Genomic DNA, 72089 nt, shown 5'->3' with positions numbered 1-72089 from the left:
TGTGTAAATCTAGTAATGCTAATTCTCTGCTCATGCAGAGCCTATTGTAATGTTGTTTGGAAATAATAAAATTTATTTAAAAAAAAAAAAAAAGTATCTGTTCTTATCAGCTTGATATCTGATAGGGCCCCCATCGGGAGCCTTCCAAATATCATCTGATTTTTGAAAACAGGCGGGGAACGGGGGCTTGCTCCCTCCCGGCCACGGGTTGCCCGAGTATTGCACTACATCTCGGGATAGCCCACCCCTTTGGGGGAAATAAATAACCAAAATTAGAAACAGACACAAATTAAGAAGAGAAAGAATTATTTCTCAACGTAATGTTTCTCAAGCTGATAAGAACAGAGTTGAAAAATAATTTTATTACAAATATTTTTACACTCCCTGTATTTTATTTGATGTGGCAGAATCGAACAATTAATACTACATGGCGGCAAGTAGTCACTGTGCAGCGATTAACAAAATTTCCCAAAAAATTCGAAAAAACCAATTTTTTCGAAATTTTCCATATGCAAAAAATCGAAAACGGAATCGGCTGTTTTCGTACAATAGATACACACGCTTGGAACTTTTTCGGAAGGGGGAAACAATTATATACTCGGACTTGCATCAGTACCACGATTACGCACCGGGACGAATGCCGGGGGCGTTTTCCTCCCTCTGGCTACTGATGGTCGAAAGGATTATTTGGCACCTATCTACACTTTTAAATGCGCTATCCAGTTACTTCCTGAAGCTTTTATCATCTCACCATTCTCCTCCTTGCCTGATTTTCTGCGCAAAAACTGCTCCGTACGAAATGACGTCACCGAGGAGGACATAGGAAATGAAAAAGACGTCTCCACACTTGGCGCGTCGGCACTTTTGATCTGTTTTTTATCGCTTCTTGGCCTCATGGCCAAGACCAAGACTTTATAAGTCGGTTCAGGTATAGGTCTTATAAGCCCATAAGGTCGAGTTGGAAGGTGTTTTGTCGTCGCAGTTGTTCCTGCCGTGACTGTGCTTGTGCTGTTCCTGTGTTGGAGTACTTACCTGAAGATCCTGGACTAAGGCTCGTTGGCTCGTGGTGACCAGTTGTTCCTGTCTCTCCTTGGTGTTCCGGCTATCCTGGGTGCTGCCTTTGGTGCTCCTTGCAGGTGTTGGTGTCATCTCCGAACATCAGGTTGGACTTGGATTTTCTGACTGCTCTGGAGTTTTGGACTTGGTTTTTGGTGATCGTCAGATTTGGTTCCAGTTTGGACTTTGTTTCCTGAAAGAAAAACGGTAAAAATGACAGACTTAGAAATTGGTGAGTTATCTTTGAAATTCTACTGTAAAGTAACAATGTCTTGGAAAATAGTCGTAAAAAGAATATTAGAAGAATTGGGTAACTCAGACGCAACAGTGCAAGTAGAAGAATTATCAGTCAATGACTGTATTATAACTTTTGCTAATGAGGAAATTAAATGGAAGGTTTTTGATATTGAATGGGAAGTGGATAATGAAAGGTTAGAAGTTAGTTGTGTGAGAGGAAATGTTAAAAGGATTATGTTAAGAAGAGTACCATATGAGATTAAAAATAAAGAAATAGAAGATAAATTAGTAGAATATGGGAAAGTAAGATCAATAGCAAAAAAATATTATTTGCCAAATTTAAAGATAGTAACTGGGACAAGGATAGTAAGTCTTGTTATGAAGAAGGAAGTTCCTAACTTCCTAGTGATAAGAGGGCGTAAAATAAGAGCCGATTATAGAGGTGTCAGATGGTTATGTGGAAATTGCCTAGATAAAGATCATAGAATGAAAGATTGCCCTAAAATAAAGTGTTTTTTGTGTAATGAAATAGGACATAAGAAAAGAGATTGTACTAGTGAAAAAGGATTAGAGAAGAGTAATGATAGGAATGAAGGAAGTAAGTTAGTGCAAGAAAATCAAGAGAGAGGATTAGATGACAGTATGACAAAATTAAAAGAGGCATTAGTGAATGTGTATGATATCTGTGAGAAAAGTATAGAAGAAAAAAAAGGGATAGAAAAAGATAATAATAAAAAGAGAGCGAGGGATAGCTCTGATGGTAGTACACAGAAAGTTAAGAAAGGGAATATAAAGAAAGAAAAAGAAGTTTAAAAAGTAATCAAAAAGAAAGAAAAATTTAAAGTAACAGAGTAAATGAGAGATGCTTGGGGAGAATCCTCGACAGATCGATGGCCTAGAGTGTATATTGTAAAACTAGGGAATAAAACATATAAAAAGTCAATAGTAGATTTACAAGAGGAAGGATGGTGTAGTGCTCAATTTGCATTATGGCTAGACATAGTTAAAGAAAAAGATGAAGAAAAAAGACAAGTACTTAAAGAGGAACTATTAGAAGATTTAAAAATGTTTAAAAAGTCACAGTTTGCATTGAAAGTGATGAAAGGAACAATAGTTTGTAGTGATGAAAGTTTAGTGTGTGTTACATAATTGTTTGTTTGATTTTTTGTTTTATAAGTTTAAAAGTTTTTGATGTTTTGATTGTTGTTTTTTTGTTTTAAAACTTTTTTGAAGTTGTAGTATACGCGGGATCTTAATTTGTTGTTTAATGATTGATGTTTACTTTTGGATTAAGTGTAGTTTAGTGGTGTATTAACAGTTGTGTTGATACTTACCAGATGTTTGTTGTTTAGATGTCTTTGTGGTTTAACAGTCATGTTGTGAGTTGTATCTAACATGCTGTGTTTGAAGGCCTTGGAAACCTGAAAAAGAAATGTCGGGTTAACTTTTGTTATGTTTATTGTACGATGATCCTCTTCCTTATGCTATCCTCTGTGGTTCGGGGGTTTCGGTACTAGTTTCCCCCATCCGGGCGGTGAGAATGGTATCGGATAATGGCCTATGGTACAGCAGTTCAGTTTTGTTGGCTGCTGCACTGCTCAAAACTTTAAAAACACAAAACACAGTATCTGTCCGCTATTTGGCAGTTTTTGGTCTTGCCGTGGGGTTGGGGGGTGATCACTGGTGGAACTACACCTTTTGTCCTGGCTGGTTGAGAACCCTCTCAGTCTTGACTTTCTGTCCTACTATGGTCAGTCTGAGCCCTGCTCCTGGCCATAGTAGCGTTTTTGGTGTCTGGGGTAACTCCCACACACCATCCTTATTGCCAATCCAGCAAGTGCTGGAGGCTTTCTGTCCCCGGCTCGAACCGGGAGTTTTCGTTTGGCTTCGGCCATTCCCTTCCTACAGGTATGTTATGCCTGTTGGTGCAGTGGCGCTGCATTAGACGCTGAGTCCTAATGTAGCGTCAGGGGGTAGGATGTCCCTTTTTCCGATCGGAACTGGGCTCCTAATCTTTCGCACCCCCCTAAAATTCATGAGACTCAGTATCTGTTCTTATCAGCTTGATATCTGATAGGGCCCCCATCGGGGCCTTCCAAATATCATCTGATTTTTGGAAACAGGCGGGGAACGGGGGCTTGCTCCCTCCCGGCCACAGGTTGCCCGAGTATTGCACTACATCTCGGGATAGCCCACCCCTTTGGGGGAAATAAATAAGAAAAATTAGAAACAGACACGAATTAAGAAGAAAAAAAATTATTTCTCAAGCTGATAAGAACAAAGTTGAAAAATAATTTTATTACAAATATTTTTACACCCCTTGTATTTTATTTAATGTGGCAGAATTGAACAATTAATACTACATGGCAGCAAGTAGTCACTGTGCAGTCGATTAACAATAAACATTAAACAACGAGGAAGCGAAAAAATTATTTTACAAAAAAATCGAAAAAACCAATTTTTTCCGAAATGTTCGCTATGCAAAAAATCGAAAATGGAATCAGCTGTTTTCGTACAATAGATACACACGCTTGGAACTTTTTCGGAAGGGGGAAACAATTATATACTTGGACTTGCATCAGTACCACGATTACGCACCAGGACGAATGCCGGGGGCGTTTTCCTCCCTCTGGCTACTGATGGTCGAAAGGATTATTTGGCACCTATCTACACTTTTAAATGCGCTATCCAGTTACTTCCAGAAGCTTTTTTCATCTCACCATTCTCCTCCTTGCCTGATTTTCTGCGCAAAAACTGCTCCGTACGAAATGACGTCACCGAGGAGGACATAGGAAATGAAAAAGACGTCTCCACACTTGGTGCGTCGGCACTTTTGATCTGTTTTTTATTGCTTCTCGGCCTTATTGGCCAAGATCAAGACTTGACCAGTCAGTCGAGTTTTGGATGTACGGACAGTACAAGCTTATAAGCCCAATGCCGAGAAGAGAAGTTCCAGCCGATCCTGGAGTCGTGGATGGATGGTGATTGTTCCAGTGGACCAGCCTTGGATAGTGCCTGATTGGAGTGTGGAGCCTGCCTGGATCGCCTTTGGTGCCTGCCTGGAGCCTTGGAGTCGTCCTGCCTGTCGGATGCTGTTCTGTCTGCTGCTGTTGTTGGAGTGAACGCTCGTTGGCGATTGGACTTTGCTGTTTTTGGATTTCCTGGAGCCTTTGGACTTGGAGTTTTTGCCAGGACAGCCTTTTTGGACTTTGTGGTTTTCTGGACTTAAACTTCTGAAAATAGAAAATAATAAGATATCGTTTTTGTGAGTATTGAACTTTGTTATTTTGCTAGTATGGCAGAAAGTGAGGAATATAGTGCAGATTGGGAAGCAGAATTAAATTATACTATAAGATTGAAGGCAATAATTGATGTAGAATGGGATGTATTTCTTCAAGATATGATAAGTCAATATGAAGATAAGGAGGGACCATTTATATTCATAGATGTAATTAATAAAAGAAACTGTTTGGTGACAGCTTTTGATGGTAATGTATTTTGGAAAACTATTGAGTCTAGATGGGTATGGAAAGATACAGAGATTGAGACAATTCCTGTGGGAAATAATTATAGAAAGCTGATATTGTATCATGTACCCTTTAAAGCTGAACCATGTATAAAGGAAGTCTTAAGTGAATATGGTGTTGTACGTAAAATGGATAGAATGAATTTTTCAGAAAAGTTAGTAATACCCACGGGAACGTTAGTAGTTATGTTTAAAATGAATAAAGAAGTCTCTAATTATATAATGTTAGCGGATAGAAAAATTAGAGTAGACTATCCTGGTGTGAAATGGCAATGTGCGGGTTGTTTTGCGAATGATCATGGGGTTAGGAACTGCCCTAATGTTACTTGCCACAAATGTGGAGATAAAGGACATAGGAAAAGAGAATGTGTAAGAGATAACGAAGAACAATTAGAGGATAGTCTAGACAAAGGAAACTCAGTAAATATTAGAGATGAGGTTATGGAAGAAGGGACTAGTAGAGTAGAAAGTCCAGAAGCTAAGGTAGAAGGAGCAAAGAAAGATTTGGAAAATGTTTATAAATTAGTAGAACTTAGTTTTGAGGAAGCAAAGAATAGTGAGAAAAAACGGGGAAGAGAAAGTCCAAATAGTGAAGGAGTAATTAGAAAATCAAAGAGAGTAGCAGAGAAAGATAAGAGGTTCCAGGGTAGAGAAAAAATTAGTGATCAGTTATGGAAGCAATGGAGAGAATCAGGGCCAGATCAATGGCCAAAGACATTTTATTTAAGAAGTGCAGGATTAATACACAGAAAATCATTGGAAGAGTTAAAAGCAGAGGGCTGGCGCCCAGAAGAATTCTGTATGTGGAAAGAGTATATTAATGAAACAGATAAAGAACGTAAGAAAACTATAAGGCAACAATTAGAGAAAGGTCTATGTAGATTTAAAAAAGGAACATTCGGATTTTTAGTGTTTGCTGGAACAATGATTAAGATGGGAGAAAAAGATAAATAATTTTGAAGAATTGAGGAGCGATTATGTTATGTTTTATGGTTTGTTTAGGTTATATGTTATTTTGAATGGTTCTTAGTTGATCTTTTGATCGATTTTTCGCGTTTTTGAGTATTGTCATTTATGTAATTGAGTGTATGGTTTACTTACCTGATAACTTTTTGTAGTGCTATGTTATTACTAATAGTACTTACCTGTCGTATTTTAGAAGTTCTATAGATGATGCTTGATGAATGGAAGGTATTAGGTCACAGTTGTAGATCTGAAAGAAAAATTTAATTATTAGATTGATGATTTAAATGAATTATAGTTAGTAACAGTTAGTATTTTGATTAGTTTGAATGTTATGTTAATGATAGTTAGTTTGATTTTATTTTTATTTTTGTTATGTACCTGACTTGAAGTTAGGTCATTAGAGTAATTTTTGTTTTGTTATTTTATTTTATTTTATTTTATTTTTGGGGTTAGTATATTAATATTACGTATATTGTATATTATGGATAATGTGCAATTGGATACCGGCCTCCTAAGTCTGTTAATTGTGTAATGATAAACGAGTTTCTATGTTAAAAGCATCCTACGTGTATTTTTCTCCAATTTTAATTTTTGTGATATAACTTTGTCGGGTTTGTATTTATTTTGTAATTAATACTGTGTATACTGGTGGTTGTCTGAAAACATGATGTAAACGGCATGAGGGGTACGCCGTATACAGATTTGAGAATAGTAATCGCTGCTGTAGGCAGCCTCTCTTCAAACTTTAACACCACCTAGTATCTGTTCTGTTTCCTTCGCTGGGGCTTTTGCCGGCAGCATTTAGGAACACAGAACTGCCATTTGGTTGAAGCCATTAAGGTTGCGATCAAGTCCGTGCTGGGGCCTTTGCCGGCAGCAATGTTTTTGGAACTGCGGCCATCGGGGGTCACTCCTCCCTCTTGTAGGGAGGCTTTGCCCCCGGTGGATGGCGGGGACCTCGGTCCCCACTAAACTTTAAAGGATTGCAGTATCTGTTCGCCATCTTGTCATCTCTGGTAAGTATTTTTCGCTATTCTAGCCTTTTCTAACACCTTCTCTCTTCGTCGTATTTCCGGCCTGCACAGTTGAAATACATTGTGTATTCGCTGGTTATACGACTTCTTTTCTGTCCCCCTTCTCCCCCTTTTGGGGTGGTTGACCTTTGGTCTCCCCCCCACTTCTTGTTTTCCCCCACCTTTGGGCCACTTCTTCTCCTCTCCCTCTTACTGCACATCTGGTCTTAGCCCGGTGCGGGTTCCCGACGCTTTTTATTTGATTTGTGCTGTGCCTTTTTTGGATACGTGTTGTGGAGTTCTGTGCCAAAAGTGGATATAGTGCCCGTGGATATACACAATTGTGATGGCATCACCACAGGACAACCTCCCCCTGGACCAAATGATCAGCGAGCTGATGGATATTCCTCCGTCAATGTCATCTGCGCTTCCGTTCCTGCCATTTCTGGACCCCAAAGATGGCTCTGGAGCCATGAACATGTCAGAAGACATCTGTCAAGAGGAGGACGGTGAATCACACCATCAAAAGACTCAGGATCAACCTCCCGCTGGTGGAGACTCCAACGAACTAATTATAAGCGAAGAGGATCGCAGAAAAAGATTTACCAGATCGAGATCAATCCGCTTCTTCGCAAGTGAAAGGATGTCTATTCCCGATATCATTGATGCATGTGAGAAAATCATTGGACGACAAGGAATGGTTTCACAGGTTTGTTTTAAACCTAAAAATGTCGTCGAAGTCGGTTTCCACAACATAGAAGACAAGGAGAAAATAATAGGACACACGATCCAGGTAGGAGAATTTCAATACCTCTGTGAAAGTTTAGAAGAGGACATTATTTACGTGACAATCAAATATGTCCCCCCAGAAACTGATAAGTCGATGGTAGAAAAAATGTTATCCCCCTATGGTAAAGTTGTAAAGGTTTTGGTTAATACTATTACCCATAATAATGTTAAAGTCCAAACTGGAACTTATCGTGTTATAATTAAGACTAGGAAATTATTACCTAACTCACTAGAACTCATAGGAAGTAGAGTAGAATTAGTCTACATGGGGATGAAGCGGCAATGTCGTAGATGCGGGAGTCTCACCCATCTAATCAAGGACTGCGTAATTAAACTTTGTCACAGGTGCAAAAGTCCCCACCACCTTGTCAAAGATTGCCCACAATGTTATAATTGTATGCAAATCCATAATAGAAATGACAAGTGCCCGGAACCGACCTTTTCAGAAATGCTAAAGAGGGGGGTAAGAAACAAATACAAAGAAAAAAGAAGGGAAAGAAGTTTAGAAAGGGCGAATAGGCAAATAATGGACAAGGAAATAGAGCAGGTAGACCAGACTAGATATAATGAGGAAAAAGAGTCAGAAAATACATCAAAACAGGGAGAAAAAGAAAAAGATTTAAGTAAAGATAGCGAAAATAACAAAACATTAGAGCCAGAAGAAAAAAGAAACACACTAACACAGGAAAAAAGACAGACTCCTATAGTAAGATTAAAAAAAGACCTTCTAGAAATAGAGAAGAGAAAAGAAAGGGATGAAATTTATAAAAATGAAATCGAGGAAAGAGAAGAAGAAAATAAAGAAATAGTTAATTTTGGAGACAAAATTTTATCAATCAGCATAGACGCTAGCTTATCACAAAATGAAATCATAGAGGAGGTAGGAAAAGCTATGGAAAAAGTAGAAAAGAAAAAACAAAGAAAGAGTAAAAGGGTTATGTCACAATCTAAGCAGTAACATTCAATAAATTTACATTAAATATTAAAAGCATAAATATTTCTGGTTTTCGTAGTGAGTGTAAGCAAATATACATACTAAATTTGCTCATCAATGACAATACTGATGTTATTATGCTACAGGATACTAACCTAATAGACTTCCATGATCTCAGGAAACTGAGGAAATTATACCCCAACTATAATATATATCTTTCATTTGCCACTAGAAGAAGCACCGGCACCATGACAATGATACGTAAGAATTTGAAAGTAAATGACTTTAGAACAGACTCTAAGGGTAGGTTAATAGCTCTTGACATAAAGGTGAAAAATAAAATGATCAGGATAGTGAACATATATGCACCTCCCCAACTATCTCAAAGAAAGGAAATGTTTGAAGACCTAGCCCAATATCTAGCGGGAAAAAGAGAGATAATTCTGGCTGGTGACTTTAACTGCATCCTTAAGCCATTAAACAAAAATGGCCCGCTTACGCCAGACGGGTCCCGCAAAATTCTTAGCAAGCTCCTAGATAACTTTAATTTGAGTGATACCTATAGGCTTACTTACCCTCATCACCATGGCTACACATGGGAAGGACGTGAGGTCAAAGAAAATTTGGACAGAATTTATTACAACAAATCAATAGGCAAAATCAACAATATCTCCATAAATAACCTTACCAATAATGGGAAGAATCTCTCAGATCATAAAATTATTAATTTAAGCATATCTATAGAAAACAGTATTATAAGAAAAAATAAGCTCAAATTTACCAAAGAAATTCTCAATGATCCAATGTTCAAAAAAAGCGTCAAAAATTTATTAGACAGCTGTAAGAATAATATCACATGGGAAACCTAAAGTGAAATAAAGAAAGAAATAATTCAAATCAGAAAAACAACCTGGAAAAAAATCAAAAATAATAACTTTAATAGACTAAAACAGCTACAAAGGGAACTAAGCAACAAAATAATACAAAGGAAAACAGATGAAATAAAAGCAATTGAGAAAGAAATCAGCCAAGAAATAGAGAACAAGATAAAGAATAGTTATAATAGTTACAAAATGAACAAATTGGGGATAGATAGTAGAGCAGAAAAAATCATTTTTAAGAAGAATAAAAAAGATGGGAACAAGCCTGATATTGATAGCATCACCGTAAACAATGTCACCATCACTAATGATAAAGAAATCATAAAAGAATTTAGTAACTTTTACATCAATCTATATAGTAAGCCCAACACTGTCCTCTACTACTGGAACCAAATTTCCGAAGCAATCAAGCCGATAAAAGATAAAAACATAGGTATCATTGATAAGATTATAACAAAAGAAGAAATCAAAGCTGCAATTAATGCCCTACATATTAGAAAAGCAGCAGGTACTGATAGCATTCCAGCAGAACTGTATCTGTTCTACCGTGACGACTTTACTGACATTTTCCATACTCTGTACAACAAACCCACCTTTTCGAAGGACTTCAATGTCGGAAAGATGATCTTGATCAATAAAAAAGGAAAAATGAATGGAAACGTTAGCGACTACAGACCTATCACCCTGCTAAATCTTGACTACAAGATTTATAGCATTGTTATAGCCAACAGGCTAAATGAACTCTTCTGTAAGCACATAGGTATCACTCAGAGTGCCGGAGTTAAAGACCGCTCTATTCAAAACAACACAATGTTTCTACATCTCCTTCATGATTTTTATAATAAAAGAAAATCCCCTCTTTCCATCCTTTCGGTAGACGTTGAGAAGGCATTTGACACGGTGAACAGAACGATCCTTTGGAAAATATTAAAGCTATTCGGCCTGAACAAAAATAAAATAAATGTAATAAAAAACCTATATCAGATGCCTAAAACTACCATTTGCATCAACAACAGTGACTCAGACTACATTGAATGCAAAGCTGGAGTAAGGCAAGGCTGCCCCTCCTCTATGATCCTTTTTACCATCTATATCGAAGCACTTCTAAAACTAATAATGAACGACAGCCTTATAACAGAAGTATATATACCAGGCATGAAAAAAAAAAATAAAATACGTAGTCCACGCTGACGACATCAATTTCTTAATTATGGATAAAGTAGCACTAAATAGAACCATCCTAAATATAAATACTTTTAGTAAAATCACAGGTATGAAAATAAATGAAAAGAAAAGTAAACTTTTCAATATATATGGTAACATGACCCATGATAATCCAAATATAGAAACCACGAATACAATCAAAATTTTTGGTGTATGGTTTGGGCAACACAGTAATAAATTCAATCTTAACAATATGAAAAATAAAATCAAGACAGCCATCCGAAACTGGAGATCAACTTGGTTATACCTGCCTGAAAGAGTCACTGTTGCCAATAAGTGTATTACCACCAAAATTATGTACAGCCTATATGTCACAAACATAACAAAAAAAGATATAAAAACTCTCGACAAATTAATTTTCAATTATATATGGAACAACAACTTCGAGCCTCTGAACAGAAGGCTGATGAAAAACAATATCAGGAATGGTGGATGGAAGGTGTGGGATTTGAAGGACCTGGAGCAATCATTGCAACTTGCTATCCTGATCAATTCTTTGAGAAAAGATGTACACCCAATTTCAGACATCGCCCACTTCCTGCTGGGCCCAGTAGCCAAACGCTTATCTAACTACAATGGGAGCAGACCTTTCACTTTTGATGTTAGTAAGAATCATAAACAATGGAAAAACACTGTTACATACTTAATGGACAATGATTTAATCAATAATAACAAAGTAAGACCATCTCTTATATATAACATTATTCACAAGCAAGTCCCTAATGGTAACCTGTCTGACAATACAATAGACTGGACTGAAGTATGGAACAATGTAAATCTTATTCCTGCCGAGTGGAGAGAAACGACTTGGAGGATATTAAACAACATCATGATATCCAAAGTTTTCCTCCACACTCACCACAACCAGAACAATAAATTGTGCTCTCAATGTGGTCAAGAAGAAGACACCTACCATATCTTCTATGGTTGTGTTACAGCTAAACACACTTGGTACTGGGTTTATAAGATATTTAAAACAACCATTGATTGGCTGTCCATAATGTATCACATCAACTTCCCCATAAAACAACAAAATAAGTATATGCTAAATTGGGTCATCGCACTCACCAAGAGAGTACTTTGGAAGGCCAGGTGCATCTTCCTTTTTGATAACAAAAAATGGAATATTAACCTAATAGTTGACAAAATTAGAGAGGAAGCGAGTCGCAAAATAATGCTCGACTATAACAATCTCCCAAAAAATGAAACCGACAAGTTATACGCTGGCACCGAAAATGTGATTTGGAAAAACATAAACAACTCAATTGTATTTAACGACCACTGGTAAACACTATCTCCTATGTACACTCGTGTTTGTTTGCTGCTTGGATTAATCGTCTCCTTAACGTCTGTTATTATCATTTATCGTAAACCTCTTGTCGTCTTAACCTATTATCATGTAAGCTATGATTATAGTATGTCTTATGTATTTCATTTGTATCTCTTACTGTAAACTCCTAGGATTAAGTATTTCTTTGTAACCATAATACCCATCCTGTAAATATTGTACATTTCACTACCCTACTAGGTATTATGGACACATACAAATGTTTTTTATCATTTATGTGTAGACATTATAGATTTTGTTACCTACAAATGTATTGCCATTAACTGTTTTACAATCCTGCATGTGCAGCATGTAATATATTATGTTTACTTAAATAAACTTTAATTAAAATTAAAATTAAATCCTTGGTATATTAGGAGGTCTTGTAAGCCCATAGGCGAGAAGAAGGTTCCAGCTTGGTGAAGTGCTGTTCCTGGATGTTGGCTGTGTTGTAGATGCTGTTGACCTGGATGACGACCTCCTGGGGTGACCTGTTTGTTCCAGTATTGGTCCTGTTTTGGTTCCTGTTTCTGCTCATCTTGGTTCCTGCTCCTGGCTGTGGTTTTTGCTGCTTTACCTGTGGATTTTTGCCGACCTTGCCGCTTTTCGTCGATTCTACGATTCCAGTTTAGATTTAAAAATTCTTGGACCTTGGTGATGAACTTGTCTTCATTTGCTCCTGTGGATTACTGAGAAAGAACTTTGCCAAAATTTTGTGACTAAAGTTACAGCCTGTTTTTTGGACTTTGCTGATTTTTGTCGCTTTTCACGAATTGTAAGTTTTGTTTTTGACTTTTGATGTTTTTCTCAGTATTTTTGGATTTGTCCTCATTTGCTCCAGTGGATTCCTGGAAAAAAGAATTGTTTCTTTGAGAGAATTGAAGATATTTTGGAAAATTAATAATTTTGTTATTTTGTGTTATCATCAAAGTTTGGTGAGTGTTTATTTGTATTTTTGAAATTGATAAAAGACAGTTTTGTTCTGAAATGGCTGAAGCAATACCTGGAGTTCGTTCAGTGAGGATCCAGACAAGGGGTGAAAGCCCACAAGAGGTTGTAAAGGCAATATGGGAATGTCTAGATAAAAATGTAGTACAGCAGGTAAATAATTCTAGACAAGACTATTTAATTGTAACTTTAAGTTCACAGGAAGATAAGTGGAAATTAATAGAAAAAGGATTAAGAATAAACGGAAAAGATTTACCTGTGAAAATGATGCGTGGAAATTTAAGACGAATTGAGTTAAGAGATGTACCTGGAGAATTGGATGATGACCTTATTGTGAAAGAATTAGAGAAATTTGGTAAAGTAAGAAAATTTACTCCTGAATTGTTTTCTGATGATCCTATGATTGTTACAGGAAAAAGAATTGTTTTGATGCAGATGGAACAGAATGTTCCGAATTTTTTGGAAGTTTCTGGTTGGCACATTCATGTCGAGTATCCGGGTGTAAAGTGGCAATGCTCAAGATGTTATAGTTCAAATCATTTGATTAAGCAGTGCCCGAAGATGGCATGTTTTATCTGTGGGGAGCATGGTCATCAGAGAAAATCCTGTCCAAATAAAGATAGGATGACGCACTTGAGTGAAGTAATGACATTGGAGGAAGAGGATTACAGTAAAAGTGTGCCGGAAAAAGAAAGGGAGAGCGACACAAGTATTACAGATTTGGAGGCAAGTATTAAGCTAGATAGTATCCGTGAAAAATTGACAGAAGTTTATGATTCGTTAGAAAAAAGTATACATGAAGAAGTAAATCAAGAAGATTGTCAAGAAGAAAAGAAAAAGAAAAAGATACAGTAGGATAAGAAGAAAGAAAAGGAATGTGTGGCTTATGAAGTAGATGAAAGTGATCTACCGCCTTCATACAGTATAGAATATGCTGGAAAAAAGAAGTTTGTTCTCGTGAAGCTTTGGAAAAAGAGGGTTGGACTGGTGAAGATTTTGCAGCGTACTATCGAGTTTTGTGCCAGTATAACTTAGTGAGTAGAAGAGGATATAAAAAAGATTTGAACAAACTATTGAGACGTTTTCCAAAAAAAACGTTTGCAGCCAAAGTGATATCTGGTAAAATATGATTGAGAAGTGATTAAAATTTAGATTGTGTTAATGATTAACAATGTGTTTTGGTAGATTAGTGTTTTGTTTATACTTACATATGGATGTTTTACAAAGTTTTAACTTGTTATTATCGCGATTGTTATTTTGTTTTTAACCACGTTTGGAGTTTGTTCTTGATGTTTACGTATTGGTTGATTGATAGTTTGGTTTACTGTTAAAATAATCAGTTTGTTAGATATTTATTATGTAGTTTTGATGTTGTGAAGATGCTGTGGTAATATTGTAATGTGCACTGACGTAGGTGAAGTATTGTAAGCGAGGTTCTTTCCGCGGCTCATTCTGAAAGCTCCCTGCTTTGACCCATCTCATCCTGCTGTGTGGTGTTGTTTGGTAGGGGGGTTGTCTGGATGAGCGGTTCCTTTTGCTTTCACAACCTCGTTAAATTGGGGCATCGAAAGTAAAGATGCAAACTTTAAAATCACAGATAAGTCAGTCTAGTTCTGAGGTGAATAGTCATATAGTCTTATAAGCCCATGGCCGAGAAGTCGACGAGATCCGCAGACTGGATGTTCCTATGCTGTGTCTTGGTGACCATAAACGTCCTGTAGCAATTTGAAGTATACTTAAGGAGGTATACTTACCTGTGTCGGCTGATCCAGTTTGTTCCTGGTCGTCTCCGAGGTCTTCACCTGTCGTTCCTGTTGTCCTGGGAGTGTCTCTGGAGGTTCCTGGTCTGCTTAAATGCTTCACCGGGTGCTCTGTTGGGTGCTGACTCCTTTTGGTGGTTCCTGAGTGCTGGTGTTCCTGTTTCTGCCTTGCCTAATGTTCCTGCTCTGTCTGGACTTAGTTTCGGCTGACATCATTGGAATTGATTTTGGTGTTCAGGATACTTGACTGTTGGTGAATCTGTAAGAGTATTTTGATTTATTATTTTAGTGATTAAGTTTTGTGTTTCAAGTTAAAATTAAGTGATGGCTAAAGAAGGAGAAAAGGAGATAGGGGGCGTTGTCGATTCATTTGAGTGCCCAAGATGATGTAGACTGGAAAGAGTTGGTGTCATATATGTTGACTATTTTGGAGAACTCTGATGCAATTGTTCAGGTAGGAAGAATAACAAAGAGAACTTGTGTAGTTACAGCCTGTGACGAGAAAACAAAATGGAAGATTTTGGAGACAAGTTGGGTGTGGAAGGAGAAGTTGGTGAATGTTCGGTCTGTTAGGGGTGATGTGAAAAGGATGCATCTGCTAAATGTTCCATATAAGATTACTAGAAAAGAGATAGAAGAGAGATTTAAAGAATATGGTCGAGTGGTACGAATTGAACAGGAGTATTTTATGCCAAATAGCAAAATATTGATAGACAAACGATTATTGACAATCCAGACGACTGAACAAATTCCAAACTTTGTGGAAATAAGAGGCTGTAAGATTAGAGTGAAGTATCCCGGGGTAAAGTGGCTATGTGCCATCTGTTTGTCAGCAGAGCATAGAGCAAGTGGATGTCCAAATGTGAAATGTTATACATGTCAGGAGATTGGACACAGAAGATATGAGTGTAGTAAAAAAAATAAGAGAGAGAGAGAAAAAGATAAAGAGAAAGAGAAAATCCAGGAAGAACGAAACGGGAAAGAAATAAGTGAAAGTGTAGTTAAGAAATTGAGTAAAAGTGTTGTTGAAGAGGTAGAGAGAAGTGCAGTTAAAAGGATAAGTGATACGGTTGAAGGGTTTGAAAAAGAAAAAAGTATTGATGGTGAGAGAAGTGTTAATGTGGTGAGAAAGGAATTGATGGAGGTGATGGAGGATTTAGAATCAAGTATAGAGGAAGCTAAGAAAATTGAGAAAGAAGAGGAAAAACAGAAGAAAACAGAAAAGGAGAAAAAAGTAAGAGAAGGAGTTATTACTAGACAATATGGGAAGTATCGAAATAAATTGACGACGGAAAAGGATTATGGAGATGCGTTGACAAAAACGCCAAAAGTGTTTGATATAAGTTATAGGGGACAGATGTATAGATATTCAAGGATGCAGTTGATAAATGAGGGATGGCTGGATAGAGACCTCAAGTTGTGGGGTGCATATTTAGAGGAAACCCATCAAAGTGGAAAAAGAGACATTAAAAAAAAGTTAAATCGACGTTTTGGAGGATGTGGAGTTTACCTTATTGCATTTAAAATGCTTAATGGAGAGATAGTAGAAAAAGATTAAGTTTTGGTGGATTTGTTTTAATGTGTTTTTTGGATGTTTGTATTTCCTGAGTTTAATTTTGATTGTTGGGTTAATTAGTTTTAACTTTGGATGTACATACAAATTTTTAGTTGGTTGTTAACTGCCCGTGTCCCGACCCCGGCCCGCCTGTGTGTTTTTTGTTGAACAGCAGGGCGGGGGGGAGGGAAACTGACAGTAGTTTCAGTTGATGTAAAGGGTTTAAGAGGTTTCTTTTTTGGTATGAATTGTAGTTTACTTACCTTGATGTCGGTGTTTATGATGTGATTAACTTGTTATTTATTTGTGTTTCACAGTTTAAGAAATGTGTTTTTGATGTTTGTTATTTAACCTGATATCAGTTTGTTGGTGTTTTAACTAACCTGCTGTGATTTGGGTTTTGGGTGAATTTGTTAAGTTTAAGACGCTTGAGCTTTTACATTGATTCCACCTTTATGGTATCGACCCAGTAGAGGTAGCTGTGGCTTCTCCGTGGTCAGTATGTCGGGTGGTCAGGTGTTTATGGCTTTGTGGTGTGATTTCCTTTTTAGGGGTTACACTGCTCAAAACTTTAAAATCACACAGTATCTGTTCTTATCAGCTTGATATCTGATAGGGCCCCCATCGGGGGCCTTGCTTATATCATCTGATTTTTGGAAACAGGCGGGGAACGGGGGCTTGCTCCCTCCCGGCCACGGGTTGCCCGAGTATTGCACTACATCTCGGGATAGCCCACCCCTTTGGGGGAAATAAATCAGAAAAATTAGAAACAGACACAAATTAAGAAGAGAAAGAATTATTTCTCAACTTAATTTTTCTCAAGCTGATAAGAACAGAGTTGAAATATTTTTATGAAAAATATTTTTACACTCCCTGTATTTTATTTGATGTGGCAGAATCGAACAAATAATACTACATGGCGGCAAGTAGTCACTGTGCAGCGAATAAGAAGTAAACATTAAACAACGAGGAAGCAGAAAAATTATTTCCCAAAAAATTCGAAAAAACCAATTTTTTCGAAATTTTCCATATGCAAAAAATCGAAAACGGAATCGGCTGTTTTCGTACAATAGATACACACGCTTGGAACTTATTCGGAAGGGGGAAACAATTATATACTCGAACTTGCATCAGTACCACGATTACGCACCGGGACGAATGCCGGGGGCGTTTTCCTCCCTCTGGCTACTGATGGTCGAAAGGATTATTTGGCACCTATCTACACTTTTAAATGCGCTATCCAGTTACTTCCTGAAGCTTTTATCATCTCACCATTCTCCTCCTGGCCTGATTTTCTGCGCAAAAACTGCTCCGTACGAAATGACGTCACAATTGAGGACATAGGAAATGAAAAAGACGTCTCCACACTTGGCGCGTCGGCACTTTTGATCTGTTTTTTATCGCTTCTCGGCCTTATGGCCAGATCAAGACTTGTCAAGTCGGATAAGTTCTTGAGGTAGCAAGTAGGCTATTATTCTATAAGCCCATACCGAGAAGGCGACGAGTTCCGAGGATTCGTATGCTGTTGTGACCAGTGCGTGTTCCAGTGTTCCTGCCTTGGTGATTGTTCCTGTCCGGTTGGCGTTTTTGGCTGTGGTTCCTTGCCTTCGGTTGGATTTCGTCTTCGGCGGCCGTTCCTGCCTGGATGTCCTGCCTTGGATGTTCCTGGACTCTGACTGCTTCTGGACTTTGGTGTTCCTGCCTTGGTTGTTCCTGCCTTGGATGTTCCTGCCTTGGACGTTTTTGGACTTTGGTTGTTCCTGCCTTGGATAGTTTTTGGATTAACTACGTTTTTGGACTTTGTTATTTTGACAGCGTTGGACTCTAAAAACTGTAAGATAAATTTTTTGTGATTTTTTGGAAGTTATCCTAAGTTTAAAATGGAAAAGGAGAAGTAAGAATTATGAGGAATTAGAGTTAAAAGTTATGGCCCAAGATAAAGTAGTGTGGAAAGAATGGGTGGAATATTTAATGTCTATTTTGGATGATACAGACGCACTAGTTCAGGTCGATGAAATATCGGATAAGGTGTGCCTGATAACAGCTAAGGATGAAGAGACTAAGATAAAAATATTAGAATTAAAATGGGTTTGGAAAGAACAATTTTTGGAAATTAGAGCTGTAAAGGGTGACATAAAAAAAGTACAGATGTTACATGTTCCTTATATGATAGACAGGAAAGATATAGAACAGACTCTAAGTGAATATGGGAAGATAATTAGGATAGAAAAAGAGTATTACTTACCAAATAAGAAGATCTTGACAGGAAAACGTTTTGTGACAATAAAAATGCAGAAATTAATACCGAATTTTATAGTAATTAAAGAACGTAAAATAAGGATAGAATATCCAGGTGTGAAGTGGTTATGTCCTAATTGTTTGTCTCCTGAACATAGGGCAAGAGATTGCCCTAGTATAAAATGCTATAGCTGTGGCTTAACAGGTCACAGAAGACCTGAATGTCCGAAAAAGAACGATAAAGAATTGGAGATAGCGGATCAGGCATTAGAAATAAGTATAGAACAGGAAGTAATTGAAAAAGAAAATAGGTCCAAACAGGAAAGCCCGAAAGATAAGATTGTGAAAGAACTAGAGGAAGTCTATGAGGTGTTAGAAAAGAGTATAGAAACCGAAAAGAATCTAGATGATAGTAAGATACAAGAGCAAGAGAATAAAGAAAAAGAGGCGTTAAGACAAGGACTCAAATTAAATACAGAAACAAGTTGTTAATTGAAAAGGGTTTTGCTGATGATAGGGATAGAGTGCCTGAAATATTTGAGGCAAAATGGAACGGAAAAAGCTATAAGAAGACTAGAGAGGAACTTAAAAAAGAGGGCTGGCTAGAGACTGATTTCAAGTTGTGGGGGGCAATAATTTACAACCCACATCCGGCAAGTCAAAGAGAAATTAAAGAAGGAATTTATAAAAAGATTTAAAGGTTGTGATAAGAGCTTATTCGCCTATAAAGTATTGAACGGAGCAATAGTTACTGAGGAACAATAGTTGTTTAGGTTTTAATTAAGTGTTTTTTGGGTGTTCATTGAGTTATAGTTTTATGTTCTGTTTTAAGATTTGGTGGATTTTATGGTTTTATCTTTTTGGAGTTTTAAGTTTTTTGCTGCTTTTTGTCTGCCTGTGCCCTGACCCCTGCCTGCCTGCTGGCTGTTTGAACAGCAGGACAGGGGGGAAGGAGACTGACAGAGTTTATCTTATTAATGTTGATGTTTACACTTTTTGACCTGTTTTTGGGTTAATTTACTAATGGTCTTGTTGAAGTGTTTGATGGTTTAGAGTTTTAAGATTTTTGCTTATATATTGTGTTTTAAGGTTGTTTGTGGTTTTAACATCTTTATTGGATTCCGACTCGCATATCTGTATTGTTACGATATGACGGGGGAATAATATCCACAGCCTTTATTTGTAGTTTTGATGTGTTAAGTTTTGAGTTATTATGTTTAAGATTAATAAGTACTTACCTTGATGTTTTGTAGTTGTGAAAATTTAACATTGTGTTAATGTGACTTACCTTTTGTTGTTTCTTTAGTGAGTTTGATGTTAGCTTCTTTTTGGCTTATTTTGAGTTTATTTATACTTACCTTGGTGGTTGTTATGTTCGTATGGTGCTAACCTGCTGTGGTTGAGATTTTTGAGAGTCATATATTTTCGTTAAGTTTCTTGTTTGATGACTTGACCACATTCTCCCTTCGCACCAATTTGGTGAGCTTACCCGGTCGCTGTGGGCCGATATTGCGACCCAGGTGCAGGGTTTTTGTGGTTTTTATGGGGCACCGCTACCCCTTTCCCATAGGGGGGTGTTCCATCGCTTCTCGGCCTTATGGCTCAGATCAAGATGTAGTAGCTGTTTTGTTGATCTGATTCACTACTAACTTTTGCTCATTTTTTACAGATTTTTGCCGTTTTTTGCCGCTGTTTTGCCTGCTTTTACCTGGATTTTATTGGACTTATTGTGTTTTACGTTTTTAAGGATCCTCTACAAGCGTTTTAGCCTTTTGGTGAGTTTTTGTGGACTTTTATTTTTACTGACTTTAAGACCTGCCTTGCCGACGAGTTCGGCTGCCGCCAGATGAGCACGACTAGCTCATCGGCGAGCAAACCGTCTCCAAGAAGCTGTCGGACGAGCTTCCCTCGCTCGTCGACGAGTCAGTTACCTCCCAGTGGCCGTTTGATGGGGCCCCCGCCTGCACCAGCGAGCCAGCCGAAGCCGACTAGCCGTCGGACGGAATCCCCTCTTCTGTCGACGAGCGCAGCACCTGTTTCGGCACTAGGAGATTACAGTGACCATGGACTTACCTGGGAATCTTCGGCTGAACCTGCAGAGAACATCCGGGAGGAGGAACCTGAAAAAGAAAAAGAAGAGTTAGAAGAGAAGCAACGGGAACGGATGAAACGCTACTCGGAGATAAGGTCCATTAGAATTATCACCAAGGAAAGAATCGACACTATGGAACTGTTAAAAGTGTTAGAAGAAACGCTTGATAAGAAGGGATGTGTTGAGCAAATTTGTTACCATCCAAGAAATATTGTAGAAATAGGATTTAAGAGTGCTCAAGATAAGGTTAACATCATTGGTCGTGAAATCAAGGTAGGACAATTCCATTATACCTGTGAAAGTCTAGAATCAGAATTAATTGCGCTAACGGTTCGTTTGGCCCCTACCGAAATCGATGAAGAATTAATTAGAGACATGTTTAAAAATTATGGTAAAATAATTAAGATTTACGTGAATACTTACCTAGGAACGAATGTTAAAACGGGGTCATACAGAGTAGTAATGTTAACTAGAAAAAGTATTCCTAATTTTATAGAGGTACTAGGGAGAAAAGTTCAAATCTTGTACGTGGGACAAAGAAAGGAATGCAGGAAATGTGGGAGTTGCGATCATGAAGCTATAAATTGTAACGTTAAATTATGTTATATATGTAAAAGTTCGCTTCATTTAAGAAAAGATTGTGACCTCTGCTATAACTGTAAAACAAAACATGATAAAGATAGTAATTGTCCTGAACTAACATTCGCGGAAATATGTAAGCGAGGACCTAGGAACAAAAGTATTGAAAGGAAAAGAGAGCGTAGCGTAGAAAGAATAAACAGGAAAAATAGTGTAGGGGAAGAGAGGGGAACAGAGCCAATTGAGAAAGATAAGCAGCAGAGTCTAGAGACAGTAGAAAAGATGGAGACGGGTATGATAGATAATAAGAAAAGAAGAAGAAGTGAGGAAAATGAGAATCCAGGGTTTGTTATGCAACAAGTTGATGTAATAGAAAAGCAAAAAACTGACGTTATAGACAAGAAAAAAGCATTAATAGCATTGCATAGATCGTCCTCAGTAGATAATATGCTTATGTTTAAACTGAATCAGGATTTAGCAGCAGAGAAAAAGGCTAGGAGAAGTTCAACATCTAAAAAAGATAATGGATAGTAAAATAAACTTAAATATAAGAACAATAAATATTTCTGGGTTCAAAGACAGAACGAAACAGATCGAAATCTTAAACTTAATTTTAACTAATAGAATAGATATCCTAGGAATCCAAGATACAAATATTGAAGATTTTGTAGAGTTAAGAGCATTAAGAAAAGTATTTACGGAATATAATATCTATAGCTCATTTGCTGTAAGAAGAAGTACAGGGGTTTTACTTTTAATTCGTAAAAATATTAGAATATATGACTTTAAAACAGACAGTTCAGGACGCTTAATTATGGCAGATATAGAAATAGGAAATTATCCTTTAAGAGTTTAGTTTATATGCACCTCCAAGAGCAAGTGAAAGAAAAGAGTTTTTTAAAGATCTTATTGAATTTTTAATTGGTGGCCATTTTATTGTTTTAATGGGTGATTTTAATAACGTTTTATCAGTTTTAGATAAGAATGGGTCCTTACAACCCGATAGTTCGCGTGGCATTTTACAAAAGATTATTAATGATTTTAACCTCATTGATACTTACCGTGTTTTATTTCCACTAGATTCTGGTTTTACGTGGCAGGGTAGGGGTATTTTCGAAAGACTGGATCGCATCTATGTATCTGAGGAATTAAATAATGTTGTACAGGCCAATACTTATGAATTGATTCACGAGAATAGAAAACTTACAGACCATAAGATGTTGGAAATTATAATTAGTAAAAGAGGAAAGATGAAAGTCCCTAACAGAATAAAAATTACAAAAGAAATACTAAAAGACGAAGATTTTATTAGACAAACAAAACAGATGCTCGATAATAAGAAAGAAAATATAAATTGGGAAGTATGGGATAAGGTTAAAATAGAAATTTATAAAATAGTAGAAAAAGTATGGATAAAGATTAAGAGGAATAGATTTGATAAACTAAAAAAGCTGCAGAGAAAATTAACAGAGAACATATTAGAAGAAAATAGAAGTGAAATCGAAAAGATAGAGAAAGAGGTTAGTTTAGAAATTGAGAAAAGAAATAAAGAAAATTATGTTAAATACAAAATGGAAAAAATATAGTATCAAACGAGAAGCTGAAAAACATTTATTTTCTAAAAAGATAAAATTACAAAAAAGCTTAGAAATAGATAAAATAAAAGTTAATAATAATGAAATTACTGATACAGAAGAAATACTTACCCAATTTGCTGACTTCTATACTCACCTATTTGAAGACGTTGAACCAAATATGGCCTATTGGGATCTAGTTACATGCAACATTGAACCTATAAAAAGTAAAGAAGAAAACATATTAAATAAAGAGATTAGCAAGAAGGAAATCCAAGATGCGATCCAGGAGTTACACACTAGAAAAGCTCCGGGAAGGGACTTTTTAAACGGGGAGTTTTATCGTTTTTTTGGGGATATTTTTATCGATATTTTCTATATACTTTACAATTTTAATGATTTTAATAGTTCCTTTGGAGACGGAAAGATGGTTTTATTAAACAAAAAGAATATAGTGCAAAAACATGTCAGTGATTTTAGACCAATTACCCTTTTAAATATCGATTATAAATTATATAGTTTTATTATTGTAAAGCGGTTAGAAGAAATATTTGGCAATAACATAGTGAACACCCAGAGTGGAGGTATAAGAGGAAGGTCCATACATAACAATATATTTTGTATAAAAATGATAAGCGATTTACATGTTCATTGGGACCGCCCACTCTCCATCCTCTCGGTTGACGTGAGTAAAGCTTTCGATACGGTAAATAGAAATGTTCTTTGGGGTTTTTTAGATAAATATGGTTTTAACGAACAAGAAATTAAATTTATTAAACGCCTTTATTTATCACCTTTTACTACAATTCATTTAAATGGTTTTAATTCTGAAAACATAGCTTGCAATATAGGAGTAAGACAGGGCTGTCCATCCTCAATGCTCTTGTTCACCATTTACATCAACGTTTTATTGAATAATATATATATGGATAACTTAATTACACCAGTACATATTCCAGGAATGAAAGACAAAATAAAGTTCATCGCCCATGCAGACGATGTCAGTGTTTTTATTCTGAACAATTTTAGTTTAGAACGTGTTTTTAAGCATATACAAGTTTTTAGTCTTTTAACTGGTATGAAAGTAAACATGAATAAGAGTAAACTATTACAAGTTGTAGGTGAAGTAGGAAGCTCTGCGGATTGCATCGAAAAAGTAAAAGACATGAATATTTTAGGCATTTGGTTCGGAGAAAACGCATATAAAAACAACTTTAATGAAATTGAACAGAAAATTACTGATGCTATAGAAGAATGGAAGCAAAATTGGTTATATCTTCCAGAAAGAGTAACAATAGCGAACAAAGTCATAATATCTAAAATAATTTATACTTTATATTATATTAACTTAACCCCGAACGATATTAAAATAATAGAAAAAATTATATATACTTACATTTGAAATGCCACCTTTGAACCTCTTAGTAGAAAGATGATGCGTAACAACGTCAACCTGGAGGGATGGGGAGTGTGGGATATAAAAAGCTTTGAAACCGCCTTGCAATTATCGATTTTATTTAACAATTTAATTTATAATACTCACCCACTTTTTTATATTGTCCAATATGTTTTAGGACCGTGTTCTAAAAAGATCTCGAAAGTAAACACGATGTTTCCGTTTTTATTAACAAATAAACGCTCTTTTAGGAGGTGGAGGGAAATTACTAATAAGATTATAGATGATAAACTTGAAATTATTGATAATAACAGAATAAGACCTATAAGTATCTATAATGTCATTTTTAAACCGCATATTAACTTAAATATGGCTATTAGTCAGATTAACTGGGTTACTGTCTGGAAAAACATATCAATACATAGTTTACCTGCCGAATGGGCTGAAATTTCGTGGCGCATTGTAAACAACATTGTTATTACAAAAGAATATCGTTTAAGATTTCGTATGGAAAACGATGCTAACTGTTTACGTTGTGGGAACGTAGAAACCATTAAACATTTGTTTTTTGAATGCGATATAGCCAAATCCGTTTGGGGATGGTTATCAAAAATCTGGAGAATACCTATCACATGGCAGAATATTAAATATCACATTGAGTATTGTGTTCGCGATCAAAACGGTTATTTTCTTAACTGGATGATTGCCCTGGTTAAAAGGGCATTGTGGAAAGCAAGGTGCCTACAAATATTTGAGAGAAAATGGTGTAATGCATCATTGTTAATCACTAAAATAAAACAGGAAGCATCGTTTAAAATACTAAGTGACTTTAATAACATGACCCAGAGAGAGTTGGATAAAAATTATCGTGGAACTGAGCAAATAGTGTGAGTAAGTGATTTTAAGGTTGTATTTTGTGATGATTGATAATGTTAACTAACTAACTTTGTTTGTTGTATTAATATTGCATGTTTAAGTGTTTAATTTTATAGTTTATACACTTCTATTTTTTTACATTCGAGTTTTGAATTTTAAATATGTTTTTTATTGTTTATTGAGTTTTTTCTGTATATTGTAAATAGTATTACTTACCTGTAGATTGTATTAAGTTGTATTGAGTGTTACTTCAGCCAAGGATTTGTACCTGTAAAATATATTATATATTAATGATTTAATTTGTATTTAATACTTACCTTTTGTTTTTGGCCTGTTTTGTGGTTATAAAACCATTAATTATCAAAGTATAGTAATATACAATGAATAATTGTGATGTAAGGCCTTATTTGTTAAAAACATAATAACTTACCTTGAGCTGATTGGTGTTTAATATTCGGTTTAGTTGTTAAATACGTTCCAGGTCTGTGTACCTAAAAATTAATGTTTGTTTATATACATTTACATTTATAATTTAATTAATTTTATACTTACTTTTTTGTAATTAATTAGAATATTTTGCGAGAATTATTTGTATTTAACCCTTATTGGGTATTTGCATGTATTTTATTTTTTATCCGTTGTTTACTAATTTTGTCGGGTTCTTGTTCTGTAAATAACCAATTATGTCGTGAATACTAATGAAATACTTGTGAGACAATTACTTGATATGTTATGTAAAGGTCTGAGGGGATAGACCTAGTGTTCGATTAGTTGTAATTATGTTTTTTGTAATGTTTGTAATTTTTCTCACAAAATATAAAATCATTCAGTATCTGTTCTGTTTATTTCTGTTCAGTATCTGTTCAAATTAGCCATATACTAATTTTTGCTTCTTACAGATTTTACCTGCTTTTGGATTGCTGCAGTTTTGCCTGATTTTACCTGGTTTTTATTGGAGTTCTACACTGGTTTTACGGTTTTACGAACTTTCTACAAGCGTTTTTAGCCTTTTGGTGAGTGTTTTTTGGAACTGTTTTTACTGACTTTTAACACCTGCTTTGACCGACTTGGTCGGTTGTTGGCCGCAAGATGAGCGAAGCCAGCTCATCGGCGAGCCTTTCGTCTCCCAAGGACCGTCAGACAGGTCTTTCCCGCCTGTCGACGAGTCAGCCGTCCCCAAGCGGTTGCTTGATGGGACCTCCGCCCTCCCCGGTGAGTCAGCCGAGTGGAGGTAGCCGTCCGACGAGATCCCCTCTCTCGTCGACAAGCTCCCCATCATCCGGGAGGATGAGCAAATCTCACCCTTCGGCGAGTCCCTCAGCTAGGGCTCAAGAAGAACAAGGTGTGCCCAAGGATGTTGTGCCATCTAGAGAATCGTCGGCTAACGTGGAGGAGGACGTTCGAAACATCGAGGCTGAAAAAGAAAAGGAGGAATTAATTGAAAAACAACGGGAGAAAATGAAGAGGTATGCGGAAATTCGGTCAGTGAGAATAGTAACAAAGGAACGAGTAGACACCATGGAGCTACTACAACAGCTAGAGGAAACGCTTGGAAAAAAGGGTTGTGTAGAACAGATTTGTTATCACCCGAGGAACATTGTTGAAATTGGCTTTAAGACAGCTGAAGATAAAGTAAATATTGTTGGCAGAGAAATAAAGGTAGGACAATTTAATTATATGTGCGAAAGCTTAGAAACGGAATTAATAGTACTTACTGTTCGATTGGCTCCAACTGAAATATATGAAAAATTAATAAGTGATGTATTGGGAAAATATGGTAAAATTATAAAAATACAAGTTAATACTTACCCAGGAACTGAGGTTAAAACTGGAACATATAGAGTCGTGATTCTAACTAGAAAATCTATTCCAAATTTCATTGAATTCTTAGGTAGACAAGTCCAAATGTTATACGTTGGTCAACAAAAAGAATGTCGTAGATGCGGCAGTAGAGACCACGAAATTGCAGCCTGTAATTTAAAATTATGTTATATTTGTAAAAGTTCTACCCATTTACGTAAGGACTGCGATATCTGTTATAATTGTAAGACTAAACATAGTAAAAATAGTAAATGTCCGGAGATGACCTTCGCGGAAATCTGTAAAAGGGGGCCTCGAAGTAAAAGCATCGAAAGAAAACGAGAACTTAGCTTAGAAAGACTAAACAGAAAAGATAGCATAGTTGAAAATAGGGAGATAACAGAATTAGATAAGGCAAAGCAGCAAAAGGGAGGGTTAGTGGAAGAAATGGAGACAGGTGAAACTGAGGAAAAGAAACGTAGAAGAAGTGAGGATCAGGATAGTTTTGTTAAGAAATCGGTAGAGGAGTTTGAGAAGATAGAAGCTAAAAAACAAAATATTGCAACATCACCTTCAGTAGATTATAAGGCCGTATTAGGTATGAATAATGAAATGTGGAAACAGAAAAGAGCTAGAAGAAATTCAAACACTAAGAAAGATAATAATAATAATAATATAAATATACGTACCATAAATATTTCAGGATTTAAGGATATTATTAAGCAGATAGAAATACTAAATTTGATCTTAAATAATCGAATAGATATAATGGGGATACAGGACACCAACATTGAAGATTTCATAGAATTAAGGGCTTTAAGAAAGATTTATACCGAATATAATATATATTCTTCTTTTGCGGTTCGTAGATCTACAGGTGTATTATTGTTAATAAGAAAAACAATCAAAGTTCAGGATTTCAAAACTGACAGTAAGGGACGTGTGGTAACAGTAGATATTGAAATTAGTAATCATCCAGCTAGAGTAATCAATATATATGCTCCCCCGAGAGCAGCAGAGAGAAAGGAATTTTATAAATATTTTATTGAATTTTTAACCGGGGGTCGTGATATTATCTTAATGGGTGATTTTAATAACGTTTTAACTAAAACAGTTAGATAAAAATCGTAGTTTACAGTCTGACAGTTCGCGAGGTATTTTATGTAGAATTCTTAACGATTTTAATTTAATCGATACTTACCGTAACGTTTTTCCATTTTATCCTGGGTTTACTTGGCAGGGAAGGGACATTGAAGAACGACTGGATCGTATCTATATTTCTGAAAATCTAAATAATATTGTAAACGTTAATCTATATGAATTATTACATGATAACCGTAAATTATCCGATCATAAAATGTTGGAAGTTAATATACGTTTAGTGGACAGAATACGTGTCCAAAATAGAACGAAAATTACAAGAGAAATTTTGGAAGATAAAGATTTTATTGAACAAACAAAACAATTATTAGACAGAAATATGATAAATATTGATTGGGAAATCTGGGATAAGTTAAAGAAAGATATTATTGAATTAGTGGAAAAAACGTGGAAAAAGATTAAAAAGAAGAGATTTAATCATTTAAAGAGATTGCAGAGAAAGTTAACAGAAAGTATTTTACAGGAAAATTATTATGAGATTGAAAGTTTAGAAAGACAGGTTAGTGTTGAGATCGAGAAAAGAAATAGAGATAGTTATATTAATCATAAAATGGAAAGGTATAATATTAAGAGGGAAGCAGAAAAACATATATTTTCAAAGAAAATAAAATTAAATGAAAGTTTACAAATAAACCAAATAAATGTAAATGATAATGTACTCACTAATACTGATGAAATACCCATTTTGCTGACTTTTATTCTTCTCTGTTCCATCATACGGATACAAATTAAGAATACTGGAATGTCGTCACGAAAGCTGTTAAACCTGTAAAAAAAGAAGAAGATAACATTTTAAATAAGGAAATTAGTAAAAAAGAGATTATAGATGCGATCCAGGAGTTACATACACGTAAAGCACCGGGAAGGGACTGTTTAAACGCGGAATTTTATCATTTTTTTGGGGAGGACTTTACAGATATTTTATACACTTTATACAGTTAGTTAGTTAGTTCTAGTTTTTTGGCACAAGAGCCAAACAGGCTATGCTGCGCCATGACAAATGGTAAAATTAAACAAAGCTAAATATATATATCACAAGGCGTCAATACAACACAAAAACACAAACAAACAGAACAACACAAATATAAATATATAATAAATAAATAAATAAATTAGTTAACTTAAATCTCTCTATTAATATTTATAACTTTCAAAAAGTTCAGTATCTTATCAAGATTTGGCCTCTGGCCCAAAATCTCTCTCAAAGTTGCATTTCCAAAATGCTGTCTGCGACTCTGGTCAAAAGCAACACAGTTGCAAAGTATATGTTTAACACTTAAAGTACAAATGCAATACTGGCATACTGGCTGGTCATCACCCTTCAAAAGGTATTGATGAGTAAGCCGAGTATGTCCAATTCTCAGACGAGTAAGAACGACTTCAGATCTCCTATCATACTGTTTCTTGTGTGTCCAATTTTCTATTATAGGTTTGATCTCGTAAAGTTTATTGTGGACTTGTTCGTTCCACACATTTTGCCATCTCTCTGCTAGTCGTTTTTTAACAACCAGCTTCAAGTCACCTCCTTCAATAAGCATTGTATGCTGAGAAGAACTTGCTGACTTTGCAGCTGCATCAGCTGCTTCATTCCCTTTTATACCTACATGGCCTGGGACCCAACAAAATTTTACAAAAATATTACTTGCAATAAGATGGCAAAACAGTTTGCGAATTTTAATCACTATAGAGTGAGAACTAGGTTCATGTGAGATCAAAGCCTGAAGTGCACTAACTGAGTCAGTGTAAATAACACAGCAACGATGACCTTTCCTAATTACATATTTTAAGGCTAGGTAAATAGCCTGCAACTCTGCAGTAAAGATGGAAGAATTTGATGCAATTTGTTCTGCCACGATCTCATCCTGGCAGACAAAGGCTGAGCCAACGTAATCAACCGATTTCGATCCATCTGTATAAATAGGAATTAAATTCCTGTCGTGATGTTGAATTTCTGCAAAGTGCTGCCTATAGATGTAGTCCGGGGTGGATTCCTTAGGAAACTGCTTTAAGCTAATGTCAACATTAATCACAGGAGTTGACCAAGGTGATATATTATCGACCTCGGCCTGTGAAATGTTGCTTGTGTCCAGGTCAATCGTGCTGCTTACATTCTCCATTCTAATGTCAAATGTAGGGACACAACTTGGGCGAGCTGTAAATAATCTTTTCAGCTGAGTATCTGATACTCTACAATAAACTGAAGGTTTAGCCAAAGATTTCTGTTTAATGTAATAGAACAGAGACAACTGCTCTCGCCTGAGAGATAGTGGGGGCTCATAAGCATCTACGTATAAACTTTGGACAGGAGAAGTTCGAAACGCACCAGTGCACAAACGCAATGCTTGATGGTGGATTGGATCCAGCATCCGAAGAGTAGATTCTCGCGCAGAGCCATACACAATACATCCATAATCAAGCTTAGAGCGAACAAGAGCTCTATATATTCTGAGCATCGAACATTTGTCTGCTCCCCAGAATGAGCAGCATAATACCTTTAAAAGGTTCAGAGATTTTAAACATCTACTCTTCAAATTGCGCAAGTGTGGTAAGAACGTCAATTTATGGTCAAACACGACACCCAAAAATTTTGCTTCGTTGACCATTGGGATTTTAACCCCATTTAGGTAAATTTCAGGGTCCAGGTGCAAACCACGCCTTCGGCAAAAGTGAATGCACGACGTCTTCTCTACGTTAAAGCTGAAACCATTGGTCTTGGACCAATTGTCTATGCGATTTAGGGAGGTTTGCAGTTGTCTCTCAATAAAACTCATATTACTAGACTGGCAGGAGATCTGAAAGTCATCCACATACAGAGAGTGTTTCACACTGGGAGGAAGACATTTAGCTATGCTGTTAATTTTAATTAGAAACAGAGTCACACTCAAAATAGAACCTTGAGGAACACCTTCTTCTTGTGTGTAAGGCCTAGATAAAGTTGTGCCCATCCTGACTTGGAATCTTCGATTCCGTAAAAAGTTTTTTATAAAAGTTGGCAAATTACCCCGCAATCCGAATTGGTGCAGATCACGAAGTATTCCGTATCGCCAGCAGCGATCATAGGCCTTCTCTATATCGAAAAACACAGACACTAAGTGCTGTCGTCTAACGAACGCTTCGCGTATGGATGCTTCAAGGTTTACTAAATTGTCCGTGGTACTTCTGTTCCTACGAAATCCACTCTGATGTGGTGAAAAGTAATCCTTTTCCTCTAAGAGGAACATCAAACGTCCATTTACCATTCTCTCAAAAAGTTTACAGAGACAACTCGTAAGAGAGATTGGTCTGTAATTAGAGGGATTCTTGCAGTCTTTACCTGGCTTGGGTATGGGAATGATGATAGATAGCCTCCAAGAGTCAGGAAAGGTATGTTCTGTCCATATTCTGTTGAACAGATTCAAAAGATTACAAAGGGAATTGTCTGACAAATTTTTAATCATGCTGTAGTGGATTTTATCCGGGCCTACAGCAGTATTCCCCGAGCGAGACATCGCTCTATGTAATTCTATTCTGGTGAATGGCACATTATATTCCTCATTAGATGAGGAGTAAAAGTTTAAGTACTGTTTTTCACTTTGAGCTTTATAAACCTGAAAATCCCTTGTATACACAATATTGCTGGATGAAGCCGAAAACGTCTCACCCAACAGATCAGCAATACCCCGTATATCACTGATTATTGTGCCATTATTTTCCAACATGGACAGAGAATGAGAAGCATATTTCCCATTAATTTTATGGATTTTATCCCAGACTGCTTTTGAGCTGGTGGAAGATGTTATGCTAGATACATACTTCCTCCAAGAATCCCTTTGGCTTTGCCTCCTTATTTTCCTGGCATTTGCCTTTGCTTTCTTAAAAGCAATCAAATTGTTAGCAGTGGGGTATCTTCTGAAAATCCCCCATGCTTTCTTTTGTTTTTTAAATGCTGCCTCGCAATTTTGACTCCACCATGGTTTCGGATGCTTTGGATATCTGGTTGATGTTATCCCCATTGTTTTTTCAGCTGCCTGAATAATAGTCGATGTGACGGCTTCAACTGCATCATTGATATCAGCAGTATTGACCATTTCCTCAGTGATTTTAGCCAAAGAAGAAAATGCAGGCCAATCTGCTGTTTCAAGTTTCCAGCGTGGTGGACGGGCTGTTTCACAGCTTTCTCTGCCTCGGTATTTTAAAAATATTGGGAAGTGGTCACTAGAGAGTGGATTAGATCCAACTCCCCATGTAAATGCTGAAAACAAGTTTGGGCTAGCTAATGATAAATCAATGGCAGTAAATGTTCTTGTTGGGGCATGGAAGTATGTCACTTCTCCGGTATTAAATATATACAGTTGGTGATTGCCTATAAATCTCTCAATGGCCCTGCCACGACGATTGATGTCGGGACTGCCCCACATTGGATTGTGACCATTGAAATCACCAAGTAGAAAGAATGGAGTTGGCAGCTGTTCAACCAAGGCATCCAATTCATCGTCATTGACTCTGACATCTGGTGGCAAGTATATCGAACAAACTGTGACAGTAACGCCAATTGAAATTCTGACTGCCACAGCTTGCAGTTCTGTTGTTATTTGTACCGGTAAAGACGGGATGCGGTTTGAAACCAGTACAGCCACACCTCCACTGGCGCGGGTGTGGCTGTCGTCATCTTTACGGTAAAGATCGAATCCTTTTAAAGAAATTCTTTCTCCAGGTTTTAGATGTGTTTCCTGGAGTGCCACGCAGAGAGATGAGGTAGAGTATGTCAGGTGTTTAACGTCAGAGAAGTTGTTGCGGAAACCACGACAGTTCCATTGGATTATTTTATAATCCATTATGTGTTTGAGGTAGCATTCTTTGCGAGGGTATCCCTCTTTAATTTAACAGGGGGTCTCTCTTTTGGAGGTGACTTTGGTTTCGTAACCTCCGTATTAGGCTCTTCGTCAGATATGTCAGAAAACTCACTCACAGATTGAGCTTCTGATTTTTTTGAAACTTTAGAGAGGGCTGCTTTCACTCTTTGTTTGTTAAGTGGGTTCTTACTGGCTTTTTTAGAACCCACATTTCTGGTTGTTACCCCTGATTTACTTACAGAGGTTTTAGTCTTTGTGATCTCCTTTTCTTCTGATTGTGTAGATGGGATCAATAAGCATCTTGCATGGCATGTAAGAGATTCGCTTGGGGATACAGAAATATCTGTTTGAACCCCACGTGTCGTAGTAGATTTCAACACGGCAGCAAATGTCTTTTGTTGCATAGGTGCACTTGGAGTGACCATGCGACGAGCCTCTGGATATGATATGTTTTTCTCAGTTTTTATCCGTTGAATTTCTTTTTCTCTTTGCCATGCAGGGCATTTCCGGGAGTAGGAAGGATGGGCATCTTTGCAGTTCACACAGTGTGGAGTACTTTTACATTCAGTACTGTCGTGACCTTCAGTTCCACACTGTGCACATAAGCTTTTGCCTCGGCAAGACGTCTGGGAATGTCCAAATCGCTGGCATTTAAAGCAACGCAGCGGATTTGGAATATACGGACGAACTGCACAGCGCAGATACCCGGCTGTAACAAAGGATGGCAATGTAGGCTTGTTGAACGTGAGGATTAAATGTTTTGTGGGTATCAACTTGCCGTCTCGACGGATCGAAATGCGTCGAACGGAAGTGACACCTTGGTCTGAGAGGCCGATCTGAATGTCTGATTCGTCTTCAGACATTAAGTCAAACTCAGATATCACACCTCGTGAGGAGTTCAAACTTACGTGTGGTGTGACCGAAATTGCCATGTCTCCAAGAGTCTTCATTGACAAAAGCTTTACTGTTTGTTGAGGAGAGGCTGTTTCTACTAGATCCCCTGACCTCAATTTTTGCGTTTTTTTTAAATGCCCAATGGTTGATTCAAATAGCTTTTGAATCAAAAAAGGAGAACACTTAGCAAGGGGTTTTTCTCCAGTTGCATGCACTATTAAGTAAGCAGGTTGGCTGGAGGTCTTTTCTTTTGTCTGTGCTTGTTTTTGGTTTTTGGTATCCATATTTAAGAATTTATATTCAGCTCCTAGTGACCCCACCCACCATGGGGCCCAACAGGGGGGTGCCGTCACATGGGAGACTCCCATAGACCGTCGCACCAGGGTTTCCCAGGAGCTATACCCTCACAATGCAGTCGAGAAGAGCACACCTTGTCTGACGTGTCTGCCCGGTCTGCATCGATCGGTTGACTCCAAGCCGAGGTCAACAATGACTCAACGACCAGCCGATTGACTCAAACGGAGCCTGATTTGAGCCTCCCGTTTATCCGAAGCAGGGGCCAAAGCAGTGTGTTGGGGACGGTATGTTGCCCCTCAACTACCAGGATCCCCCTTTCCGGCATACGGGACACCACGCACGGCAAACACGTGGGTGGGCGTTCAGATCCCAGCGATGGTAAAGAAGAGTTTCTAAACCATCTCTGGGAGGTCCCCTCACCACGGACAGGAACCCACATCGAGGGGTACACTTTATACAACTTTAACGCTTTTAGTAATTATTTTAGTTACGGTAAGATGGTTTTAATAAATAAAAAGAATAACATGGAAAAAACGATGCGTGATTTTAGACCAATAACTCTTTTAAACTTGGATTACAAGATTTATAGTTTTATTATTTCAAAGAGGCTTGAAGATATATTTGATTGTAATATAGTTAATACACAAAGTGGAGGCATAAAGAATCGGTCTATTCATAATAATTTATTTTGTACTAAGATAATATGTGATTTATACACTTATTGGGACCGCCCGCTCTCCATCCTCTCGGTTGACGTCAGTAAAGCCTTTGATACAGTAAACAGGGACATTTTGTGGAAATTTTTGAATAGTTATGGCTTTAATGATAAGGAAATTGATTTTATTAAAAGATTATATATAAAACCACATACTGCTATCTACTTAAATGGTTTAGTGTCGGAAGATATTCCCTGTAATATTGGTGTCCGTCAGGGATGTCCCTCATCCATGATGTTATTTATAATATACATTAATGTTTTATTAGAAAGTATCCAAGAAGATGATCATATTGAGGCTGTACATATACCTGGAACACGTGAACGGATAAAATTCATAGCACATGCTGATGACGTCAGCTTTTTTTATTACAAGTGATTTTACTCTTGAGAGAATTTTTAAATATTTACAAATTTTTAGCCTTTTAACAGGAATGAAAATTAATCAAAGTAAAAGTAGACTGCTGTCAGTTGTTGGTGAATTAGGGAGAAATATGTATGATATTATTAAAGTACAAGAGATGAATATATTAGAAATATGGTTTGGACATAATTCACATTTAAATAACCTAAACGAGATCAAGAAGAAAATTAGTGAATCTATTAACGAATGGAAGCAAGTTTGGCTCTACTTATCGGAAAAAGTTAGGATTGTTAATAGAGTTATAATATCTCGAATTGTTTATGTCCTATACTATTTAAACCTAAATGCTAGTGAGGCTAAAATGATCGAAAGAATGATTTATGTATATATATGGAATGGTACATTTGAACCCTTGAGTAGGAAAATCATGAAAAATGGCGTCAATCTGGGAGGATGGGGAGTAATAGATGTTAAAAGCTTTGAAACTGCATTACAACTGTCTATTTTAATTAATAACTTACTTCAAAGAAATCACCCCGTTTTTAACGTTATACAGTACGTTCTAGGACCTATTTCCAGACGTATTTTTAATGATGATAGAATTTTTTCATTTTTACTTAGTAATAAGCGTTCTTTTAAGAGATGGCGCGAACTTTTAGCTGAAATTTTAAAAGAAAAACCTGATATAATAAACTACGATAGAGTCAGACCGATTGAGCTTTATAGAATTATTTTTAAGCCACACGTCAATAACAACATGCAAATTAGTCAAATCCCATGGAATTCGGTGTGGAGGAATATTCATGATTTACCAGCTGAGTGGGTAGAGATCCCTTGGAGGATCCTTAATAATGTCGTTATGACTAAAGAATATTTAATGAGATTCAATATAGAGAATAACGCTAATTGCCCGCGATGTGGAAACCTAGAAAATATTAAGCATATTTTTTACGATTGTGATATCGCTAGATCGGTATGGGGCGGGCTTGCAAAAATCTGGAAAACACGTATTACATGGGAAAATGTTAGGTATCATTATGGATATTGTGTCAGTGAACGAAACGGATATTTCTTGAACTGGATGATTGCATTAATAAAACGAGCATTATGGAAGGCTAGATGTCTATTGGTCTTTGAACATAAGTGGTGCATCCCAACATTGTTAGTAATTAAGATTAAGCAAGAGGCAACTTATAAGGTCCTTAGTGATTATTGTAACATGACGCAAAGAGAAATAAATATGAACTATAGCTGATCAGATACTATAATTCGAGTTAGCGATTTCAATGTTTTATTTCGTGATGATTGGTAAATGTTATATTAGAAATTAATGTTTGTTTTACTAACAATATATGTTTGATGTTTTAAATTTTATTTAATGTATTATACACTTATATTTTTCTACATTTATATTGTGAAGTTTTAAATTTTTTGTGTTATTTTTATTAAATGCTTATTTATTTGTTTATTACTTACCTGTGGGAATGTTTTATTCTCCTTTGGTTTATTGATGATTTGTTTCTGGAAAAGAAAATTTGTAAAATTATTATAATTATTGTGCTTTTTCTTTATACTTACCTGATCTTTATACATTTTTGTTGTAAATATTTACATTTTCTTTGTGGAGTCTTATTTTGTGTTATATATATTTTTATAATCTTAAATTGAATGTTTATACTGTATAATTTACCCGTGAGAATAGTTTATTTTCTCCTGGTTTAATGATGATTTGCTTCTGTAAAAGAAAATTTGTAAAAATTATTGTTATTACTATGTTTTTTATATTTATCTGAAATTATTATTATTATTTTTTTTTGTTGTTGTAATACTTACTTTTAATATAGTTACCTTGCCTATAAATTAAGAAATTGATTGTATACACTTTTGAAAATAGTTAAACTGTAAATTATGTAGTTATATTTACTGCATGATTTGTTATTAGGCAAGGGTGAAGTTATTCTATATTATTGTTTAAATAAGTGTTTATTTATTATTTTTTGGATATGCTAAATGTGATATTTTATATTATTGTATAATTTTCTAACAAATTGTCGGGTTTACTTCTTGATTTAGTTTTATTAATTGTGTTTGAAATTTTTGTAAGATTAATACTTGTTTGTTAATTTGTAAATAACCTGTTTACGGCCATGCCTGTTTATACTTTGTTTTTGAAAGTGTTCATGATAGCAGAGATGAGGAGAATCTGCAATCTGTGATAAGTTCATTGTATTTTTCAAACTTTCAAATAAAGTATCTGTTCTTATCAGCTTGATATCTGATAGGGCCCCCATCGGGGGCCTTGCTTATATCATCTGATTTTTGGAAACAGGCGGGGAACGGGGCTTGCTCCCTCCCAGCCACGGGTTGCCCGAGTATTGCACTACATCTCGGGATAGCCCACCCCTTTGGGGGAAATAAATCAGAAAAATTAGAAACAGACACAAATTAAGAAGAGAAAGAATTATTTCTCAACGTAATTTTTCTCAAGCTGATAAGAACAGAGTTGAAATATTTTTATTAAAAATATTTTTACACTCCCTGTATTTTATTTGATGTGGCAGAATCGAACAATTAATACTACATGGCGGCAAGTAGTCACTGTGCAGCGATTAACAAATAAACATTAAACAACGAGGAAGCAAAAAAATTATTTCCCAAAAAATTCGAAAAAACCAATTTTTTCGAAATTTTCCATATGCAAAAAATCGAAAACGGAATCGGCTGTTTTCGTACAATAGATACACACGCTTGGAACTTATTCGGAAGGGGGAAACAATTATATACTCGGACTTGCATCAGTACCACGATTACGCACCAGGACGAATGCCGGGGGCGTTTTCCTCCCTCTGGCTACTGATGGTCGAAAGGATTAAATGGCACCTATCTACACTTTTAAATGCGCTATCCAGTTACTTCCTGAAGCTTTTATCATCTCACCATTCTCCTCCTGGCCTGATTTTCTGCGCAAAAACTGCTCCGTACGAAATGACGTCACAATTGAGGACATAGGAAATGAAAAAGACGTCTCCACACTTGGCGCGTCGGCACTTTTGATCTGTTTTTTATCGCTTCTCGGCCTCATGGCCAAGATCCAATATTGAGCTTGTTACCATATTTGGTCAAGTAACTAATCTTTGACTTTGTTTTTTGTAGATTTTGCCGAATTGGATTTTGTGTATTTGTCTGGAACTTACTTGGATTTATTGGACTTTTGGACGGACATTCCTGCTGTTAAAAAAGTGGTGGCTGTTGGTGAGTTTGTTTTTTACTGTGAAAATTCTACTGACTCTAATACTTACCTTGGCCGACTGGGTGTGCAATGGACCGTCGAACAGACAGCCCTGTCCCGTCAACGAGTCATTCTTCTGGCTGTCGGATGGGCACCCCACGCACATTGACAAGTCGTTCCCCAGCTTCTGGCCGCCGGGTGGACTCCCCTCGCTTACCGGTGAGCGCTTCTTCGAGTGTTTGCCGTCAGATGGGAAGTGCCTTCCCATCGACAAGCGGTTCCATGGAAACCCAAGAGTCTCTGGAAGAGACAAGTGGTGTGGATACTTCTCACGATAAAGCTGACCAGAGTGATTCCTCTTCTGGAATTCCTGGAGGTTCGGCGGATGTGTTTGTACCAGTAATGGAACCTGTAACAGAGGAGGAATTGATGAGAAAGAAGAGTGAGAGAATGAAACGTTATCAAGAAGTGCGATCGGTTAGAATCGTGACGATGGAACGAGTTGATACAATGGAACTATTAAAAGCTTTGGAGGGAAGACTTGGTGAAATGGAAAGAGTAAAGCAAGTTTGTTATCATCCACGTGGCGTGGTAGAGATTGGTCTGAAAGCTGTGGAGGATAAAATAAAATTAATTGGACAAGAGATAAAGGTAGGAAATTTTATATATGTTATTGAAAGCTTAGAGACGGAAATCGTAGTAGTATCGGTCAGATTAGTACCAAGTGAAGTTGATTTAGAATTAATTGCAGAAACATTATCGAACTATGGAAAAATTGTAAGATTGGATGCGTTTTTATATCCAGGTACAAATGTTAGAACAGGGACGTATAGAGTGGTTATGATCACGAGAAAATACATCCCAAACTTTCTAGAAATATTAGGGCGTAAAGTACAACTGACATACATGGGACAACAAAAAGAATGTAGACAATGTGGCTCGAGAGACCACGAAATAGTGAACTGTAATGTAAAGTTGTGCTACACATGTAAGAGTCCCTTACATCTAAGAAAAGATTGCAATGCATGTTATGTTTGTAAGAAAATACATAATAAAGATAAGGAATGCCCCCAATTGACTTTCGCAGAAATTTGTAAAAGAGGTCCACGTAACAAAAGTTTAGAAAGAAAGAGAGAACTAAGTCTAGAAAGAAAAAGACAACAAACGGAAAAGATGGAAATAAACGAAGATAAAATGGATAATACGATTAAACAAGGTCAGTCTGAGGAAAGCGAGGAAATAGAGATAGACAAAATAGATGATAAAAAACGCAAAAGATAAAAAAATGTAGAGAATGCGGGAATTGTTCAGAAGACAATAAATAATTTAGAGAACAAAGCGAAACAAAGTATAGGTAAGAACGTAGAGCGAAATAGTTCGTTTTCTATGGCGGATATGGCAAGGATAAATAAGGAATTGGCTGCGACTAAACGAGCGAGAAGAAACAGTTCAAAAAAGGATAATGGATAAGATGATTAATGTAAGGACAATTAACATCTCTGGGTTCAAAGGAAAGACAAAGCAAATTGAAATTTTGAACTTAATCTTGACTAATCAGATAGATATACTTGGTATACAGCATACTAATATAGAGGATTTTATTGAATTGAGACAGTTAAGAAAAATTTATACGTATTACAATATATATAGTTCATTTGCTACGAGAAATAGTACGGGAGTACTATTGTTAATTAAGAAAACAATCAAGGTGCAAGATTTCAAAACAGATACAGTTGGTAGAATAATAACAGTCGATATAAACATTAGAAACCATCAAATGAGGATTGCCTGTGTATATGCACCTGTTCGAGCTGCTGAAAGAAATGATTTTTTCACGATGTTATCTTCCTTTCTAATGGGAGGAAGGAAATTAATAATAATCGGTGACTATAATAATGTATTATCAGCACTAGATAAGAATATAGTATTGCATCCGGATAGTTCAAGAAATACTTTAAAACGAATAATTGAGGACTTTGATTTGGTAGATACTTACCGCTTTTTCTATCCGCTTCATGCTGGATTTACTTGGAGTAGTAGAGGTATTTGTGAACGGTTAGATCGGATTTATGTTTCAAGTAGAATAAATAAAATTGTAGAAATTAAACATTACGAATTAAAACACGATGGAAAAAGGTTATCTGATCATGGTATGCTCGATTTGACGTTAAATTTAGGTGAAAATTTAATCGTTAAAAATAAAATAAAAATAACAAAGGAGATTCTAGATAATAATAATTTTAAAAGAGAAATCAAAAATATTATAGACATAAACGAAAATAAAATGGATTGGAAGAGGTGGGAAGACATGAAAATGCAATTTCAACAAGTAGTAGAAAAAACCTGGAAAAGAATAAAAAAGGAAAGGTTTAATAAACTAAAAAATTTACAAAGAGAGTTAACTAAAAACATACTGCAGGGTAGACAAGACAAAATTGACCGATTAGAACAAGAAATTAGTAGTGAAATAAAAAGTAAGAATAAAGAAAACTATGTTAACTATAAGATAAGTAAATATAATATTAAAAGACAAGCGGAAAAGGAATTGTTTACTAAAAAAGTAAAATTAGGTGAGAGTTTGGAAATTGATAAAATAGATAATAATGGAGAGATTATAAAGGAAACAGACCAGATGCTAGAAAAATTTTACGAATTTTATACTTACCTTTTTGATAATGTAGATTCAGATGATTCAATATGGGAGACAGTCAGTAAGAACATAGTACCTGTTAAAGATAAAACAAAAAATATATTAAATAAAGATTTCACTAAAGAATAAATACAGGATGCAATTCAGGAACTATATGCAAGGAAAGCACCGGGAGAAGATACCTTATGTGCAGAGTTTTATAGATTCTTTGGAGAGGACTTTAGTGATGTATTTTGTACTTTATATAATTCTAATGAATTTGGTAACACATTTAGCCATGGAAAAATGGTTTTGCTGAGTAAACGGGATGGAATTAATCGAAGTGTGGAAGATTTTAGGCCAATAACTTTGTTAAACATCGACTATAAAATATATAGTTTGATCATTTCTAAGCGGTTAGAAAAAATTTTCAAGGATAACATCGTTAAAATGCAGAGTGGTGGAGTCAATGGTCGCTCTATACAGGATAACCTCTTTTGTATGAAGCTAATCCAGGACTTATAAATAGAATGGAAAAGTCCGCTCTCAATCTTGTCAATTGATTTACGAAAAGCTTTTGATACAGTGAATAGAAAGATTTTGTGGCACTTTCTGGATAAATATGGCCTAAACACCCAAGAAATAGAGGTTGTGAAACGTTTATATAAATCTCCGAACACATTTATATCCCTGAATGGAAAGATATCAGATGACATTGACTGTAGATGTGGGGTGCGACAGGGATGTCCCTCATCCATGCTGCTGTTCACCATATATATTAATGTTTTGTTATATAACATTCAGATAGACAAATTGATAGACCCAGTTCATATACCAGGCTTAAGAGATGGCATTAAGTTCACTGCACACGCTGATGATATCAACTTTTTTGTGGTAAATAGTTTTAGCTTAGAGAAGATTTTGAAACATATTGAGATGTTTAGTAGACTAACTGGTATGCAGGTAAATGTAAACAAAAGCAAAATTCTAAATATTGTCGATGATATAAGAGGAGAAATAAGTACATTCGAACAGGTTAGAGACAAAGATTTTGGGAGTATGGTTTGGACAAAATGCGAAAGAAAATAATTTAAAGGAAATGAAAAATAGAATTAATGAGGGTGTAATAGTTTGGAAGCAGAATTGGCTATACTTACTGGAATGTGTCATAATTGCAAATAGGGTCCTGATTCCTAGAATAATTTATATGCTGTACTTGACAGATTTGAGTTCTGATGATATTAAACAATTGGAGTCAATGATTTATTTATATATCTGGAATAGAAAATTTGAACCAATGAGCCGTAAAATTATGAAAAATAGTATTAATTGGGAAGGCTGGGGTATATGGAATATAAAAAGCTTTGAGAGAGCCTTGCAGCTTTCTGTTATAATAAATAGTTTAAAAAGCAATAATCATCCGGTGTTCTATATTGTTCGTTATATCTTGGGACCAATAGCTATGAGATTTACACACACGACAGAACGATTTCCTTTTTTGATAAGTAACAAACACAGATATAGGAGATGGAGGCAGACACTTGCTGATCTGATTGAGAGTAATCAAGATATTGTAGATGGTACTGAAAGAGTTAGACCTAGTGATATATATAAAATGATTAATAAACAACATATTACTGACAATATGAGAAATAGTAGTTTAAACTGGAATAGAATTTGGTATAATATACACAGTTTACCGAAGGAATGGATTGAGATATCATGGAGGATGCTAAATAATATAGTGATTACAAGAGAATATTTAAGAATGTACCATAGAAAAAATGACGAGAATTGTCCTCGATGTGGTAGACCAGAATCGATTATCCATCTGTTTTATGAATGTGCAATAGCAAAATCTGTGTGGGGATGGGTGGGAAAAATGTGGAAAACGATCATTACGTGGAACATGATTAAATACCAAATTGATTACCGTATATCACCCGAAAAAGTTTACTTTTTGAATTGGATGATTGCTCTGATTAAGAGAATGCTGTAGAAAACTCGCTGCGCCTTGATTTTTGACCGGAGATGGTGTACCGCCTCTTTAGTTATAAAGAAAATTAAACAGGAAGCAGTTTATAAAATTTTGAGTGACTATAAAACAATGACACGAAACAAAATAAATATTATGGAGGCTCACATGAAAGAATCCGAGTAAGCGATTGTATAGTTCTATTTAAAGATGATTGGTAAAGTTTTATGTGGTGTTTATATTTTTAAGGATATACTTACATGATAATTTACAATTGTGATGGATAAGTTAGATGTCTTGTATGGTTTTTCTGTAAAATTAAAAATTGTTTAAAAAAATTCTAATTGTTGTAATACTTACATAATTAATTGTATACTTACCTAATGAGTTCGATGTTTTCCTGAAATGTGGAGTATCTGTAAAATTTAATAATTTAAGTTCTTTGATTGGGTTAGAAGAACTTAGTATATAAATGTTGTGATACTTACATGATTCGTTTATATATTTTTTATTGATGTTTAAGAGTTTTAATTATTGTAATACTTACATAAATTGTTTGTATTGTATTGATGCATACTTACCTAACGAATTGGATGTTCTTGTTAAAAATAAATTATCTGTAAAAATTTTAAAAATTTAAAATCTAAAATTTATGATTGGGTTAAAAGAATTTAGTATATATAAATGTTGTAATACTTACATGATTTGTCTATATATTTTATTGATGTTTATTTATTTGCTACTTTTTACTGTGGTGTCAAATCAAGGGTTCTTGTTGAACAACCTGTAAGACTTAAAAATTTATAATATATGAACTGTTTTTTGTATAATTTTTGTAATATTTATATTATATATATCTACTGGTATTTTTTGGAGTAGAGATTTATGTTATTATAGTTATATTTTTATACTTTTTCGACCTTTTGGTTGGTCACTTTATAATTTTAATTTTAATTTATGTTCTTTGTAATTAACAATTTATTGTAAATAACTTTGGCAAACACTTGTGATACTATTCGACTAGAGGGGTTTAGTCAAAATTTGTAAAAAAGTTCTATGTTATATATTAGTTTTTCGTTAATAGAACCTTTGTACTCAAACTTTAAAATAAATAGTATCTGTTCTTATCAGCTTGATATCTGATAGGGCCCCCATCGGGGGCCTTCCAAATATCATCTGATTTTTGAAAACAGGCGGGGAACGGGGGCTTGCTCCCTCCCGGCCACGGGTTGCCCGAGTATTGCACTACATCTCGGGATAGCCCACCCCTTTGGGGGAAATAAATAACCAAAATTAGAAACAGACACAAATTAAGAAGAGAAAGAATTATTTCTCAACGTAATGTTTCTCAAGCTGATAAGAACAGAGTTGAAATAATTTTATTACAAATATTTTTACACTCCCTGTATTTTATTTGATGTGGCAGAATCGAACAATTAATACTACATGGCGGCAAGTAGTCACTGTGCAGCGATTAACAAATAAACATTAAACAACGAGGAAGCAAAAAAATTATTTCCCAAAAAATTCGAAAAAACCAATTTTTTCGAAATTTTCGATATGCAAAAAATCGAAAACGGAATCGGCTGTTTTCGTACAATAGATACACACGCTTGGAACTTTTTCGGAAGGGGGAAACAATTATATACTCGGACTTGCATCAGTACCACGATTACGCACCGGGACGAATGCCGGGGGCGTTTTCCTCCCTCTGGCTACTGATGGTCGAAAGGATTATTTGGCACCTATCTACACTTTTAAATGCGCTATCCAGTTACTTCCAGAAGCTTTTATCATCTCACCATTCTCCTCCTTGCCTGATTTTCTGTGCAAAAACTGCTCCGTACGAAATGACGTCACCGAAAAGGACATAGGAAATGAAAAAGACGTCTCCACACTTGGCGCGTCGGCACTTTTGATCTGTTTTTTATCGCTTCTCAGCCTCATGGCCAAGATCCAGACTTGACTTGTCAGTCTTGTTTTGGGATACACGGACAGTGTAGACTTGTAAGCCCATGTTGAGAGGAGAAGAAGTCCGCAGATGCTGATGTTCTTGTTGTGACCTGTGACCTGTTGACCGTTGGACTTACCTTGGAGTTTTGCTGTTGATCCTGCCTCTTCAACTCGTCGGGTGCTGTCTTGGGTGCTGCCGAAAATGATGTCTAGACAGATTCCTGGTGTTTGTTTGAGGTTGGTGCCCTGGACTTAGCTGCTTTTTTGGATTTGTGGAAAAGAGACTTCTTTTGGAAGGACTTCTTGACTGCATCTGGAACAAATTTGGACTTAGAAGTTTCTGAAGCGATTGTGGTAATTGACCTATGTAAAAGTGAAATTATTTGGACTTAGCTGTGAGTATAGTTTTGATTATTATAAAATGAGTGTGGAACAGTATGAACAACTTAGTATAAGACTCTGGAGTAAAAAACATATAGATTGGGAACAGTGTTTAGAATTTCTGATAGAAAAATCGGAGGTAGAAGACCCGATTCTTTGTATTGATGAACTAAATGATAAAAATTGTCTTATTGTTGTAAAAAATGATGAGATATTTACGAGGTTAGTGAGTTCCCAATTTATTTTTGAAGACGAAGAAATATATGTGACTCCTGTAAAAGGGAATATAAGAAAGATACAGATGTTTCATGTACCCTATGGATTAGATACGCAGTTAAGAAAAGTTTTAAGTGAATATGGGCAGATTCATAATTTTGCTAGATGTATTTACTCTAAGAAGTTGAGAATACATACGGGAACGATGAATGCTACAATAAATATGACAAAAGAAATCCCAAATTATTTAATAATTAATAATAGAAAAATAAGAGTTGAGTATAGTGGTGTAAAGTGGTTATGTGCAGTTTGCTTAGATAGAAGTCATAAGGCAAAAGAATGTCCCCAGGTGACCTGCCATATATGTGGCGAAAAAGGTCATAGGAAAAAAGATTGTGTTAAAGGGAAAGAAATGGAAGTTAAAAATATAGATGATAAAGATAAAAGAGAAAAAGAGGGTAATATTATAAAAGATCAAAATGATAATAGAGGAAAAGAAAAAAGGGTAGTTAGTCCAGAACAGAGAATAGAAAAAGCACAAGAAGTGTTGGAAAAAGTTTGTAAGGAATTAGAAATGAGTAGAGAGGAAAAAAAAGAAAAGGACAGAAAGCGAAATAGAGATAGTGATAGTGGTGAAGAAACGATTAGTAAGTCAAGAAGAGAATTAAGAAAACAAAGATTTGTTGGTAGAGCTAAGATAACTAAAGAAGAATGGAAGGAATGGAAAGAATCATGACCCGATGTGTGGCCAAAGAACTTTCATTTGAGATGTGCTGGTTTAGTCACTAAAAAGACTTTAAAAGATATACAGGAAGAGGGTTGGAAACCCGAAGAGATTTGTCTGTGGAATGAATATGTTAATGAGCCAGACAAAGAACATAGAAAGACATTAAGACAGGAACTGGAAAGATGTTTTTCCAGATTTGGAAAGGGAACATTCGCATATAAAATGTTTGCGGGGACAATAATTAAACCAAGTTAATCTATATTGTTATATCATTGTCGAGAAGTGATTATTGATAGCTTCTTTTATTGTATGTTCACTTGGATGTTCTATTGATTCATTTAAATTTGATCCTTTTGATCACTTTTCGCTTTTTTGGTATTTGTGGAATATGTTTAGAAGTGAATTAGTTTACTAACAATGATTGATGAGTGTTGTATTGTGTATACTTACAATACTTACTTATGGAATTGGTTGTTGATTTTAGATCTTCTTTGATTCTTGATAGCTGTTCTGATTTGCTGTAGAGTTCTTGGCACTACTCTGTAGTTAACGGTTTGCTGTATTACTGAAAAAGTTAATAGTTAATTTAGATTGATTGTTTAATTTGATACTTACCTTGTTCTTGTTAGATAGTTTGTTTTATGTAGAGTTTTGTTGATTATATTTTGATTGGAAGTGATTAATTTTCTATAGTATTTGTGTTAGTTTATTCTTTTGATAAATTACCTGACTTGTAGTTAGGTTTTTGATTTTTCCTTGTTTCGTTTCTCTTTTTTTTTGGATTTTGAATAAAACATATTATGGGACATGTTTGTAAGTAATATGTTAGTGGAAATTGATGTATATGTTTTTAGTGTCATGCAACTTGTGAATTTTTAATTTTAATTTTGTATATTAACTTTGTCGGGACCTTTGGTAACTAATATTGTGTATACTGGTGTATTAAGGCTGTGTTAATGTGAGCAGTATGAGGAAATACCGCATAAAAGCTATTGTTCTAAGACTAACTGCTCGCAGCCTTTTCAAACTTTAAAAACACGTAGTATCTGTTCTTATCAGCTTGATGCCCTGTCATTAAGCTAATCTCCTGCCATCTCCACCACGACGACCGGACTCCGAGCCAGCTTCTCCCCGGATCCCTGGTAAGTTTGTTTTAGCTATCTCTCCCTGTCCTACTCCTTCTCTCTTCCGCTGGAAGAGTGGCCTGCACGGTTTAAACGCACCGTGTATTCGCTGCTCGACCAGCAAACCTTGCTATCGCGCCACTCACCTTAAGTGGGTGACCGCACTAGTTCCTTTCCTAGTAGTGAAAGTCATAGCACTTTCGCTACTACTTCTCTTCCTCTTCTCGCTTCCACTCAGTTGGTCGCCCTGCGCCCCAAGAAGCTTTTCCCCTGCTTTACCGCTTCCTCTATCCGCACTCACATTTGGTCATGGCAGCCTCGCCGAGAGCGAGCCAGGTCACCGTTTTGGTGCCCCTGCATCCTCCACATGGATGTCGCCTCTGTTTGCCCATTCCACGTGACTACTCCGACCACACTGGACTGGTGAAACACCTTAAACATGTCCATGGCACACCTCTTCTCTTTGAGTGTAGGGCATGCGGCCTCGTCTTGGACCAGATGAAGAGGATCAAATTACACCAGCAGAAGTCGGAGGTCTGCTGGAATAGTATCGCCGCAGCCTCTCCTCCTCCACCTCTGGATCCAAACAGAAAGAAGATCTGCATACCGACGAGACCAAGGAAGAAATATTCCCCGAGAAAAAAGCGCACCACTACCCTGCCTCAACTGACAGAAAGCGACCTCTCTTCGGGAGACGAACTTCAAACAACCACTAAAATACCAGCTCCGAAACCTCGTAGAAAGACTCGTAGAGCAGCCTCCTTGGTAGCCGATAGTCAGGAAACAGCTTCAGCATCGCAAGCCACAGCTTCACCAACCTGGCCAAAAGGTCCAACGGACACAACCGCCTCTCCAGCTCGTCCGCTCTCCTATGCTGAAGCCCTTCGGCACTCTCCTATCAACACGAATGCTTCTTTTCCACAGACTCACGTCTCGCAGCCAAAAGTGGTCTTGGAAAAGTTGGATATACCACTCTCACCAGCCACCAGCGAGTCTTCCTCCAACCGGCCGGCAGCAGGCGAACCACCGGTTCTCTCTTCTTCTCATTACAGGTCCCACGCCAGGCAGCAATCGCAGGACTCACAACCATCCTCCCTGCAGCCATCACCACGAGTAGCTCCAATAGCCACGGCAACCAACACGCTACCTGTAGAGCCAATAGTCCAGCCATCGCAGCTCCCTACCACCAACCAGCCAACCATCTCCAGCTGGACAAAAGCATGGATCCAGAGATTCGAATCTGCAATGGACGAGGACATGCTCGAAAGCATGATGGGGGACTTCATTGACTTAGCATACGACATCAACGGTTTAAAACCTCTAAATCTGCACCCAACCACAAGTAGAACCCGGAATAACAACCACAACAGAGGTAACCAAAGCCAGTCAGAAGATGGCTTCAATGCAAGTTTCATACAAAAATGCTACAGGATCAACAGAAAGAAGGCCTTCGACATTATCATAGGTGGCAACCGGAAATTCTGCGACATCCCTTCAGACCGCATTGAACATCACTTCAGGTCTGTATACAGTAATCGCATTGACTCTCTGTCTCAATTCCCAATTTCCAATAATAGGCCGACTCCGGAAGATAATGACCCGCTGAACCAGCCCTTCACTGCGACGGAGGTGGCAACCCGACTCCAAAAAGGAAGGAACACGGCACCAGGGCCGGACAACATTAGGTACTGCCACTGGCGTAAAGTGGACCCAAACGGTCACATCATCTCAGCCGTCTTTAACGCCGTCCTTCGTACGGGACACATCCCGCACTCCTGGCGCAGCTCTACAACAATTCTTGCGTTCAAAAAAGGGGACCCGAATGACATTAACAACTGGAGGCCGATAACACTTTCAACAACTCTAGGGAAACTCTATGCAGCCTGCCTGGCAGACAGACTCCTTCGTTGGTGTTCAAAATACAACTGTTTCTCATCAGCCCAAAAGGGCTTTATGAGCCATGAAGGCTGTCTCGACCATAATTTTACTTTGCAGACTATCATCCAAGACGCACGTAGGGAAAGAAAGGAGAGCTACATCGCCTGGCTGGACTTTGCAAATGCCTTCGGTGCAATTCCCCACGCTACGATCTGGGCAAGCCTTAAATGGATGGGCCTCCACCCAGATTCAATCAATCTGATCCAGAGCCTTTACAACGACTACTCAACACGTATCCGCACCACCGAGGGTTACCTACCACCAATACCGGTTCACTCAGGCGTCAGGCAGGACTGCCCAATCAGCCCTATCCTGTTCAACCTCACCCTCGAAGTAGGCATCCGCATGATTGAGGCACTTGATCTGGGCTACAAACTCTACGACAAAAATTTGACGTCCTTGCCTACGCAGACGACGTCGTCCTCATAAGTAGCACCCAACAAGGGATCAAACAACAACTTGACACCCTCCTAAGCTGGGCAAAATGGGCGGGCATTTCTTTAAATGCCAACAAATGTGCCACTCTCACGGTACTAGGTAAGTCCCATTCCACAGGTACCACCACACTGGACATCAATGGAGCTGCAATTCCAACCCTAAAACCCAAAGACTTCTACAACCACCTAGGCATCCCCACAGGTTTCGCCACTAGCTGGACCTCCAGCAAAGTGACCGACAACGTCCTGAAAGAGCTGGAGCTTATCCACTTCTCCAAGTTGGCCCCATGGCAAAAACTTGATGCTGTTAATACTTTCATCTTGCCAAAACTGACATTCCACTTAACTTTAGGGACTACAGCCAAAAAGAAGATGGACTCAATCGACCGTACTTTGAAAAAATTCGCCAAAAGGTGGTTGAACCTACCACAGAGGGCCAGCTCAGAGGTTCTTTACCTGACCTATAATCAAGGTGGGGCTAATTTTTTGCCTTTAAATACCTTTGCAGATCTTGCACAAGTGAGCTATGCATTACATCTCTTCCAATCTCGAGACGAACGAATAACAAGCACTGCCACCAGCGCACTCAAAACCGTAATAAAAAAGCGCATCAGAAGAGAACCGTCCATCCAAGATATCTGCACGTATCTCAACGGTTCGCTTGACGAAGAATTTGGCCTTCGTTCCCACGATATAAGATCAACGTGGACCCGTCTTCGCTCAGCCACTCGCAGACTGAGAAAGCTTTTTCCGCTAGAATGGACCCCAGGTGACGACATCCCACTGCTAACGGTAAATGGAAACGCCATTAAGAAGAACAGTGCCAACAACATCTTGAGCGGGCTGGTCAGACTACAGCACTTATTGAACCTCCACAACAAACCCGACCAGGGGAAAGCATATAAAATCACATGTGCAAGCAGAGAGAGTAACCATTTTATGAAAAATGGTAAGTATACCCAATTCGCCGACTGGCGCTTCGTACATCGTGCACGCCTAAGCGTCGTTCCCCTGCACGGCCACCGTCGTTACGGTAATCTCTCTAAAAAGTGCAGGAGATGCACTTACCGCAACGAAACGCTGGCGCACGTCTTGTGCCACTGTTTACCAAATATGCAAAGCATAACCAGAAGACATAATAACGTCCTGTACTGCCTCGCAAACGCCTTCGACTGCAAAGATGGTGAGCTTCGCTTAAACCAACAAGTTCCAGGCTTTTCAGAAAACTGTCGTCCAGATTTCGTTTACATAACGAGGCAAGTAAGGAGGCAACAATAATTGACGTCACCATTCCCTTCGAAAACGGGGATGATGCTTTCGCCAAAGCCAGGGCCACTAAAATCGACAAGTACAAAAACCTGGTATCACATCTACGAGGTAAGGGGTATAACACCTTTTTTGACGCATTTATCATAGGTACATTGGGAGGATGGGACCCCGCCAACGAAGCTGCTATCCGACGACTGGCCATTTCAAGAAAATACGCCACCGTTATGAAAAAGCTAATGGTCAGCGATACGATCCGGGCAAGCAGGGAAATATACATCCAACATCTAAATGGAAATAACATCAACAACTTCAACTACCAACCAAGAACAAGCCCACGACAAGAAACTCAAAACTAATATCTACTTTGTATTCAATTGGCAGGCACTGTGCCCATGGTCACGCGCCACTGTACATACTGTACATATTGTTACGCGGTCTATGTCAGGCTTGGAGCCCTTGTTAAATCGCGTTCTTTCCACTTTTTGTCAACCTTGTGTATTATTTTGGCTGGCGTAGTGCCCATGGTCGCGATTTTTCCGTCAACTCTAGTGTTGACTTGTTCTCAATTTATCTACAATATACCGTGCTCTTGTAAAATAGTATTATAATTTTAATAAAAGTTTTTAAATCTGTTCTTATCAGCTTGATATCTGATAGGGCCCCCATCGGGGGCCTTCCAAATATCATCTGATTTTTGGAAACAGGCGGGGAACGGGGGCTTGCTCCCTCCCGGCCACGGGTTGCCCGAGTATTGCACTACATCTCGGGATAGCCCACCCCCTTTGGGGGAAATAAATAACCAAAATTAGAAACAGACACAAATTAAGAAGAGAAAGAATTATTTCTCAACGTAATGTTTCTCAAGCTGATAAGAACAGAGTTGAAATAATTTTATTACAAATATTTTTACACTCCCTGTATTTTATTTGATGTGGCAGAATCGAACAATTAATACTACATGGCGGCAAGTAGTCACTGTGCAGCGATTAACAAATAAACATTAAACAACGAGGAAGCAAAAAAATTATTTCCCAAAAAATTCGAAAAAACCAATTTTTTCGAAATTTTCGATATGCAAAAAATCGAAAACGGAATCGGCTGTTTTCGTACAATAGATACACACGCTTGTAACTTTTTCGGAAGGGGAAAACAATTATATACTCGGACTTGCATCATTACCACGATTACGCACCGGGACGAATGCCGAGGGCGTTTTCCTCCCTCTGGCTACTGATGGTCGAAAGGATTATTTGGCACCTATCTACACTTTTAATTGCGCTATCCAGTTACTTCCAGAAGCTTTTATCATCTCACCATTCTCCTCCTTGCCTGATTTTTTGCGCAAAAACTGCTCCGTACGAAATGACGTCACCGAGGAGGACATAGGAAATGAAAAGGACGTCTCCACACTTAGCACGTCGGCACTTTTGATCTGTTTTTTATTGTCTCTCGCCTTATCGGCTAAGATCAAGCCTTGTTCTTGTGTACCTGTCTTGGTGTTTTTGGGTGTTTTCATGCACCCAAGTCAGCACTCTCTCGTCTTAGCTTCTTAGGTTTTGTTGTAACCTAGGAAGCGCCTTTTTGTAAGGTTTCCTTACTTAAAGAAGAAGTTCAGGTCTCTTCTGTGACTGAACTTTAACTAAAGTTAGAAAAGTTTTTATTTCCTTTCTGCACTGGAGGAACCTGCCTGTGCATTCTAGCGTATTTGCGGGGAAATCCGGGTCAATATCCCCACGGTTGACCCCATCTTTACAGTAGGGATCTCCTATTTTTCTATACCCATGGAGGGTATATCCTCTGCCGCTTGGGCGGATTGCGACCCAATGGAGGTCGCAGGACCAACCGAGGGTGTGTATAGGGTAGTTGAGGCTAGTGTAGCTTTTTCCCATGTTAGTGATGTTAAGTTAGCTAGCTCAGGCAAGGTAGTTGTTAAGTCTACTCAGCCTGCTCCTAGTGGAGCTCCTAGGCATGTTGGTGCTTCAGTGCAGCCCACTTTTAAGGGAGTTAAGTTGGTGGGTATGAAGTCTGCAAAGGCCTGCCAGTCAGGCAGGAGTTTTGGCCCCTAAGGCCAGCTACAGTAAGATAGCTAGTGGGACTGCTCCCACCTCTTCCGTTTCCTCGTCAGCTTCTGGGCCCTCAGTGTCCCAGAAGCCTAGTTTTGCAAAGGTAGCAGCACGTTGGGCTCCTGCAGCCACTGTGTCTGCCCATTCTAATAAGTTTTTCAATACGGAGCAGTTGAATGTAGGAATTCCTGCTCAGCACAAGTGTGCCAAGCCTGCCGTCCTTAACGGCAGAATGCGCAGGGTGCTTAGTGCCCATGTAACCGTTCCAGAAGGCTCTACCGTTGACGAGATTTTGGACGGCATCGAGCGCACCCTTGCACCTGGGGAAGTCTCCCGGTTTGCGCCCATGGGCAAAGACCGGTACTTCGTTGGGTTTAGGTCGACCGAGAGTCGCCGCCTCCTTGTCACAACAGGTTTGTGGTCAAAAATGTCAGGGTTTTCCCTGTCCCTCTGGATGAGGACATAACTACCGTCTTCATCCGGTTTCTTCCCCCGGAAATGGACCTGAAGGCAGTTCGCCTGTTAATGGGCCAATTCAGGGCTGTGAAATCTGTGTCGATGTTAAAAGTCCCGGGCCGCCCACATATCGACACGGGCACAGTCAAAATATGTATAGAAGTGAAGAGGCAAATCTTCAACATAATCTATTATGAGGGTGTGCCCCTGACCTTGGGTTATAAGGGCGTCGAGCGCATTTGCCGACGCTGTCTGGAGCCCGGTCACGAGCAGAGGGACTGCAAGGCTAACCTCTGTAAAAATTGTCACAGCAGGTTTCATACTGCAAGATCGTGTCCCAAACCTTGTCAAGTTTGTTCGGGAGATCGCAGTATTCTATCCTGTGTTTTAAAAGGTACTGTTGAGGAAGCTGCGGCTTCTGACAACATTGAGATGGAGGTGTCTGTTGATGCCTCTGTCTCCGTCTCGCCTTTTCTCAACCTGCAGGAGGCCCAAGCTGCTCCACCGGTTTTGGAGGAAACGGTCCCAGCTCTGTGTATGGAGACTGGCTTAGACAATAAGGTAGAGGATAAGATAGTCGATAAGGAAGTTGAGGATAACTCTAAGCTAGATCAGCGGGAGCAGTCCATTAGAAGAGTGAGGACTACAAATAACTCTAGCTCTAAAGGGAAAGGTAGTGAATCCAGTGGTGACGAGTCCACCGCTGTTGGTTCTGAGGTTAGGAGTAGCAAGCTGGTTCGCCGCAGTAGACGTAAGAAGAAGGCCAGAGGCTGGCATGTCCTCCGACCCAAGTACGAAGGAATACTAACCCCCTAACAACAACATGTCACTTAAAATACGTCTAGCATCCCTTAATTGTAATGGGCTTCGGTCCATTCCCCGGCAATTATTTCTTGCGTCCCTTTTACCCTCCCTTCAGCTAGACATTCTAGCTTTGCAGGAGACGTATTTTGAGAACATGCGAAGGGTTAGGGCCTTTAGGCCTAAAATAAGGGGCTATAATAGCTATTATAGCTTCTCCAGGGGTAGGAGCGAAGGAGTTGCACTCCTCGTCTCCTCCAGTATCACAGTCCAACAGTTCGTCACAGACAGTGACAGACGTTTAGTTTGTTTGGATATTGTAAAAAACAAAAAAACTGCTAGGGTTGTTTGTATTTATGGCCCCACGAGGTCTAGCTTACGTTCAGAATTTTTCCAAATTCTTGGCAGCTACTTGGCTACCAATAGGGACATTTTTGTCATTGGTGATTGGAATGTGATCCTCCGTCCGGACGACAAGGAAGGAGGTAGCTGGTACCCTGATAGTTCTAGAAATAAACTCGAAGACCTCCTTAGTAATTATTCCCTCAAGGATGTGCAGCTTACTGTTTTGCCCGGCCACTCCATCTTTACTTGGTGTAATGGCAATGGCTCTATTAAGTCGAGGTTGGATAGGATGTATTCTAACATCCCTTCTTCTGCTTCGGACTTTTCTGTCCTACCTCTCTATTTCCAAGGGGCTCGGTTCTCGGACCACTCCCTGGTGATGGCCACTTTCAATCTATCCTGTTCTTCGAAACGTAACCGTTTCCTCCTCACCCCGATATTCTTAGGGATGAGGAATTTCTGTCCAAAGCAGACATGCTACTAACCAGCATGCTCTCACTATCCACTGTCAGCCTAGAGGATTGGTGTCGGACCAAGGGGAAGATCCTCCGCCTTGCCCGCTCAACCGATAGGCGCCTTCGCCGCAGAGAGGCATTGCCGCTTGCGGATTCTTCAACGCTTCTTGTCTGACTGTCGCTGCAGCAAGGACAATTCTGGATACATCAAAGGTTTAGTCAAACAGGCGGCTTCGGCCAGCATCTCTGCCCTTTTGACTAGTCGTCTCGAACACGCCCATGAAAGGTATAAGATCTCCCGTCTTAATACCCCAAGGCGCTTTGACTCGAATTTTTTTGGCCGTTATAGCAATGACAAGTCTAAAACTAACGTTCCCTCCCTTTTAAAGCACGATGGCACCTTAACTACCGACGACCGAGAGATTACCCAGGAGTTCTTTCGGCATTTTTCACAGTTCTTCGCCTCTGATCGTGTTGACTCATCTAAATGGGAAGACATGACCAAGGCAGTTCCTACTGCTTATCTTCACCCTTTTCCAAATCTGTTTTCCCAGGATTCGGTGAGATTGGCCATTTCTGCTATGCAGGCTGGCAAGTCTCCCGGTCCTGATTGCTTACCGACTGAGTTTTATAGAGTCTTTTCTGATAAATTGTCCTCCCTTCTGCCCATGGTTTACAAGTCTCTGTCTCCCGATGACCCTAGTATATCAAAATTCAACTTGGGACAGCTCTCTGTTCTTCCCAAGTCTAATAACTGCACAACCGTCCACCATTTTCGGCCTTTAACGCTTACTAACGTAGACTACAAGATCTACGCGCGTATATTTACAACAAAATTGGTTCCTCCCTTGCCCCGTGTATTGTTAATACCCAAACAGGAGGTATTCCCAATAGATGTATATTAGATAATCTTAGTTTTATTAGGCTACTTAGTGAGTATTGCTCAAATAGGAAATGGCCGTTAGCTTTGCTTTCGATTGACCAATCGAAAGCTTTTGACCGTGTTGATCACGGCTTTCTTTGGCATGTTTTAAAAAAGTATGGTTTACCTGACGAGGTACTTTTGGCAATCAAAATTATGTATGCTAAGGCTCATTGCCGCATTAGTGTTAACGGCCATCTCTCCGACCCCTTTCTGCTTGGAAAGGGTGTCAGACAGGGGTGTCCTCTCTCTATGTTTCTTTTCTCCCTAAGTATCAACACCCTCTTGGGTGAGGTACAAAGGGATTTCAGTATCTCAGGCTACCCTATGCCTGGGTACTATAAAGCGGACTACTACAAGTTCGTGGCCCATGCGGATGACGTCACTTTTTTTGTGAAAGACAATTGGGCAATCTCCAGAATCTTTGGCCATTTTGACAGATACTGTCAGGCCTCTGGAGCTGTCATCAACAAGGACAAGTCTTCTTTTCTTCCACTTGTTGGTTCTGTCTCCCTTCCTGCCTGTTTTTCTTACATCCCTGTGAGCCGTAGCGTTAAGATCCTAGGTTTATATTTTGGTGCCGACTCAGCCAAACAAAATATAAAGGAGATCGAAGTTAAAATAAGGGAAAAAATTTCCATTTGGTCGGGAAGCTATCTCTACTTTCCCAGTAGGATAGCTGTCTACAAAAACATTATGTTTGGCATTTGTGTTTACTATGCCTCTGTTTTTGGCCTGGATGCAGGCTTCAGGCATATTAATCGACTCCTTTTTTGTTTTGTCTGGGGCAACAAGCCCGAATGGGTTAGTAGAAATATAATGTATAATACCAGAGCAAACGGTGGATGGGCCATGTTTGAGCCCACCCTCTTTTCTGCTGCTGCCCAAATTAGGCAGTTGGTCCTTGCCCTTAGTTCCCGCGATCACCCAGTCAGTAAGCTTTATTGCTTCTTTCTTGGGTATCGCCTTAAGTTGCTTTTACCTGATTACAAGGTAAATCTTATGCCCAAAGTGCTGGTTCCACCACCCTTTGTGAAAGTATGGTGCACGCACCTTTTGAATCTGTCGCAGTCTAATAATCTTCCCACTGTTAAGACTAAGGCTTGCGATATTTATCGCCACCTTAGGCCCGACATCCCTCTATTTCTTTCACCGTTAGTCACTCAGGCCCAAATCGATTGGGCCACAGTTTGGCGCAGATGTTTTGATGGGTTTATACCCGAACACTGTGTCGAACTTCAGTGGAGAGCTCTGCATAACGCACTCTCCACCAGGGTTAAACTCCGGTCTATCGGAGTTTACGTTCAGAGTGAAAACTGTCCAATGTGCGACTCTTCGCCAGAAACGGCAGCACATCTTTTTTATTTCTGTAGGGTAGCGAGGAAAATTTGGGGTTGGATAACCCACCTCCTCGGACTGCCCTTTCTGTCACGTGAGAACGTAGTTCTTCACATCCTGTTTAGCAAAGGCACCACCTCTCCCTACGTGATTAGTCTCCTTATTCACATGGCTAAACACGAGTTGTGGCTGGCCAGGTGTAGGAAGGTGTTCAACCACAAGTCCACCACCCACCGCCTCTTTCGTACCAAAATCCGAGAGGCTTTAGTGCTTAAGCTCCTCTCGGACTTTCAGTCTCTGCCACGGGCAACCTTTATTTCTTTCTGGGATACCCCGAACCAGATCCTATGGGTCTGGAACGACGGTAAACCATCTCTCAATTATATTACATCTATCTCTTAAGTGCACAGTAGTGATAAGCTAGTGTAGGCTATCATTAGTTTTATTTTTAAGTCCTGGTTGTAGGGAAGTGGATTCCTCTCTTTAGCCAGTTGGGCTGCCACTTCCCTTTCGTTCTCTTTGTCTTACCACATCCCTATGCCTTTTCTCATAGGGATGTGTTGTTAGCTTTTTTAGGGAGTTTCTTCCTCCCTGTCCATCTTATCCAACGATTCCCCTGGCACCTGTCCAGTGGGATAGGATACTGTTTTTTTTATGTCTTGTGGCCGTTGACTCCCTTACCTTATGGTATGTGTGACGAGGCAACAACCACTGTTTTATTTCTGTTAGTTCTTCTATCCTCGCAATACAGGGAACGGCCTTTTTAACAAAGGTGGGGGCCCTGTGCGGCGAGGAGGTACTGATTCGAGGATTAGACAGTTATTGCGGACGCAGATGGCGGTCTTTCGTCATCTCGCAGGGGATTATTTCCCCCCGTATAACATATATGAGACTCAGTATCTGTTCTTATCAGCTTGATGCTCTGGCATTAAGCTGATCACCTCCTGCAAAATTCACCGACCAGACTCCAAGCCACCTGCTCCCCGGGGGTAAGTATCTTTTTTGGTTTTTCTTTCCTGCCTCTTCTCGGTTCTGCTGGAAGAGTGGCCTGCACGGTTTAAACGCATCGCGTATTTGCTGCTCGACCAGCAAAACTTTTCTATCGCCTCACTGGCCTTAAGCTGGTGAACGCACTAGTCTCTTTCCACTACTAGTGGAGCCTAAGGGTCTACCACTAGCAGTCTTTTTTCCTCTTCCAGCTTCCCTTGGTTGGTTGCTTCTGCGCCCCATGAAGTTTTTCATCCCCTTTCTTCTATTTTACTGCACTTTGGTCTTGGCCATGCCCCATAGCGACATGGAGGTTACCCTGTTGGTCTCGCTACGCCCACCTTACCATTGTCCGCATTGCCTTCCTGTGTTTCGTGATTATGTGGACCACAATGGGCTAGCCAGGCACGTTCGCTGTATTTATCGTGGGTTCCTTACTTTTGAATGTCGTGCCTGTCACCTCAAATCTGATAATCTAAACGCCCTAAAACAACATCAAGCAAAAAATGCCTCCTGCGCCAGCCAGATCTCGGTGGTTTCTCCTAATTCTACAAGGGACCCCAGACCGCATGAACGTCTGCCGAACCAGACCAGTAGATGCCGTCGATGCACCTGTTCCCGGTCTAGCTCCACCATTGAAGAGGTCTCTCAATCGGCTGTTTCATCCCCACAGTCTTGCTTCTCCACTCTTTCTCCAGACCAGCGACGTGTGAGACCTCCCAGGCAAACAAGATTTGTCCTCCTGAACACGTCTGCCCAACTGGCCCAGGTTAGTGAGGAAATCACTCCCACCAGTCTCTCCTTTTCACAGCCTGATCCAACTCCTCCTCTGGCCACGAGCGACCAGTCTTCAACTCTGACCCGTCGTCGCCGTCGACACCGTCATTCCGAAAGTGTCCGGTCTACGGCCCCCGACACCGTCACCATCCACTACAGCAGCAGGCTCACCGGCTCCAGTGACCTCCATTCCCCCTGCAACAACTGATTCTGTGTCACCATCTCCGCCTTGTCATCCCGTGACTGCAAGTCAACCCTTGGTCTCTCAGGAACCTTTGTTCTCCACAGCTCCTGCCGCTGAACACCAATCAAGCGACTGCCCCCCTGGCTCACCTACTCCACGCCCGGTACCAAAATGGGTCTCTGCCTGGGAAGATCGTTTAAATTACGCCACGGATGAAGACATGTTAGAAATCATCCTGGAAGACTTCATGACCCTTGTCTACAACATGTGCTCCATCGTGCCCACTAACCAGCGTCGCATTATCCAGGCCCCTTCGTCGCAGGGGCCCCCGGCTGCCGAGGCCAGCTATATTCAGAAACTCTACCGCGCCAACAGGAAACATGCCTTTGATGTCATAACAGGAGGTAGGTCCTGTTTCTGTAAAATTGACAAGAATATCATCTACTAGTATTTCAGTAGCTCATGCGCCACCCCGGATACGCCTTTGGATCCGATTGCCATCCCAGCTCCCCCGCCAGCTTCTCTAGAGGACCCACTTGACCACCCGTTCACCTCCTCGAAAGTCGCCAGCTGCCTTACAAAAGGCAAGAACACTGCTCCTGGCCCGGACGGGGTCCGCTACCTGCATTAGCATAAAGTTGACCCTCAGGGGATAATTCTAGCGTCAATCTTCAATGCGGTAAAATGCATCGACTACATCCCGCTGAGCTGGAGATCCTCTTCCACCATCTTGGCCCACAAGACGGGCGACGAGCACGAAATACGCAACTAGAGGCCTATTTGTCTAATAAACATAATTTGCAAACTCTACACGGCTTGCCTGGCCGATCGCCTCCTTCTTTGGTGCACGGCAAACAACCGCCTCTCCTCCGCCCAGAAGGGCTTTCTGCATTTTGAAGGGTGTCTTGACCATAATTTTTTACTGCAGTTGGCCATACAGGATGCCCGCCGTAAACAAAAGAACTGCTTTGTGGTATGGCTTGATGTGGCAAACGCCTTTGGATCCATTCCACACTCGGTAATTTGGGAATCCTTGCGTTGGCATGGCCTGCACCCCGATGCCATCACAACCATCAGCCGCCTGTATGATCGGCTTTACCACCAGAGTCCGAACCAGTGAGGGCTTTACGCCTCCCATCCAGGTCCATGCAGGAGTGAGACAGGGGTGCCTCATCAGCCTCCTTCTTTTCAACCTGGCCTTAGAACCAGCCATCCGCCAGATCCAGTCTCTCAAAACAGGCTACAACTTATTTAACCACAACATTGATGTGCTCGCTTATGCGGACAACATCGCTCTGCTGAGTAGCAGCGCTGCAGGGCTCCAGTCCATGTTAGCCTCCATAGCTGCCTGGGCGAGCATCTCGTTCAACACCCACAAATGTGCCTCCTTGGCCATTCCAGGTAAACGGAACACTGCCAATACTTTGACTTTCACAATTAACGACATTTCTATCCCTAGACTCTCGCCTTCAGAGTACTACAAGCACTTGGGAGTTCCCACCGGCTATGCAAGGAGCAACACTGCGGCAGAAGTGTTCGACTCTATTCTACAGGACGCTGAAAAACTAGACACATCACGTTTAGCCCCATGGCAGAAAATTGATGCCCTAAACACCTTCGTTTTGTCTAGGCTCCCTTTTCACCTCACGCTGGGCTCCACTCTGAAACGTACCCTCGACAGAGTTGATAAAACCACGAAAAAACTGGTGAAGAAGTGGATGGGCCACCCGCAACGTGCTAGTCCAGAAGTTGCTTTTCTCCCATACGCCCAGGGTGGAGCAGGGGTCATGCCCACATCAGCCGTCTCTGACATTGCCCAGGTCAACCACGTCATTCACCTATTTGACTCTATTGATCCGACTGAATCCAGCATTGCTATGGGCGCTCTCCGCTCAGTAGTCGAGCAGCGCATCAAACGTCCCCCCTCTCTCACTGACTTATGCCAATTTTTAAACAGTTCTCTTTCAGACGACCTTGGATACACAGACTTCTCGTCTACTTGGACGCGGCTCCAGATGGCTACACGTCGCCTTAGGAAGAAAATCAACATCGAATGGATGGACACTGGCTCGGACACACCCTCCCTCGTTTGTAACGAGAACGTCGTTAAGAAGAAATACTGCCATCGCAATCTTAGCAGACTTCTAAGCTTCACCTTCTTGGAGAGCTTACTCCGTAAGCCAGACCAGGGTAAGGTCTTCCACCTTACAGCTGGCAACCCAGCTAGTAATCATTTTTTAAGCAACGGGCATTACACTCGTTTCGCCGATTGGCGTTTCGTGCATCGAGCAAGGTTGAGTGTGGTTCCCCTTCAAACACTGAAACGCTTCGGATCCGGCCCAAAGAATTGCCGCCGCTGCGGATACGCACAGGAAACCTTGGCACATGTCCTATGCCATTGTCCGCCTAACTTTTCTACCATCACGAAGCGACATAATGCAATCTTAAACAGATTAGTCAGGGCCTTTAACCAACAGGACGCTCAGGTATTTGTCAACCAATGCCTTTCCGACTACGACGTAAACTGTAGACCTGATTTGGTGATCCTACATAACCCTACCATGACGGCGACAGTTGTAGATGTGGCCACGCCGTTTGAAAATGGTAAAAATGCGTTCAACCTTGCTTGCCAGGAAAAGTTACAAAAATATCAGCACCTGGTGAGCCACCTACGTGGTAAAGGCTACGATACCCACATCAGTGCCTTCCTTGTGGGAGCCCTTGGAGGTTACGATGCAGAAAACAAAGCCACTCTCCGCAGACTTGGAATTGGTAAAAACTACTCTAGACTCATGCGCAAGCTCATGGTCAGTGACGCCATTAGATGGAGTGGCGAAATCTACCGCCAGCACCTAACTGGCCGACGTCCCTCCTAATCTTTGTAATTTTATCAGGCTCGTGCCCTTGTAACCGCGTCCACTTTGTGTTTAGAAGGCTTGTGCCCTTGTCACTCGCGTTTTCCTTTTTGTCTTGGCTGGCTTGTACCCTTGTCACACGTTACTGGGCTTAGGTCCTATTTTACTCACCTTTGGCTGTCCATTGCCCAGTATTCTCTCACACATAGACTGGTCAAGTTTACCAGACACTATGTTTTATTTTCTGTTTGTAAGCATCTCTGTACATATGTTTATCGTATTATCTAATAAAGGCTTTTTTAAACCTGTTCTTATTAGCTTGATATCTGATAGGGCCCCCATCGGGGGCCTTCCAAATATCATCTGATTTTTGAAAACAGGCGGGGAACGGGGGCTTGCTCCCTCCCGGCCACGGGTTGCCCGAGTATTGCACTACATCTCGGGATAGCCCACCCCTTTGGGGGAAATAAATAACCAAAATTAGAAACAGACACAAATTAAGAAGAGAAAGAATTATTTCTCAACGTAATGTTTCTCAAGCTGATAAGAACAGAGTTGAAATAATTTTATTACAAATATTTTTACACTCCCTGTATTTTATTTGATGTGGCAGAATCGAACAATTAATACTACATGGCGGCAAGTAGTCACTGTGCAGCGATTAACAAATAAACATTAAACAACGAGGAAGCAAAAAAATTATTTCCCAAAAAATTCGAAAAAACCAATTTTTTCGAAATTTTCGATATGCAAAAAATCGAAAACGGAATCGGCTGTTTTCGTACAATAGATACACACGCTTGGAACTTTTTCGGAAGGGGGAAACAATTATATACTCGGACTTGCATCAGTACCACGATTACGCACCGGGACGAATGCCGGGGGCGTTTTCCTCCCTCTGGCTACTGATGGTCGAAAGGATTATTTGGCACCTATCTACACTTTTAAATGCGCTATCCAGTTACTTCCAGAAGCTTTTATCATCTCACCATTCTCCTCCTTGCCTGATTTTCTGCGCAAAAACTGCTCCGTACGAAATGACGTCACCGAGGAGGACATAGGAAATGAAAAAGACGTCTCCACACTTGGCACGTCGGCATTTTTGATCTGTTTTTTTATCGCTTCTCGGCCTTATGGCCAGACCAAGACTTGTTGGACAGATAAGTGCTTGAAATAGCATGTCAGCTATTTTTGCTCTGTAAGCCCATACCGAGAAGGGAAGTCAGCCGTCGATTTAGAAGCTACGAATGGATGGTGTCTGTTCCTGCTGAACCTCTTTGGATAGTGCCTGCCTGGATCGTCTTTGGTGCCCGATTGGTCTTTTGAAGTTGTCCTGCCTGTTGGATGCTGCCTGAATCGATGACGGGATTGGTGTGATTGGACTTCGTGGACGCTTAGGATTTGGACTTAGAACTTTCTGCTGGCTGAATTGATTGGACATTGGACTTTGTGGTCTTCTCCCTGTGGAAAAGGAAAGTGAAATTAGGACTTTATTTTGTGAGTATTGAACTTTGTTTTTTGTTCTCTGTTAGAATGGCGGAAGATAAGGAAGCCATGGAAGATAGTACAGATTGGATATTATATGAGAAATTAACTGTAAGGATGAGTGCAACAATTGATGTTGATTGGGAAACATTCTTGCCAACAATGTTGGAAAAATATGGAAAAGATATAGTATGTATTGATATACTAAATAAGAGAAATTGTTTGTTAACAATTGAGGATTTTGATGTTTTCTGGGCCGTAATGAAAGGACATTGGCTATGGAATGAAACAGAGATTGTTGCAATCCCTTTAAAATATCAGATTAGAAAGCTAACGCTATTTCATGTACCATATAAAGCTGAGCCGGCTGTTGAGTCGGTTTTGAAAGAATATGGGAATATTCATAGTATGGAGAGACAGAAGTTTTCGGATAAATATCAGATAGCTACAAGAAAGTTAATTGTAATGATGACTGTAAAGAAAGAGGTTCCAAATTATATAAAGATGGAAGATAAGAAAATTAGGGTTCAATACCCGGGAGTTAAGTGGCTGTGTGCAAATTGTTTGGCAGACAGCCATAGAGTTAGAGAATGTCCAGAGATAACATGTCATAAGTGTGGTGGTAAAGGCCACAGAAAAAGAGATTGTATAGAGGAAAGGGAAGAATTGGTAGAGAAAGAGGGAAATAAAGAGAGTTTAGTAAGTGAGGAGGAAATAGGAATGGAAACAGATAAAAGTCAAGTAGAGAGTTCAGAAATAGTAAAAGAAAGTGTAGAGAAAGATTTAAGTGTGGTTAATAAGGGAAAAAAAACTAGTAAAGAAAGAAAACGTGATAGGGAGAGTACAGGTGGCGAAGAAGTGATTAGAAAATCAAAAAGAGTAGCGGAGAAAGATAAAAGATTTGCGGGAAGAAAAAAGATTAGTGATAAGTTGTGGAAAGAGTGGAAGGACTCTGGACCAGATAAATGGCCCAAGATGTTCTTTTTACGATGTGCGGGTTTAGTTTATAGAAAGTCGTTGGAAGAATTACAGGCAGAGGTATGGCGTCCGGAAGAGTTTTGTATGTGGAAAGAATATATATGTAGCGCTTCGCCGCTATTAACTATATGTATATATTTATGTATTTTTTTTTGTTCGATTGTTCTATTTATATGTTTGTTTTTTCGTTTATGTCGCGTCGCGTATATGTTGTTGTATCGGGTTTTAGATGTGACGCACAGCCATTTTGTCGTGTACCGTACCGTCTGTTGTCGTCATTGCTGTGCCGTGGTTTATGATTGGCTATTTGGAAGATCACGTGGGAGGAAAAGAAAAAGCTCCCGGATGGTGGGAGATATAAACAAGTGACTTCCATGTGTCGAGGCATTTTCATTTTTCTCTTTCGTGGATCGGGGATCTGGAGCGGTGAAGAGACAAGAGAGAAGGATTCGAAGCAGAGCAGCCGATCAGGAAGAAAAAAAAAATACAAGAACCAGCGAGAAGAATCTCATTTCGTAACAACGTGTCCCACGAAATACGGCGACGGTATCTACCATCTTGTAAATGTTTGTATAGTTTTTTAAGGTTTAATCACGTATTAGTTTTAGTCTCAGCGCATTAATTTACTGTTGTAATCGTAGTGTTATTGTCATCCTTAATTTTGTTAAGAACGCTGTTTGCCTGTTTAAATCAGGCGATCAATCCCCCCTTTTTTTGTGTGTGTAATTAATAAACCTTTGTTTTTAAATATTAAAATTCACAGAAGCAATCACAAAACCTTGTGTCTTCTTTTAACGTCCTTTTCGCACTCGGGAAATAACTGTCTTTACGGCGGAGTCGACCTTCTTTTGTAGGCTACTCTTCCGCCTCAATATGTAAAACACGGTTAAAAATATCCCCAAGGCTTTCGGCACAATCATTAAATTTAATTTACAAAAAATATAATTATAATTAAAAATTATAATTAAAACATGCCAGGACAGAATTCATACTTTAAATATTAAAATATTAATATTAAAATATTAAATTTAATGATTGTGCCGAAAGCCTTGGGGATATTTTTAACCGTGTTTTACATATTGAGGTGGAAGAGTAGCCTACAAAAGAAGGTCGACTCCGCCGTAAAGACAGTTATTTCCCGAGTGCGAAAAGGACGTTAAAAGAAGACACAAGGTTTTGTGATTGCTTCTGTGAATTTTAATATTTAAAGTATTGAATTCTGTCCTGTGCATGTTTTAATTTATAATTTTAATTTATAATTATATTTTTTGTAAACCTTTGTTTGTTTATCTATACGCTTCTATTGACTATTCATTTCCACTTTCTTTCATACCCGCAAACCACGTGCTTGTGGAGTCTACAATATAAATGAGGAAGATAAAGAAAGAAAAAAAGACTATAAGACAACAGTTAGAAAGGTGTTTATCTCGGTTTAAAAAGGGGACTTATGGGTTTAGAGTGTTTGCTGGAACTATAATTAAAGTAGGAGCTGATAATTAGTGAAATTTATATGTAAGGCTTTTGAGAAGTGACTGATTGTTTTGTATTTTATTGATTGTTCAGGTTAAGTGTTTTTTGAGAAATTTTAAGGTTGATCCCTGTTGATCTACTTTTCGCTTATTGGGTTTTGTCGGAATTTGTTTAGATGTGTTTACTTACCTGTTTTAATGTTTATGCTATGTGATATTGATATTGAATACTTACCTGTTTATTTTCTGATGTGCTTGGAGGTTACGTTTTGATACTGGTGATGAAGCATGATTATGTTGTTCCTGAAAGGAAATTTAGTTGTTTTAGTTTGTTATAATTTAATGTAATACTTACCTTGTTTGTTGTTTGCTGTAACTAACCATACTGTGGTTAGAAGTTGTTATTTGCGTTATAATGTTAAGTTTCTGACGTTGCTCCACTCTCTTGAGCCCTGGTTTGTGGTCCTCAGGTCGCTTGCTGTGGCGGCCTGTTGATTCTCAGGTAGAGGGAGTGGATGCTGGATACGGGGCCAGGGCGGCTGTCTAGCGGTCCCGGGCCCGTGTCCGTAAACTTTGATACCACAGTATCTGTTAAGTGATCTTAGCCAGTCACTAACTTTTTTTGCTTTTTTACAGATTTTGCCTGATTGGATTGCTGTCTACTGGTGTGTTTATTTGGACTTTTACTGGACTTTTATTGGACTTTTATATTGTGTTTTACGGTTTTACTACCTGTCTACACGAGTTTTAGCCTATTGGTGAGTTTTTTGGATTTTTTACTGACTCTTGCTAACACCTGCCGACTTTTGTCGGTTCTCCGGCAGCCAGATGAGCCTGCCCGGCTCATCGGCGAGCAGACCATCGCCTCGGCCCCTACGTTCGGCAAGTCAGTTGATTCAGGGAAGCCGCCAGACAGGATCCCCTCACCCGTCGGCAGGTACGTCGAAGTCTGGTAACCGCCAGATGGACGCGAGTAGTCCATCGGTAGGGAAACTGGTGAAAACTCCAGAAACCCTAGGTGATCCTAGTGGTGTTCTTGGTGCAGGAGATGAAGCGACCAGCGAAGTGGATCCAGGACGAGAAATGGAGGAAACACAGGCGGAGAACCCTGAAAAAGAAGAGGAACGATTGGCAAGAATGGAAAAAGAAAAAATGAAGCGTTATTCCGAGATTCGATCGATTAGAATTGTAACAAAAGAAAGAATAGATACGATGGAGCTCATACAGGAACTAGAAAAGATACTTGGAAGAAAAGACTGCGTTGAACAGGTGTGCTACCACCCGAGGAATGTGGTAGAGGTTGGCTTTAAGAACGTTAAAGATAAGATTAATATTATTGGACAGGAGGTTAAGGTAGGAGAATTTTACTATATTTGTGAAAGCCTAGAGACTGAACTAATAGTAATTACAGCGCGATTAGTACCAACGGAAATTGATGTAGAATTGATAAAAGATGTGTTAAAAAACTATGGTAAAATTGTTAATATATCGACTAATATGTATCCGGGTACTTCTGTTAAAACAGGAACTTATAGGATAGTAATGGTAACGCGAAAATATATACCGAATTATATAGAAATACTTGGTAGACAAATTCAATTATTATATGTAAAACAAAAAAAGGAAGTGTCGTAGGTGTGGGAGCAGAGAGCATTTGATTTCTGAATGTCAAATTAAGTTATGTTATAACTGCAAAAGCCCTTTCCATCTACGCAAGGATTGTAATATTTGTTATAGCTGTAAAACAAGTCATGAAAAAGATAAACCATGTCCTAATATTACGTTCGCGGAAATATGTAAAAAAGGCCCGAGATGTCCTAGTTTAGAACGAAAAAGAAAAAAAGTCTTGAGAGGCTAAACAGAGAAAATAGTGTAGAGAGAAATAAGGAGAAAAAAGAGATGGATAAAGTCAATCAGCAAGAGGAGGGGATAGCAGTAGACAGGGAGACAAAAAAGAGGGAGGAGAAAAAACGTAAAAGGAGTGGGGATGGAGACAGCCCAGGATTTGTACAAAAGACAGTAAAAGAAATGGAGGGAAGAAGGGAGGAGGTTGGGGAAACACAAAGGACGGTACATAGATCTTTGTCATGGAATAACTTAAGTTTTGGAGATATATTGGCACAGAATAAAGAAATGTTGGCGAAAAGGTCGAAAAAGCATCAGCTAAGAAAAGAAAATGGATAAAATAATCAATGTATGCACTATTAACATTTCTGGTTTTTGAAATAGGACTAAACAGATTGAAATTCTAAATATGATTTTTGCTAATAGAATTGATGTATTAGGGATTCAAGATACCAATATAGAGGATTTTGTTCAGCTTAGAGACTTACGAAAGGTATATACAGAATATAATATTTATAGTTCCTTCTCAATTTCTAAAAGCACAGGAGTCCTATTATTAGTTAAGAAATCGATTAAAATTCAGGATTTTAAAACGGATAGCAATGGCAGATTGATTTCCGTTGATGTTGATATTGGCAATCATCCAATGAGGATTATATGTATATATGCGCCTCCTAGAGCGGCATTGCGGAAAGAATTTTTCAGTGATTTAATTGGTTTTCTGATTGGTGGAAGAAACACAATCTTAATGGGAGATTTTAATAATGTTTTGAATATTATCGATAAAAACGGGACTTTACACCCGGATAGCTCACGTGGTATTTTAAAGAGAATCTTAGATGATTTTAACTTTATTGATATTTACAGATTATTTTATCCTTATTATTCTGGTTTTACTTGGGATGGACAGGAGATTAAGGAAAGACTTGATCGAATTTATATTTCATGTGATGTAAGCGATATTGTGAATGTGAATTTATACGAACTAACTCACGAAAATAGGAGGCTAACCGATCATAAAATGGTAGAGGCTATTCTGAAAATAAAAGGAAGAAATAGAATAGTTAGAAAGACTAAAATAACTAAGGAAATATTGGAAGATAGTGAGTTCAAGAATAAGATAAAAAGATTGTTAGAAAATTCTAAAGACAATTTTGATTGGAATTGTTGGGTTAGACTAAAAGAAAAAATAAAGTATATAGCTGATCAGACATGGAGGCGAATAAAGAAAAATAGATTCAATCAAATTAAAAAATTGCAACGTGAATTAACAAAGAATATTTTACAACGAGATTATAATAGAATTGCAGATATTGAAAGAGAAATAAGTAGAGCTGTTGAAAGTAGGAATAAAGAAAGTTATGTAAGATATAAAATGGATAAATATAAGATCAAACGGGAAGCGGAAAGGCATTTGTTTGATAAAAGAGTAAAATTAAAAGAAGGATTAAACATAGATTACATTAATGTTGAAGGACATAAGATTGAAGAGCCTAGTGAAATAATTAGTAATTTTCATAGCTTTTATAATTACCTATTTGATGAAGTTGATTCAGATTTGTCCTTTTGGAATGTTGCAAGTAAAAACATTGAACCTGTAAAAGAAAATACAAATAATATCATTAATAGAGAAGTTACAAGACAGGATATAAAAGATGCGATTAATGCTTTAAATATAAGAAGATCCCCTGGACGTGATTGTTTAGATGCTGAGTTTTATCGATTTTTTGAAGATGATCTTATTGATATTTTTTATAAATTATACAATTTTAACGATTTTAGCAGCTCTTTTGGCTGTGGCAGGATGATTTTATTAAACAAAGTGAGCTCGATTGAGAAAGAAGTTGGGAATTTTAGACCAATAACATTATTAAACTTAGATTATAAAGTTTATAGTATTATCATCTCAAAGCGTCTCGAGGAAGTCTTTAGTGAGAAGATCGTATCTATGCAGAGCGGAGGGATTAAAGGGCGTAATATACAAAATAATTTAACATGTATGAATTTAATTTGCGACTTATACAAGAACTGGAACCGCCCATTGGCCATTTTGTCCCTAGACGTAAAGAAGGCTTTTGATACGGTTAATCGAGAAATCTTATGGAGATTCTTAGAAAAGTATGGTCTTAACGATGGTGAAATACAATTTATTAAACGTTTATATAACCTACCGAACACAGTAATTTCAGTAAATGGGCAATTGTCCCAGGAGATAAAATGCAACATAGGTGTTAGACAGGGGTGTCCCTCGTCAATGATTCTGTTTACAATATATATAAATGTTTTATTAAATAATATATATAAGGATGATTATATTGACGCCGTACATATACCCGGACTAAATGAGAAAGTAAAATTTGTAGCTCATGCTGATGATGCGAATTTTTTCATTGTAAATAACTATAGTATGGAACGCATTTTTAAACATGTACATATTTTCAGTTGTTTGACTGGAATGAAAGTTAACGACAACAAATGTAAATTGCTGCAAATAGTTTGCAAATTGGGAAGCCAGACAATAACGATCAATAAAGTAAAAGATATGAAAATTCTGGAAGTATGGTTCGGGCAGTACGCTAAGGAAAATAATATTAAAGAAATAAAAGAAAAGATTAAGGAAGCAATAATAGAATGGAGACAGAATTGGTTATACTTACCTGAGAGAGTTGTTATCAAAAATAGAGTGATTATACCAAGGATGATATATACATTGTATCATATAAATCTAAATACAGAGGAAACTAAAAGTATAGAAAAGATGTTATATAATTATATCTGGAATAGTTCGTTCGAACCGTTAAGTTGGAAAATTATGAAAAATGACATTGAGTTGGGTGGATGGAAAATAACTGATATCAAGAATCTCGAGATTTCATTGCAACAATCTGTGATATTAAATAATTTAAAGAATATTATACATCCTGTTCATTATGTTATCAGATATATCTTGGGACCTTGCGCGAGACGAATAAATGGAGTGAATAAAATTTTTCCTTTTATATTGAGTAATAAACGCTCGTATAGGAGATGGCACAAAATCGTAAATTATGTCATCGATACAAATCCTGAAATTATAGATAAAGAAAAGATACGACCAATTGATATATATAGAGTTATACATAAACAACATATAAATGTTAACATGCAATGTTCCCAGATTAATTGGCAACTAATTTGGAGGAAAAGTCATTCCCTACCTGCAGAATGGACGGAATTGTCATGGAGAATTCTCAATAACATCGTGATTACGAAAGATTATTTAGTACGTTTTAACCGAAACCAGGGAATAAATTGTGATCGTTGCGGGAATGTAGAAAGTGCTATACATATTTTTTATGAATGTAATGTGGCCAGATCAATATGGGGATGGTTCTCGATAATATCAAGGATTAGTATAAATTGGCAAATAATAAAATACCAGATAGGATATTATGTTCCTAATCACAACGGCTACTTTATTAATTGGATGATTGCATTAGTCAAGAGGGCAATTTGGAAAGCCCGATGTAGATTACTCTTTGAAAGAAGGCTTTTAAGTGCATCATTGATTATAGTCAAAATAAAAGAAGAAGCATCTTATAAAATTTTAAGCGATTTAGAAACAATGTCTTAACAATAATTTAGCAAAAATTATAGAGGAACAGATCTAATGATAAGAATCAATAATTCAAGTGTTAGCTTTTGTGATGACTGGTAAATTTTGTGTTCATTTGTTTTATAAGTTTTAGTTCACTTACCTATGGTGGATTGTTCTTGATGGGTTTCTGGAAGGTTTTTCCTGAAAAAAATAATTTTATGTTATGTTAAATTAATTTGTGATCTTGCTAGATTACTTTGAAATTGTGTACTTACCTTTAGTCTTGAAGTGTGTTAAATGTTTTTCTTGATTTATTATTTTGTATTGATGTGTTATTTTTTAATTATTTGTTTATGTTATGATTGGTATTATTCCATGTAATATGTTTATACTATTTTGATGCTGAACTGTATTATTAATTCTTTTTTGTTGGTTTTTATGTTATGTTATAATTTTAAAATTTAACATTGTCGGGTTTATGTTATTTGTAATTTAATTTTGTGAATTTTGAATTTGTATTGTAACTAACTTGTTTTTTTGGTTCCATGTGATGGAAAGGTTATGTCAGAAGGTATGAGGGGTACCTGTTTCAGTTTGTCATATTTTATACCTTTCCAAACTTTCAAACTACGTAGTATCT

General features: G+C 38.3%; 2 protein-coding genes, 6 non-coding genes and 1 pseudogene across 8 annotated transcripts; all 9 read left to right on the top strand.

Moving 5' to 3' along the window:
* The first annotated feature begins 65 nt into the window (after positions 1-65).
* LOC136974057 (U2 spliceosomal RNA) lies at positions 66-250 on the top strand. The gene has a single exon (XR_010880590.1). It is a non-coding gene; the product is annotated as a U2 spliceosomal RNA (small nuclear RNA).
* Positions 251-3304: 3054 nt separating this feature from the next.
* LOC136974051 (U2 spliceosomal RNA) lies at positions 3305-3494 on the top strand. Its single transcript, XR_010880586.1, has one exon. It is a non-coding gene; the product is annotated as a U2 spliceosomal RNA (small nuclear RNA).
* Positions 3495-12940: 9446 nt separating this feature from the next.
* Positions 12941-13756, top strand: LOC136974013 (uncharacterized). The gene has a single exon (XM_067268781.1). The coding sequence runs from the start codon at positions 12941-12943 to the stop codon at positions 13754-13756; it is 816 nt and encodes a 271-aa protein (XP_067124882.1).
* Positions 13757-16755: 2999 nt separating this feature from the next.
* On the top strand, positions 16756-16957 carry LOC136974053 (U2 spliceosomal RNA; annotated as a pseudogene).
* Positions 16958-37254: 20297 nt separating this feature from the next.
* Positions 37255-37440, top strand: LOC136974050 (U2 spliceosomal RNA). Its single transcript, XR_010880585.1, has one exon. It is a non-coding gene; the product is annotated as a U2 spliceosomal RNA (small nuclear RNA).
* Positions 37441-43949: 6509 nt separating this feature from the next.
* Positions 43950-44138, top strand: LOC136974055 (U2 spliceosomal RNA). The gene has a single exon (XR_010880588.1). It is a non-coding gene; the product is annotated as a U2 spliceosomal RNA (small nuclear RNA).
* Positions 44139-51508: 7370 nt separating this feature from the next.
* On the top strand, positions 51509-51694 carry LOC136974056 (U2 spliceosomal RNA). The gene has a single exon (XR_010880589.1). It is a non-coding gene; the product is annotated as a U2 spliceosomal RNA (small nuclear RNA).
* Positions 51695-60283: 8589 nt separating this feature from the next.
* LOC136974012 (uncharacterized protein T26G10.4-like) lies at positions 60284-62116 on the top strand. The gene has a single exon (XM_067268779.1). The coding sequence runs from the start codon at positions 60284-60286 to the stop codon at positions 62114-62116; it is 1833 nt and encodes a 610-aa protein (XP_067124880.1).
* A 245-nt stretch (positions 62117-62361) lies between these two features.
* Positions 62362-62553, top strand: LOC136974052 (U2 spliceosomal RNA). Its single transcript, XR_010880587.1, has one exon. It is a non-coding gene; the product is annotated as a U2 spliceosomal RNA (small nuclear RNA).
* The last annotated feature ends 9536 nt before the right edge of the window (positions 62554-72089 follow it).

The sequence above is a fragment of the Centruroides vittatus genome, unplaced genomic scaffold, assembly GCF_030686945.1.
Source record: "Centruroides vittatus isolate TY-2023 unplaced genomic scaffold, ASM3068694v2 contig_337, whole genome shotgun sequence".
NCBI classification, from domain to species: domain Eukaryota; kingdom Metazoa; phylum Arthropoda; class Arachnida; order Scorpiones; family Buthidae; genus Centruroides; species Centruroides vittatus.
This window is presented reverse-complemented; position numbering and strand designations above follow the sequence as displayed.

Coding starts and splice junctions, on each gene's coding strand:
- LOC136974013 (XM_067268781.1), top strand. CDS start 12,941: ATGGCTGAAGCAATACCTGGAGTTCGTTCAGTGAGGATCCAGACAAGG.
- LOC136974012 (XM_067268779.1), top strand. CDS start 60,284: ATGGCCTGCACCCCGATGCCATCACAACCATCAGCCGCCTGTATGATC.